Genomic DNA, 72089 nt, shown 5'->3' with positions numbered 1-72089 from the left:
CGACCCTATTTCCTTATCTTTTCCTATAGCCATACTTCTTATTCTTAATTCCCATGTGCTCTAAGTTTGTTCATCATCTTTTTATGGATCAATGAAACGTGAAGAATGGTGATTACCTGTTGAGGGGGAAGTTGAAGAAAAAGAAAAGAAGTAAGCACTTGAAAAGGAAGAAGAATGGTAAGGAACTAATAGGGGAATAAGGTAGGAACCAAGAAATCAAAATGGTTCAAAGCTGGTTGTGGAACTCAAGTGTATGAGTAAGTATTATCTTCATTGATTTAAAATGTGTTATTCTAGGAAAGCATGCAAAATATGTGTAATGATACCCTATGTTAAAAAAAATAAAATAAAAAAATAATTAAAAAATAAAGAAGAATAAGGGTGATCCAATATTTAATTTCCTAGATATCTAAATATGAAGAATATTGACTATGTTGATGTCGTGTACTCATATACTTGGTAAGCTAGCTAGTGAAGGAGCAACATTAAACGTTGAAGGAACTTGACTATGAAGCTAAAATCTGTTTAAATTCCAGTAAGCAGAATGTTTCTCAAAGAAGTTGGTAGTTGAATTAAAGGAACTTGGTTATCAATTCGCAAGATGAATATGTGTTGTGCAGGAGGTTCAAGAGTATGAAATGAAGAACAAATGTGGTGAATCTTATCATCTCAAAAGGTCTAAACGAAGAGCACAAATTCCACTTCATGTTCCCTCTACTTATTTTGTTCCGTATGCTTCTTTATATATCCTTTGAACTTGCGCTTTCATTTGCCTATTTATGATATCCATTTCTAACTTTTTAGCTTTGTTCTTTACTTGATTTTTAACTCCTTATTTGTCAAGTTCAATTAAGGGTTTTGAAGTTGGGCCTTTGGATTGTGAGTTGGAAATTAGTGTGGAAATGGTATCCGTGTTTGAAAAGTGAGTACCTTGAGGCTTTTAGGAACAACAAGTGTTTAACCATTATATATTTACTTATTATATGGTGGTAGGTGTGACATTTATGACTTTACGCGTGTGTAATTTACGGAAAACAAACGTGTGGAACAATACCCTTTTTGATAATGACAAAAGGGGTAAGAATATGTATGATGCTTATGGTATGCAATATTTAAGTTTAAAGTTCTAACATCATTATCGTTGAAACTATATATATATTAATAATGGTGTTTATTGCTAAGTTCCAAACTGTGTGAAGTTCCTTTGTATGTTCCTAACTTGTTCTAATGTTATCTCGTTGAAGAATTAAGGGGGAATAAATGTACAACGATTTATTCTTTAATGTGTGATAAGCATCATTAGTTTGTCATCATCAAAAAGGGGGAAATTGTTGAGTAATTAGGTTTTGATGATTGTAAACTAATGATGATTATCTATCTAACGTGTTTGTTAAGTTATGCATAGAAAGAACAAGTTATTCTTGGAACAGGATACAAGGAACCTGAGCAATGTCACATATATATATATATAAGGAACCTAAGCAATATGTGATAAGCAATAGAGAAACAAGAATAATGATGAGTGTTATGGTTGATAAACATGATGATGGCTAAAGAACCATGAAGGTAACTATGTAAATAGGTGTTTGCATATGTTAGCTTCATAAGGTAAGTACACTATGCATACATGAGTTGTATATGTATAGGAGTATTTACATAAGCTTTAAGTTTAATTAGTTCTCTCACTTGAAGTTTGTTTATGACAAACAAACTTCAATCTAATGTTTCTCTTAAGTGTTTATGTGAAGACGGGAACTGACTTAGGTGAGTCAATGGGTTGGAACATAGAAGACTCCAAGAGGAACAAGAGAGAATGAATGAACCTAAAGCAGGTTCTCCCACAAGAACCAAACCACGAAGGAACCAGAAGATATTCTCTAACGAGATGCGGAAGGAACCTTTGGCAGGCTTTCCCACGAGAGCAGGAGCATGTTCCCTAACAGGTACATGAAGAGTTCCATGTTCCCTAATAGGTACATGAAGAGTTCCCTAACAAGAACTTAGTTCTCTAACAAGAACTATCTAAGTTCCCTAACAGGAACGTTCCCTAACAGGAACTTAACGTTGCCCCGAGATCTAGAATACATCAATACTACAAGATTCCAGAACAAGAGTTACAAAGAAACAACATGAAAACGAAGAAATCGAAGTATATCGCTCTAGGATTCATGTAAGTATGTTGGACATAAAAGTTAGTCTAGAACAAGTCTAAAGAACTAAAGTGAACTCATGATAGTCAATGAAATTAGAGTTACTGACTTATCAGGAACTCAGAGATTGTCAGAGTTCCGAAACCTAATCGGAACTTAGGTCTGCACGTCGTTAAAGGTCGCAGGTCAAAATTAATAATATAAATATTTACCTAATACGTGCATATATTTTAGGGATTTGATTTTACAAAATAAAGATATTTATTTTCTAATAAATCCCTTTGGAAAAAGATAAGTTATATTTGGAAAATATTTTCAGCAAAATAAGTTTTAAATAAAATCTAATTTTATGGCAAGTATATCTTTTGTAAAAAGATATGGTAAGTATATCTTTTGTTAAAAGATATGGTAAGTATATCTTTTGTTAAAAGATATATTAGTATATTTGGAAAATATAAGATTTAGATAAATCTGATTTTATGGTAAATATATCTTATTATTATTGATAGAATATATTCTTAACAAAAGATATATTTATGGAAAACTTATTTTTGGAAAATATCTTTTATTTCTATCTTTTAATAAAACTTATCTTTTACGAAAAGAATAATTTCGATGTACTATAAATATGCTCATATGTATTCATTCAAAGTTGAGGTTGACGAAGTGCAGTGGTCGTGCTTAATGGTTTCATCCTTCACCACGAAGCTAAGTCAAACCTCCAGGTCGAAGTTTCAGTCAGGTTCCAGTTACACTTCGTCCAGTAAGTTCCAGACAGATCTCGAGTGTCCGGCATATTAGTTTTATCTCTTTATTCATTGGTATGTATTTAGAGTTATTCTTTGAGATCTTGTAAAAGGGAAAAAGGGTTTTGAGTGTTTTATGTATTGGGGTGTGAGAGTTCGTGAGGATTCTCGTTATAATTGTAAGAGTGCAATGTGTTGGCTTCTAGGTGAAGCTGTGAGTTTTGTACTTAGGTGGTACAAGTAGTTGTACTTTGGCAGTACGTTTAGTACTTTGGTGGTACGAGTGAATCTAAGTGTGGTGCTTAGATTGGGTAGGATAGGGTCCTATCAAGTAGCAAGTCCAGTGAGGAACTTGTGAAATAAAGATCCGTGTCTAATAGGTTGTAACTTGGTGTTTGCCCTATTATAGTGAAGTTTGTGTGTTGAAATCCCTAAGGTAGGGTCGAGGTTTTACTTCCATTTGGGCCCTGGATGGTTTCCTCGTAAAATCCTCTTTGCATTGTCTAAGTTCCTAACAGCAATCAATTTTATATTCCGCGAAAAGTAGGCACTAGGATCATACTACAATTCACCCCCTCTTGTAGTATATCATCCGAAATAACATGGGTTCTGTTGTTAGTGAAGCTAGCTCAAGCTGGTTTCATTCCTAGGAAGAATATTGGTGATAATATTTTGCTTGCCACTGAGCTTATTAAGGGGTATTCTCATAAGTTTATCACTCCCAGGTGTATGCTGAAAATTGACTTGAGGAAAGCTTATGACTCAGTGGAATGGAGCTTTTAGAAAACGATTATGGAAGAGACTGGTTTTCCTCACAAGGTGTTTGGTTGGATCATGGCTTGTGTTTCTTCTATCTCTTACTCTATTATGGTGAATGGTTTTCCCTGCAAACCCTTCCCTGCTCAGAAAGGATTGAGGCAAGGTGATCCTATGTCTCCCTTTCTGTTTGCATTGTGTATAAAGTATCTTTCCAGATGCCTTGTTGAAATAACTCAGGATCCTAATTTCATCCTAGATGTGAAAAACTGGGAATTACTCATATGATGTTTTCTGATGACCTTCTTTTATTTGCTAGAACTAATGTTATCTCTGTTCAACTTCTTCTGGGAGCTTTTCAGAAATTTTCTAGTGCTTCTAGTTTATCCGCTAACCTCAATAAAAGTGAGGTTTATTTTTTAGGGTTGCCTTCCCTTTAAATATCTTGGTGTTCCTCTATCTTCTAAGAAGCTGACTATTGCTCAATGTAGACCTTTGATTCAGAAGGTTACTGTTAGAATTGAGAGTTGGCCTGTAAGGCATTTATCCTATGTTGGCAGAGAAGTGTTCTCTTTGGTATCCAGGCTTACTGGGCTCAAATTTTTATTTTTCCACAGAAGGCTCTTAGAGAAATTGAATCCAGGTTTAGGGTGTTCCTTTGGACTTTTAAAAGCAACTATTCTAAAAAAGCTCCTATTTTTTGGGCTCATATGGCTCTTCCTAGATTATGTGGGGGTTGGAATATCACTTTGCTTAGTGATTGGAATAAGGTTGTTATCTGTAAGATTCTATGGGATTTGGCTCATAAATCTGACAATTTATGGGTTAAATGGGTTCATACTTACTATTTTGACAATAAAGACTTATGGCGTGCTCCTGTTCCTAAGAAAGACACCTGGGTGCTCAAGAAAATTATGTGTTGTAGGAATATTATTGATAATGTTGGTGGTTGGTCTTCAGTTATGCATTCTAGTAAGATGAGTATTGCTAGAGTGTATGCTTAGATTAGGCCTCGGCTGCTAAAGTGAGCTGGAAAAGAATTATGTGTAATAACTCTGCTTAACCTAAAAGGATTTTTATTACTAGGTTAACTTTGATGAACAGACTGGTCACCAAAGATAGGCTGATTCAATGGAACTTGAACTGTGACCCTGCTTGTTTCTTCTGTTAGAATTGTAATGAGTGTGTTTCTCATCTGTTCTTTCTTTTCCCTTATTATAGAAGTATATGGTAGCAGGTGCTTGATTTGCTAAAAATTCAGGGTACAACTCATGATTTCCAGTTTGAGCAGAGTAGTGGATTCTCAAGAATTGCAAGAGAGCTAATAACAGCAAAGGAAGGGTTTACATGATGTGTTTTGCTGAAGTTATTCACAACATTTGGCTTTAGAGGAACAGTTTTATGTTTACTGGCAACTGTCAGCCTGCAGACTTGGTTTTTAGAGAGATTATGTATAAGGTGGTTGTTAGATGTACTGATGTTGATAGGAAGTTGCTGTATTTTTTATTGTCTGGTCCTTGAGGTGACAGTTTGTGTTCTATCCCCAATGAGCCTGGTTTTGTGTCTTGTTTTGGGTGTTGCTTTGTTTCCCTCTCCTTTTCCTTTTTGCCTCTGCTTGTGGGCCCTTCCTAGAAGGTATTACTTGCTAGTTGGTAAAAAAGTTAAGGAGAGTTAGGGCTTTTAGCAGTTTTGAACTCTTCCTAGAAGGTGGCTTAATTGTTCTTCTGCCTCTTGGGTTGGTTGTCCCTTTCTATGGGCTTGTGGTGTTTGTAGGGTGTTTGTGTGGCCTTTATTGGTCTTGTGTAGTTTGTGTTGGTCTCAACTTAGCTTTTTGTAAGTTGTTTCCTTTCTCTTTGGTAATAACATTTCTTATTTACAAATACAAAAAAAAAAAAAAAAAACCTACCTTTACAAGTACAAATTTAATAATTTAAATACTATATGTTTGGCATTTTTGGTAAATTAAAATTTTATTACCAAAAGGAGAGCAAAATTACAACTTATAAAAGCTAAGTTGCAAAACTCAAAATTACACAAGCCTGCAAACTAGGCACACCAACACCCCAATAGTTCATATTTACAATAGTGTCATCTTCTAGGATGGGTTCACTAATGAAACAAGAACAAAACCTATCCCCCACATCTAACCACCTTCTAGGAAGGGGGCCAGAAAAAGGGGACAGGATGACCACAAAAAACCAAAGGCCACCCTACACTCAACTATAGGGCATACCTTACAGAATTGAAGGATTAGACAAAATAGGCTAATAAACCTAAACATCAAACAAACAATCTGAACACAACTAAAACAACAACCAGCAGGACTAGACAGCAACTAAAACACCAAAACAATTACAGAAACAACAATGATTTATCATATTCATTACACCTGCAAGCAACTTTAAAGACAATATCCCTAAAATCAATTTCATCAGGAACACAACATCCATTGAAAAGAGTATTATTCCTCTGAATCCAAACACGGTGAACTGTCTCAGCCAAAAACATCAAATGCAGCCTCCCTTTTGAGCTTGATTTTCTGTAAAATTTCAAACTCCAAACAATCTTAGAGCCAAAACCTTGACAGTTTCCCGCAATTTAAAACATTCATCACCATTTGGCAGATTCTTCTAGAATAACTACACTCAAAGAACAGGTGATGAACACTCTTAGCGTCTACAAGGCAAAGAACACAAACTGAATCATAATGAATATTCCAAGATAGAAGCATGTCTTTAGAATCTATTCCATAGAGCCAGTCACAGAATAAAAATACTCTTTGGAGATGCCTAGTTATTACAGACAGTCTTCTCTAAGGCGCTTTGGGAGCTTGAGGTCTCAAGAGCCTATAAATCTTCTTAATCTGCACCATAAACACTTTCCTCACATTATCCTAGCCACTAATATCATTTATAACTTGTCTACACTTAATAATTCTTATCAGAACCTAGGAACTCTTCAACATCAGCCTACCAACTGTTTCCATGCTTAGTAATAGACATGTTCGACAAAATTAACTGTAGTTGTTGGCTATTAACTTTTGAGTAGCTTTTAGCTATAGAGGTAACTGTGAGCCTGTGAGCTGTCAAGTAGTAGCTGTTAGAGGTCAGCTGTGAATGTAGTGGTTCATAATATGGGTGTTTGGTAAAAGTAGCAGTTCATATTGTGGTGGACTGAAACAAATAATACTGAGTCGAAATGATAAAAACTATAAAAAAAAAAAAAAAAAAAAAAATACATTCATTAGAAAAACTAAAATTAAAAAAAAAATTAAAACTAAAAAATAAGGTTGAATGGTACTTTAAAATTTCAAAAGCTATCTTTTTTAGCTTTCAAAAGTTACCTCTACCTCTAACAACTAGTTAAAACACTACTTTACCAAACACTAATATTATTTTAGCGTAGTGTTTTGACTAGATCTAAAAGCTAACAGCTACCTTAAAAGCTAACGTCGAACATACTCATAAACTAGTATTGTTTATCTCAGGGTATTTTCGGGAATTTATTTAGATTATGTTGGGGCATATTCAGAAGTTCAAACTATTGCAATTGACTGTATTAACCAGAAAATGGAAATTTTGAACCAGCTTCAATGGAAAAATCAAAACTCACGAATAGCTAACGACAAAGACTTATCCTTTAGGGTTGATCATTCCCTTACTTTAATATTACTCTGTATATATTTCTTAAGGTGTTCATTAGATTCAATGTCAAAACCACTGAAAATGGTAGTTCAGGTTAGTTCCATTAAAGCAACTTGAAGCTCTATCCTCCATTGAAGTTGCTTGTGAGCTTTCTCTCCTCCATTAAAGACAATATGATGAATTGACTTTAAACTTTCAACAATTTTAGATTTGCTTCATATTTTATTATTATAGTAAAAAGTTTATTTAATGATCTGGCACAGAAACTTGTGCAATTTATTAGTACAAAATTGTCACATATTATGAAGTATGTTTCTTTTCCATTTAAACGAGGAAAAGATCTCAAATCCTTACAAATACAAATTGAATTCAAATTTTTGATCATCAAAACAAGTATAGATAAGGTTCTTTATCTAGATTTATTGAGCAAAATCAAATCAGAAAAAATAAATATACACAAAAGATTATTTGAAAATTAAGAAATCGAGTTCCTTCATTCATGTAAACTCGCAATGATAATACTAGTAAAATGCTGCACCTTTTTGACCAAAGATGGACAACTTTTTTACACTTGAAGCAAAAGTCCTTCCTTATGCACCCCAACTTCCCACTTAAAAAATATCAAATTGAAATCCAAATTCTAAGAGGCAAATACAAGATTTAAAATTGTAAACAAATCATACACAAAGCCCAACCTAATTTCCCCAATTATATAACATACACCCAACTTCAATTAGTTGCACATATTCTATCTTTACTCCACTTAATTACTTGTTGATTTTTGTTCAAAAGTAGCAAATCATTGGAACAGAGTATTATATAGAAGTTGATTCCAAGTATCAGGCAACCCAGGCAAACACCAATGACTACAATCTTTTCCTCGGCCACTATATTTAGAAGGATGTGCATCAATTCTGTATTGTGATAGAGATGTTATATCAAGCCAATACACTGGTTTTTGTATTCTGCTTATTACTTTCTCCACCACAGCCCATTCTTGCGGGGTGCCCGCCGGGTATTTTGTGCCGGAGAAGGGCTCCGTTTCACTCGAGCATGATCTTGATGGTTCATCCCAATCACTTCCACTACATTAACGAGTAACATATAATTTTTCATCATGATTTTTTAACGAGTAACATATAATTTTTCATCATGATTTTTTTATATACAGTAATATAGGGGATACCTCACCTATCAATCTATCATACATATATGGGGTGGGGTGAGAATCGAACCCTGATCACACTAGGAGGAGACAGAGGAACTAACTATCCCTCCGTCCACTCCTTTATCCTCTTGTTATCATGATTATTACTACCAAATTACAATCATCATAGTATTGTTACTTTAATTAACGAGAGTATTCGAAAGATGTTACTTATGATTAAAAAAATATTTATTGGTGATTTTGTTGATTTGATAATGATTTAACTTACCTACAATTTGGTGATAAGAGTTTGAAAGGTACTTCCTTTTATTTTAATAATTCATCTCTTATAACAAGACTAAATGACTTTTTTGGACTTAAAACTTGTTAACCTCACCTATTGATGGTATTTTCTAAATAGCTTGGGCCTAATATGTGACCACACTATTATTGCATTCAATTTATTGAAAAATATAAAAATTAAACCACACATTTTAATACTTCCCCTATCCAAGGAGACAAGATTGCCCCAAATTCATTTTATTAAGGAGAGACAGGGTTGTAAATTTACCTTGTAAAAACTACTCCTAAAATATAAGGTAATTACCCCGTCAAATAGTATATATATATATATATATATATATATATATATATATATATATATATATATATATATATATATATATATATATATATATATATATATATATATATTATAAGGTAATTACGTAGCGTAATTTTTTATTTATTTATTATTTTTTCTTGAGGGAAATTGCGTAGCATATTATTCTTCATAAAACATTTTTTTTATTAAAATGATGTACTAAATATTTTACCAAATTAGAAAATATCTAAAACGGTAAAAAGTTACCCTAAATTGGGCCTAACCCTTTTTGTTATGAATGACCCTAACCCTTTTTGTTTTGGTTTATAATTTTTTATTATAAAAGTTGCCAACACTTTTACTTTATTCCATTTGTATTAAACCCCTTTTGCTATGTTATTTCTCCTAAAATACAATATTTACACCTTAAAATCGGCCAATTGACCATATTGGTATAAAAGTTAACACCCTTATGACAGATTGGTATAAAAGTTATTGTCGGCGATATATTGGTATAAAAATTAACATGTGGCGACATATTGGTATATAAGTCAACAAATTGCGACATTTACCCCTATTTTCTCGTCGGAGGATATGCGTATGATACACGCGCTTAATTTTAGTGCTAATAACTTTTATTTGACATTTTGTTTTTTTTTTTTTTTTACTTTTCTCTACTTTTATATTAATTTTAAAAAAATTATGAAGTAAAAATCCAAAAAAAAAAAAAAAGTTGAAAGCCCAAAAGTGATGAGAAAGAAGCTAGGGGAAAACGAATAGGAAAGCTTGAGCAAAGGGATTTAAGGTTGAATGTATTGAGGGCATTGGCCATTGAAGCATCACAAGGGTAGATTCTTCTTTTTTTTTTATTATATTTTCTTTGGGGTTTTATCGTTTGATTGATTTATCAAAGTTATTGTATTGGAAGGGAAGAGGGAAAAATTATTATTTGGTGCTGAATAAGTATATTTTGATAATAAATAAGATTGCAAAAGTAATTAAAACAAATTTTTGAAGTATACAACACGCTCTTTCATCCGAAGAAAAAATAGGGATAAATGTCACAATTTGTTAATTTATATACCAATATGTCGCCACATGTTAATTTTTATACCAATATGTCGCCGGCAATAACTTATATACCAATATGTCATAAGGGTGTTAACTTATATACCAATATGGTCAATTGGCCCCTTAAAATCAATTTCTCTTACTGTAAAATTGTAAATGCATCTGTTATTTTTATTTTTATTTTAACATCTATCCCTTTTTAACACACGCTTTATAAAAAAATATTCTGTTACAACCACTCACATTATCAAATACTCTCCAAATGGAGGTAGTAGTAAGATATATATTATCCTTTTCTTGTTAAAAAAAAAGTAAGATATGATCACAAAAGTCAATTTGGCATATCTAAGAGACATTAAGATTTATATATGTAATCATGTATACAGTATACTTTATGATCGAATTTTCTAATGATAAGTTAAAGAATAGAAAAAGGTTGGATAATGGTGGAAAAAGAAAGAAATTGTGGAAAGAACTTACAAATCATGTGAAGGAGAAATGCCAACGAAGAAGACTTTAGTCTTAGAAGGATTCACATTGAGATTAACCCATCTAGCCCAAGTTGTTAGGCCTTTATAATAAGCAATCATACGATTCATATCTTTATATAACTTGTTCCCCACTTGAATATAGTCCCACCTGCGTCATATATTTCTGTTAGATTATTGCTTTTTTTAATCAAATTACCATCAAAGTCATAATTCTAAAACATGCTTCATGAAACAAGATTGAAAGCTCAATGATGAGAATTAACTCCTTTTGCTTTAAAAATTAACAATTTAACCTAGAAGTTAATTGTATGGAAGACATAATGAGGTCACAATGAATCCCATGTAGTCTTTAGTTTCATGTCACGAAAATATGATATGGACATACTACCGCAATCTTTTATGATATACAACTACGATGTACAAAGTACAAAATACTATGTCAATCTATGCTACTAAAAAAATTATTAAATGTATCTAGGATCACCAAACTAGTAAACCTTGTTGATTAAATGCTTAAACCATTCACATATTTTCGTTATTATATGTGCAAGCTTAGAAATGAGTTTAGAACAGGTCGATCATGCATTACTACGGAGTATTGCATTAAGGTAAAACAACTCCATTTACAATAACTAAAGTCATTGTAGAAAGAGTCTCAGAATTGCATCATGAGTACTAGAGCGAAACACAAATAAAGAAAAAACAGAGATGGAACTAATTGAAGTATGGACTATGGAGATGACAGAGGAGGTAGGAGGAACATACGGCTGAGCTCGGCCGGTGTGTGTCCACCAATGCCATGAATTGAAGATAAGCATGTCCATTCCTTTCCACACATTACCACTGATAGAATCAAGCTTCAATACTCGTCCAATTTTCTCATTCACAAGATCTACTAGAAATGGTGTTCTATACAACATTATAGTCACTCCAAATTCCTGTGCATTAAAGTTGCATCAAAGTAATTAGATTATTTCCCTTTACAATTTATAAAATTACGCAGATATTGAAATGATGATTTATGTGATATAAAAGGATCATTAATGCACTGAAGTATTTTGTACAACAGAATTAACAGTTAACACAATATAAAGCATGTTATTCAGTTTACTTCTATCTTAGCTTGTGTATAATGTTTTTACTCCTTTCATGTTATTACCCCGTTTTGACCAAGTAAACTTTTCTTCAATTATTTAAATTGGTAAAAGAAAATGAAAATTTCATATCAGACTCGTTTGTGTAATCTTTCAGGACCCACCTAATCTACCAATCTCAGGTCACAGATATTTCTTACGACAAATGAGCCAGGAAGTTGCAGACTGACTAAATCATGCTATAACCACATTTTGTGTACTTCTATTTCCCTAAACAAAGATTCAATGAGAAACAAGTTTTGGTTCAAGTTTTACTTTTTGGCACCTTCTCAATTCTCATAATCGCAGTTATTTAATTATTAACAGATTTTCAAAACATCTATGCAATTGGACATAGTCAATGCTTAAAATTTATGTGTGCAACTACATTCTCGTGTCATCTAGTCTCTTTACAATTTTTTTTTAATTAATGCCGATGAACCACAAGGACAAGACAAAATGGGATGAGGGGTCTTGAAGTTTTGGCCTATCAATACACAGGCCCTCGGTCTTAGCCACTATGCCTGGATCTAATTAGTTAATCTCTTTGCCTTTAGTTGTTAACTAGTGTAATAACTCTTCTCTTCCACCATCAGTGTAGTTGAATTTTTATGCTACGAGTAGGCTTAATTGCCTAAAGACTTGCTAGTTTTTCTTATAATTAAATAAATGCGAAGTAATACATAAGATACGACGCGGTTTTATCCATGGACTTGTAATTAGTATATGATATGATTTGAAAAAAGTGTTAGTTCATCTCATACAATTTTTTTTTTTTTTTTAAAATTTGAACAATCAAATATACAAATGTAATGGACGACTTTTCAATTTTCTAATTTCACAGCTAAAATAAGTTAACATCTAGTTGCCAAAAGGTAACTTTCGTTCATATTGAAGTCTTACAACTTTTAAAAGTTGAGAAACTTAATTTAACTTATCTCAAAAGTTCAGGTCCTCTTGATTTAATACTACTCCTCAAGGCATTCTAATTATCTGGTATAAGGATAAGGTAAGGAAATCATGCATTTTTTGTGGGAATTATATAATCACCGAAGCCAATCACAACCCCCCAAGTCTAACATTTCGACAATTATAATTGTCTGTATGCAAACGACATAAAAGTTGTTTTATTGTCACAGTTGAAATAACCAGCAAAAGAATCATTCATTTTTCAATAATTTAGCCTATTTTGTTTGTTCGTTTCTTCTCAAACCATGATGGAGACAAAACAAATGCAAAAATTAAATAAATACTCGTATAGTACTAAGTAATTAAAAGCCTAGCAAGAGTTTTAATACATGGGCCACAATAATATATATATATATATATATATATATATATATATATATATATATATATATATAGTCTAACTCGAATTACCATAAACATTATTAATTTAGATTGAGTTACTCTATTTACGAAATAAAATTGATTCATTCATGATACACTATTCGGCTACAGATCTAAACATGATCGTATTCAAATTTGATGAACTAAAAGGGTGACCACCTAAACTAAATTGGTTGGAACCAAACACAATTTGAATAGTCCTATAATAGACAAAAAATAAAAGAAAATGGTAGACCATATTGGGCTTAAAAGTCATTAAAGCCTATTGAAAAATCACTATTACTTTTAGACCATCTCAATCAATAATGGAATCAAAACAAATGGGTGAGAGCTTGGTAGATAACTAGATATTAGCTTGTAAATTATCAACTGCCAAATGAGTGGTCATTTTTTTGACACAAATTTTGCCGTGCAAAAACTGCACAATTTTGTTGAGATTTTACATGTGATTTTCTTAATTCACTCCATAGATTTTCTGCATTATCTTTATTTTTATTGATTTATTTATTTATGTATTTACATATAAACTTATACGACAGACTATAGTGGTCCACAGACATAGTCAAGTGTTTAAATCTCAAGTCTGAACATTTTGATTCGCGCCAGGTCATCAATCCCGCTATTTTTCTAATGTTTTCAATGTCTTCATTGCAAGTATGTGGTTCAATTTGTACATTTGCTCATAGTTTGTTAATTTATACTTTTATTGTGGAAACAAAACTTTCAATGTGGAAAAAGACTATGGCCCGATAATCTAAGAATTATAATAAAGTTGTAACATAATTTAATTCCGAAATAATTAAGATCCAACCATTTCAATAATGTGGCTTAACAATATTGGTTAAGAACAAATACAAATAAGGCCATGTTCTTTTGTTCATCTAGAAAGAACAGAGTCGAGCAGAGCAGATTTCATTATTATTATTATTATTATTAATACTATAATAATAATAGTAATTATTTATTTATTTATTATTATTATTATTACTATTATTAATATTATCGCATTATTATTATAATCATTAAATTTTATTATAAAATATTAATTATTATTTTTATTATTATTAAAAATTAATAATTAGTATTGTAGACACCCATTTGTGTCTCCCCAAAACCAAACCCGGTGATGAGTACCTTTCACGTCGAATCATAATCGAATGAAACGAAAGTGTGGAAAGTCTAGTGTTGCGGAAAGTTTTTATTTCTTTTCTCTTCTCCCTGTTTTTGAAAACTTTATTTTAAGAAAATAGTCAATCCAGTTTGGTTGGTCCGTGATATGGGTCTAATAGTGGTGTAGTTGGATGGGGCTTGCAAAGACCTTTCCAACGATATATTATAAGCCCAATTCCGATGAATATTGAGGAAGTTATGGCCAAAATACTAAACTGGGCCCGGTTTGAGCTTTATATGCGGCCCAATGATCTAGAAGAGGGCCTATTATTAATTATCATTCCTAAAGCTATTAGGATTGATTATAGTCTTCTAGAATATTCTAGAAGGTTCTTTTAAATCCTAATGGAGTTAGGATTGATAATTATGTTTTAAAGAGTTTGAAATTGAATAAAACTACTCCTTTTAAGAATCCTTGTTTTGTACGAAGTGGAATATATTCAGATTTTATTTTCGTGCCTCATGATATTTATCCAAATTTTATATGGTTGGATAGATCTTTAACTTATCTTTCCAATGATATATTATAATATTAAATCCGAATTATAACGAAAAAGATATGAATGAGACATGAAACTTTATCCAAAACTGACACCCTTCCACTATTTTGGCCATATCTTTTTATCTACAAAATATTTTAATCTGATTCCAATTGGGTTGTAAAGTAGACTTTAATAGCTTTCCAACGACATATTATATGCCTTATTTGGACTTCCGGATCAAAAGATATGATAAAAACAAAAACGCTTTAAAAACAGGCTTGGCGCCTGACTCCAGGCATTGGCGCCTGGAATTAGACCTGGCGTCTGGCGCCAACCTCGTTTTGCGTGCGCTAGACTCTGTTTTGTTAATTTTATCTTTTTGGCTGATTTTCTCTATAAATATCGTATTAAAAACTCCGTTTTGATTCATCAACAATCAGTTTTCTTTCGCAATCATTAATTCTCTAATTCTCTCTTAATCAATCACCAACTCTCATCAAGATTTTCTTGATTACTCTCTCTCTCTCTCTTCTAAACTAGCCTTTTCTCAAATAAATAATTCCGCATTCACAAGATCTTGAAACACCTAGCCATATTCGAAGTTGTCTTCGCCCTAGACGTGAAAGGTTTTAATTTCTGAGGGTTTGGTCCCAAATCTCTCTTTCAATTATTTAATTTAATTGTTTTGTTTATTATTTTCCTTGAAGTTACTAACGCGTGTATTTTGTTATTAGAAAGAGGTACGAAGCATCCAAGTAAGTACTTTAATTGATTTTATTGATATTATGATGTAGATATCATGTCTATATTGTTATTATGATATTCCTAGTATCATGTCTAGGGTATTTTTAATATTAAATATGATTGCTATGATGCCTTTTATTCTCTTCCTAATATTTAATCATGTTAGTATCATGTTAGGGTTAAAGATTTGATTTTTATTGCTTAGTGACATGCTAGGGTTTGTTATTAATCTTGTTAGTATCATGCCTAGGATCTTGCTATTATTATGCTTTAATATTAACATGATCATGATTATGAATATTATTATAATTTAATTTTATGATGATTTTATTATTATTATTATTATTATTATTATTATTATTATTATTATTATTATGATATGATTATTATTATTATTCATAATTATTATTTATTATGTTGCTTGATGATTTATTTATTTATTGCTTGATCACACCTTTTTATGCATGTTTAAAGGGAATTTGTATTTGCAATCACGCTTAATAAGATATTTAATAATCTTGTTAGGGTTAATGTGATTATAATTCAAGTGATCGCCAATAATAGTTTGTTTGTGCATTAATATTCAACCAACATAGATTAAACAGGTTTAGGGTTAATCCTATTGATTGCATGTTAATCAGAAAGCGCACATGAATACGAGCAGAATAAAGTAGAGGCCTATTATTAGGGCAGGTTCAATCTCTTTTAGGTTGGATTTGTACCATCATCCCCGAACCCTTATTTGGTTCATGACCTTATGGAGTTGACGATCTCTTGGATCGTTAAGGGGTGTAACCTTCACCTCGTGAACGGTTTACAAGTTCCTTAAAAACTTGTTGGCGACTCTTTTGCTCTATCTTCTTCCCTTTTGGACGCCACCGTACTTTAGTGTATGATCACAGTGGGGTTCAAGCTAGTGGGATTTTAAAGGCTTGAAATTATTCCCTACAAGTATTATCTTCAAACATTAGTTATTATTTTAAATATTAATTTTTATTAAAAAAAATCAATTATTATAATAATTAACATTATTATTATTATTAAATATTAATTATTATAATTAAATATTAATTTTTAATAATATTATTATTATTAAAAATGATTTATTATTATTATTATTATTATTAAAAATTAATTTTTAATAATATTATTATTAATAAATATTAATTATTTATTATTATTATTATTAAATATTAATTATTATTATTTATTTATTATTATTATTAAATATTAATTATTATTATAATAATTTAATACTTGGTATTAAGTATTATTTTTAAGCAGATCAGGGCAGATTGAAGCAGAGCAGAGCAGATTTCAACATAGCAAAGCAGCTCTAAAGAACGGGGTCTAACATTATTATCGCACCCAAACCCTCTTGCACCCAAACCCTCTGTGTTACTAGAGTTGTTAATCTGAGTAATCCGAGCCGGATCAAATTCAATTCATGTCATTGTCAAGTCACTCAATCCAAATTAGGTCCAGGTTCAAGTTGGGTAAAGTGTAAATTAGTTATGTTTGGCTATGTATCCATTTGGGTGTAAGACGCATAGGTTGAATTTGGGTTGGAATCAATCCAGATTTGGATTGTATCAAGTCATATATGTTTGGAATAGGCTCATGGCTAATTTTGGATCACTCTTAGGGCCTGTTCTCATTAACTGAACTCAGCTGAACTGAACTAAAATAAATATTTTATAAGAAAAGGAAATTAGAAACTGAAATGAGCTGAATTGAAAATAAACATATGAGAACATGCCCTTAATTTTGGCTCTAGGTTAAGTTTAAATAGGATCAAATTCGAATCTATACAGTTAGGCCTTCCTTAATTTGTTCAAGAGTAATGAATATGCTGTTTAACTTGTATAATTATGAGCAGGAGGTATATGATATGAGCAAAATGTACCCAAGATTAATATGTTGCTAAGACAAAATTAAAGCATATATTAATAAAACAATTTACAATTTTATTGTTGTAATCAAATTGAACTCAAGATTAATTCTTGTTGAACCAGTTTCAATTGGGTAATGAATAGGTAGAATTAACGTCTAGTTATACATTGGTTTTGGTCTGGTGAATGGCAGGTAGTGTTAATATTGATGAGTCGAATAAAATCGGATTATGGGTAACTGCGGGTTGGGTCAATAACATGTTAAGGTCTGTTCTCTTCAACGTATTTTAAGTTCAGTTCAATTCAGCTCCAATCAGTTCAGTTTAGTTTCTAATTTCCTTCTCTCATAAAATTTTTAGATCAGTTCATTTCAGCTCTAATCAGTTCAGTGCAGTTTAGTTCAACCCAATAAATCAGAACAGACCCTTATTAATCGATATTTTATGTTGATAAGGTTGGTTGCCAATTCATGTTATTGTAAAGTATGGTTAAGAACTTAATATCAAATCAGCCAAGATGCAGACCTAGTCATAGTATGAGTCGAATTAATTTCATAACATAAAAATTTAAAAATTAGTACTTATAATTAAATTTTATACGAAATATATTTTTTTTTAATACGAAGTATACAAATAGTGCAAATCAAACTATTGCAATTACTTATAAAAACTCAATGGCTATCCACTATTTGCGGTGAATGTACAAATTTGAAAGCAAAAGCTCACCCAGAAAACGTGGTAAGAAAACCAAATTACTGTTAATTGAAAAAGTAATCCCCTTAAAGACAAGCATTGGAGGTCCCAAACGCCACTATTTTATTTTTTTTTTAATAAAGATTTTTATGTTTTTTTGTAGAAAAATATGCACACCTTACACCTAAGTCCTTATTTCTTTCCCGCCAAATACAACGCGCACAACAAACCAAAAAAATAACAAAAAAGTATTTTTTGGGGTGTCGCGTAAAGTACGGAAAGGTTTGAAATTTCTAGGTTTCATATTAATCGGAATGCTTTCATTATTCGGTTATTCCCCCTTTCAATTGGAGTGTTCTCTTTAAATGAATTATTTGACTCATCTTAATTTGTTGTATGTATAAGTTGGATTTCGTTAGTCATTACTTTTACTATCTCTCATTAATGTAAGGTTGAACATTACGGTATCTAAAGATTTTAAGCATAATGATTTGAATTTAAACTTACTTAGAACTAAATTTAGTTGGTTTCAACAAAAAAAAAAAAAAAAAAAAAAAAAAAAAAAAAAAAAAAAAGAAGAAGTAAATTTCATTTATATTCGAACTACTTCTATTAGTGGTTCTAAATTTATCAAGTCGAAACTTGTTATACCGTTAGTATGAGTTGAGGACATTGAGGAGTAATTGTCCCTCATAATTAATATCTTCTCATATTTAGATTATTAAGATATCATGTAAAGGTAACATTTCGGGTCGGGTTTAAGAATCTATGTACCAAACATAGAATCTATTATGTAAGGTCAGCCATTGGAGGACAAAGAATAGGCAATCCTACCATTCCTACCTTATCTTCAATAAGTGATCTATTCAAGTACCTTAGTCTATAGACTAGGGGGCCCTCATATCATTTCTAATCAAACTAACCAAATAAAACTAAGGGGTCGTTTGGTTCGCACGGGGTAATGGGAATGGAATGAACAAAGGGAATGAAAGGGAATGGAATGAAACCCTTTCTACGTAGTATGTTGTTTGTTTTACAAAACAAAGGAATCACCACCAGTCCACCCCCACCACACAACCCCTCTTCCCCAGCCATTCCACCAGCCACTACCTCACTGACCCTCGCCGCCCATTTTCGCACCTCCCCCACCCCCTCGCCGCCCATTTTCGCACCTCCCCCACCCCCTCGCCGCCCATTTTCGCATCTTCCCACCCCTCGCCGCCCCATATCTCACCTCCCCCACCCACTGTCGCCAGATATCGTACCTCCCCCACCACTCGTCGCTCAATTTCGCATCTACCCCACCCCCTCGCCGCCCGATTTCGCATCTTCCCACCATCGCCGCTTGATTTCGCATCTCCCCCACCCCCTCGCCGCTCGATTTCGCTGGCTTGTTTGGGTTTGTGTGGCTGGGTTTGGGTGTCGGAATCTTGGGCGGCAGGTCGGTTGGGTTTGCGTGGCTGACTTGGGTGGGAGGATGATTTTCTAGGGTTTCGGCGAGGGGAGGGGAAGGCGCAACGGATTCCGGCGAGGGGAGGGGGAGGCGCAACGGATTCCGACAAGGGGGAGGTGCGACTCGTTCCGGCGAGGGGAGGGGGAGGTGTGACGAGTTCCGACGAGGGGAGGGGGAGGTGGGCGTGACTGGGTAAGGTAGCAGTTGGTGGTGTAGTGGTGGCTGGGGAAAGGGAATGCCAAAGTCTAGGGGGGGTGGGGAATCAATATAGAAGGATTTTGGGTAAACTCAAAAACGAAAATGGGTAAAGGGAATGAAAAAAAAGGCAAACAAACAACAACAAAGGGAATGAGCCATCTTCATTCTCTTTCCCTTTGATTATTAACCCCAACCAAACGGCCCCTAAGTAAAAACTGAGATGCAAGGAATTTCCTTATTCCTTATTACATGAAAACTTGACCATACAAAATAAAAAGCCTAAACCTAAGTTTACATAAACTTCAAACGAAAAGTTAAAAAGAAGGCATATACATAGGGTACTTCTTGATGCAATCATGCATCAGTAAAATAAAACAAATTAAATTGTCAAAAAACACATCAAAAATGCCAAAGATTGAAAGGCATGCATACTTTTTTTTCTTTTCCAAATAGCTGGAAAGATGGAAATTAGTCAAATGACCTATGCACACATGCATGAAACCCCATAAATGACATGTTGAAATCATCAACCCTTTTAAACTAAAGATTCCACTAGCCTATTACACAACTATTCCTCCTTAGTATATATTGTTGCCTACAACGGTGCAACCTCTCACAAGAATCCCAACTTATTTTTCAGTGTTCTAAATACTTACAAAGTCATCATTATGATTAAATAACAATACGTATTTTACCAAGTAATGAGTTGAAAAATTGTTTAATTATACAACCTCACTTATACAACGATAGGTCGATAGTATTATAACGAACTTCCTATTTTATACACCTACTTTTAAGTTTAAAAAAATTAAAAAATTGCTCCAACAAGATTGGTTATTGGTAAATATTTTGGACCACCCAAAGAAATTGTAGCACCCCTACCTATAAATTGATAAATACGGGTTGTTTGGGAAAAAAAAAAAAAAAAAAGGTTATTAATTGTATGTAGTAATAATAAATTTATTCAATCTACGGAGTAGTATCTACTACCATTTTTCCTAAAAAAAAATAGTATCTACTTCCATAGTTGTAAAACTTTTATTAATTTTCTTAGTAAATTTCATTAAAATTAGCTTAAGTAATCTCAACAGTAAAAAAATTTGCACCGTACAAGAATGATTGATAAATTTGGTCCCTACTCCATAATTAGTCTAACAGTTGTACACCATAACACAAGGAGCAATAAATTACTACTAGCCTACTTCGTTAAAAATAATAATAATAATGATAATAAAAAGCAGGGGAATGAACAGTCAGTGTACCTGAAAAGTTAGAGAACGTAAAGCACCTCCTCTAATGTATGAAGTCTTTGTATTTGGAACCCAAGAATGAATCATACAAGCCAATGATTCAAATTGATTCAAACTTAGTGAGTCACCTACAAACATTATCTTCTTTCCCCTCCATTTCCTTAGTAAATATAGTCCATTGAACCTACAAACATTAAAACAATCACATTAGTATCATTCATACTTGAAATATGGGATCGAATTCCATCTACATCAGTATGGGACAGTTGAAACTCAACCAAATGGTTGAAGTTCGGGATTGGTTTTTATTCTCTATCAAACACGAGAGTTGAAGAAAAAAAAAAGAAAGGGAGAAGAAAGGTACCTTTTTAAATTGCAATTATAAGGTTGCCATCTATACCTCTGGAACATTTTATCAGGTCTAGTATGACAATTAAATTCAAGGTCTATGAAAGGGCAATTAGAAGAAAGATACGGTGGATAAGAAGAATCAAACACCCATTTTCCTTGAAAAAGGTTGCATCTTCCTCTATTTGATGCTAATTCATGATTTACAGAAGTAGTAAAATTGTTCCCTAACTTGGAGAAGTTTTGGGCTTTAGCTGTATTTTGTGAAAGTAGTAAAGTTAGCAGAAAAAGAGAGGATAAAAACATAAAATAATGTAAGATAGTACCCATGATGTTGGATCTTTATGTCCAAATAAAAGCAGAGGATGGGTGTTTAAAATGTTAGCAATACTTTGGTTTATATAGGGTTGATGAGAGAGGATTTCAACGGAGGATATGATATGAAATATGGTGAATTGGGCTGAGGTTAAAAACTAAAAAGGGAAAGCCATGGTTAGAGACAATACATGTATTGGTCAATGTGTCAATGACATAATCTCAATATATCCTTGTTTTTATTTTTATTTTTATTTTTATTTAAATTTATTAAGAATTCAACTTTAGTACTCAACTAGCATAGTACCCGTGCAATGCACGATTTATAAATCAACTTATTGATTTTTTGAATAAGGTATTATTAATCCCGTAGTGAAAAAAACTAACATAATTCAATTAGTAATAAAGGGTTCATTTTTACTAACAAATTAATTTTGTCATTTGGATTTATTTTATTTCCTTTTTTTATATAATGTTATTTATTTATTTGAAAAATAAATGAATAATACTCACATAATTATAAGAGATATAAACTAAATCTTTCCTACCTCCCACAGATATAAACTAAAATTTTCTTAACATAAGCAGCTATACAATCGAATATTTGTTTTACTTGTTGTATTCACCAAATTTTAGACACAATAATAACTTACCTTATATTTGACCCACCATTATATACATTTTTCCTAAGCAAATCATTATGTCAAAAACAATTACAGAGTACATAATATCCATACAACCAATCAATAACTGATAGAATATACAACACAAATATATAGATATGGATTTGGTAAATTTTTATACGAATGAAAGATATTTATTAAGATTTTTTAGAATAAAAGACAAATTTCATCAACTACCCAATCATGTATGTAAATATATTTTTTTATGGATATGTATTCTTATACTATAATTATTTAAATTTTGAATATTAGCATTAAATTAGTAAGGAAATATGAAAAATTAATGGTTATAGAAAAATAATATTTTAAAAGTGTGCTAAATCTTTAATTATTATATATGCGTAAATTTTTGGCATAATTATTGTTAGGAAAATATTGTTTAACTCTTTTTTAAGAAAAAGTTACATTAGATATATATTTTTAATCTAAGTTAATTTAATTTCAATAAATTGTATTCCCCCTAAAAAAATTTCAATAAATTGTATATTAACAATTCATAGACTCTACATTAATCTAAAATTAAATTATTAGATATATATATTTTTTAATCAAAGTAAAATTAATTTATTCACCATGATTCTTTAAGAGGGGTATGGTCAAATATCATAGTGAATGTCATATTGAAGAACAATATATTAATCTTTCCATAATATAGATATATAATATGGCCTTGAAATGAAAAATATAAAGACATATATGTTATGACTATGGCTATTATTTATATAGATGATAATACAAAAAAAAATATTGTATCTTATTTTATTATTTGAATACTATGATTTAAATTGAATATTTTAAGAATATTTTATTATTAATGTATTTTTTGAATATTTTATTTTTACCATATCATGCTACCATTATATTTGTAGACTTTTTATTTATTTATTTGAGAAATAATATTTCTAGACTTTACTATAATAGATGTTCTTACCATTATGCTCGTATTATGTAATATGAAATACTTGTATAATTCTTTCCTTTGTTCATTATGTCACAATAATATTGCTAGACTTTACTATAATAGATGCTCTGACCATTTTCACGACCATCTATTATAGTAACTGATTACATTATGACTAATGAGCAAAGAAATATCACTCTATGCTAGTATGTTATTAATAAAGGCAATTCCCAAAAATAATCCTAACACTATTTTAGAAATAATATTGCTAGACTTTACTATAATAGTTTGTGTAGTTATTTAGAATACTTTTTTTATATGGAAACATAAATGTATAATAAAAAATTAAAAATTTTAAAAAGACAGCGAATCATAAAAAGACATTTGTCAGTCTCACATTGAGGCGCTTGTCTTTTAGTATAATACTAGCTTATGGTCCCGTGCAATGCACGAATTTACTAAAATTTATAAATATTTTATTTCAACAACTTTTTTATGATTTTTTTGTATGAAAAAATTCGATATTCTGCTAATTATATCAAAAATTATGCATATCTTTTTAAATAATATTATTTTGCTTAAATTTTCTATAAGTTGTTACAAAAATGTTTTATTGAATTTGGGACGGAAAGATTGTGTTTAAGTAGGAAATAAAATATTATAGTGTATTAAAATTGCCTAAGATAATCTGACAAAAAAAGGAAAAAAAAAAAAAAAAGTGGAGGGAAATTATTTAACCAGATTTTGTCACGTGTCATTTTTTATTCGCCTTTAGTATATAGTTATTGATATAGATTGTAGACTTTTTATTTATTTATTTGAGAAAATAATATTTCTAGACTTTACTATAATAGATGTTCTTACCATTATGCTCGTATTATGTAATATGAAATACTTGTATAATTCTTTCCTTTGTTCATTATGTCACAATAATATTGCTAGACTTTACTATAATAGATGCTCTGACCATTTTCACGACCATCTATTATAGTAACTGATTACATTATGACTAATGAGCAAAGAAATATCACTCTATGCTAGTATGTTATTAATAAAGGCAATTCCCAAAAATAATCCTAACACTATTTTAGAAATAATATTGCTAGACTTTACTATAATAGTTTATGTAGTTATTTAGAATATTTTTTTATATGGAAACATAAATGTATAATAAAAAATTAAAAAAGACATCGAATCATAAAGAGACATTTGTCAGTCTCACATTGAGGCGCTTGTCTTTTAGTATAATATATAGATAGATAGATTTTCAATTCATCACTTGCAAAAAAATAAATAAATAAATAAATAATAAATTGTCTATCCATCACCTTTTAATGGTTACACTATTATTTGGCCCGGACGATGCCCTGCATCTATACTTTTAATATTCTTCATTTTGTATTATTGCTTTATGTATTATGATAACCATAAAAACTTTTATTATAGATTTAGTTGAAGAAATTAAATTTGTACAAAAAAAAATAATAATAATCCTTGAGCTAGGGGTGAGCATGGATCGGATATCCAATCCAATTTCGGATCGGATATCCGTATCCGAAAATTCTAGTATTTGATATCCGTATCCGATCCGAAATTGGTCGGATATCCGATATTCGGGTATCCGAAAATTTCAAATCGGATAAGTCGGATATCTAATATCCGAGCATTTTTAATAATATATATATATATATATATATATATATATATATTTTGTTAAATTACTATTATGATAGCAAAATATATTTGTTGTAAAAGGCAAATTGATACGCAAAACTGGAAAATAATTTCAAGAAAAACAAAACTAGGATACATTTCACATTTTTCATGAATGCAAATTCAATTTCATCATTACAACGTTAACAAACCTAGAAAATTGTAACACTTATATACAGAAGTACAAAACAAATCCTTTAAAACTTCAGATCAAATGAGAAAAAAAATCAGAAAAAGTGCAGATAGAGCCGCCACTGAGAAGCCATTGTTGGTGTAGCCGTGGAGCATCTGTGAGGAAGCCGCCGCAGTCGAAGGGGACTATTATCAAAACATAAGTGTGGGATTCGATGATTTCTAGAATTATAGAGTGAGATTAGGTTGCAGTTTTGCAGAAATGCAGACTTTCAGATCTAATAGAAGAAAGAGGAGAGAGAGAGAGGAAGTAGGAGGAAGGGGAGGAGAGAGAGCGGCAGTACGGGAGTTTTGTGTTTTAAGGGAGTAAAATAAGGGTTAGGGTTTGAGTTTGGGCCTGCGAGTGTTTGGGCTTGGGATGATAAAATAAACATATACGTTAATACGTAGTAATAAAGTACTCCTTATGTGTTTTTTTTTCGGATATCAGATATCCGAAATTTAACTTTTCGATATCCGATCCGATATCCGATTTTTTCGGATCGGATATCCGATCCGAAATCAATTTCGGATCGGTTATCCATAATTTTCGGATCGAATGCAGATCGGATTATCGGATTTTCGGATTTTCAGATAGTTTTGCTCAGCCCTACCTTGAGCCATATATTAACTATATTTGAGAAGAATTGATAAACAAAATTATTGAATAGCAAAGTTGGTATAACTTCTTATTTATTTTCTCTAGACCAGAGTTCAATTCTTAACATAGACATTTTTTTTATTGACATGTACCAATTCTCCTTGGTGATCTGGTATTTTCTTGATGGAAAAAGAGGGGTGACATGTGATGTGCGTCCTTCATTAGGAACACTTTTTAATAGATAGTATAGATATAGATTTATTTACATGGGATTAAGAGGGGAAAAAAAACTTTAAGGTATTGTTTAGGAGCGTATACGTAAATTTGCTTTGGGAGTAAGTAAATATTTTGATAAATAAGTAGGTCTTTTGATGTAAATATTTTGAAAAATGAAAATAGTTGCATTGAAAGTTGGTAACGTGAGTGTAACTGTGCAAAGTGAATAGGGAGTGTAGAAATATGGGGTAAGGGTCTGTTCTCATTGACTGAGCTGAACTGAGCTGAGCTGAACTGAACTGAAGTTATTAGAGCTGAACTAAACTAAACTGAACTTATACTGAACTAAACTTATTAGAGCTGAACTGAACTAAACTTATTAGAGTTAAACTGAAATGAAGTGAACTGAATTGAACATATAAGAGCTGAGCTGAAATGAACTAAACTGAAAATAATCGTATCAGAACATGCCCTAAATGTATAAAATTGGTATCCTATATTAGTAATTATAAATTTAGAAAACAATAATCTATACGTTTGATACTAAAAAGTGGTCCTTTTCGCACTACCATCTTACCACATCACCACTTAATAACCTCTTTTTTGCATATATCGTGTCACGTCATCACTCAATAACTCAGAGAAGTGTTATATAAAAAACACATAGAAAGAGGTTTGAACTCCTAACTTCATTGAATGCATACCACACGTCTTGCTATCTGAACTAGTCATTGTCTAAATAAATAAATAAAAATAAATAAATAAATCTGAACTAGTCAACTGCCAATAATTTATGTTCTTCTCATCCTGTCATCCACATAGATATATTTAAATGTTTAATTAAATGGGTAATGTTATATAAACTACGGGCTATATATAAGCATTAAATACACTCTTGAAAATTGTATAAAATTAGGAATTCATGACAAAAATACGCGTAAATCAGTGACATTAGTGTTTATATATTCGTGATTTTCTAACTTTATACGATTTTCTAGTGTAGGTGTATTTAATGCTTATATGTAGCCCTAAGGGCTATGTATCACATTTTCCTAATAAAAATAACATTTAAACTAAAAAGGAAACAGACTCATGAACGTCTTTAAATATTCTTCATTATTCAACATTATATTCCAAATTATTAAAACTAAAAATTTAAATACTTTATATAATAAAAGAAACTCATATTTGGGCCCGGGCAATGCCCGGGTCATTATATTTAAATTTGTTATAGATATTAACATTTTGTATTAAAAGATGACATATAATGTTACATAGCTTTGAATAAGGCGTTTAGTTTTAGATAGAACTAGCCTTTTGGCCCGTTCAATGCACGGATTGTTATTTGGGTTAACTATTTTCATATGTAGGAAGGTTGTTTCATTTCTAAACTTAAAAGAAAAAAAAAACGAGGGTAGAACTGTGAAAGAAGATGAATGAATTTAGTTAGATATATACACGTGAAGATTGTGGGATATAAAATGACATATTATTTTAAATTATATTTAAAGACTAGGAGATTAAAAGACAATTTTTATTATAATTTATATGTTTATGTAATGTGTATTAATTAAAACATTATTTTATTATGGTGGAAATGAAACACTTCATTTTCTTACTTGAATTTGCAAGCAAATTTGTACAATGCACAAAGACTTAAACATAAATATTAAGGGAGATGACATGTGGCATATGGAGTGAATAGTGACTTGTGAATTGTGATGTCATGTGTCATATTAAAAATTTGTGGTTTGTGTTTTTAAATACTAAAGTATAGAGTATAGATGAAAGGTTTAATTTGCATCTTCAAATCTTGTGGAGAACTATTTTATTAATTACGTGGCGTAATAAGAAATTGAGTGGATGATGTGGAATAATAAGGGATCTACGTGACACATAGACTTTCTTAGAAATGTTTTTTAATATATTAATATAGATAGATTACTCTAAGTAATATTTCGAGGCAACACTTGGGTAACACACTAGTTTTAAACTAAATTAAAAGCGAAAGTAAGGATAACACATGCCAATATGCCATCTCCCGGTTAAAAAATTTCCCTCCACTTTATATTTCCTTCTTTGCTTCGGTAAAACCTTTATGATAAGTATTTATTTCCTATAATATTTTCCTTCCAATTTGGCAATTATGTTTCTTTTCCATATACACTCAAAAACGGAATGTTATACATATATTTCATATTTAGTGATATTGTTTTTTTTTTTTTTTTTTTTTTTTTTTTTTTTGTATAAAAATGAGTATAATTATGGAATATATTAGGATAATATTATATAGTCCATCTGTTTCATAATATTAATCCCATATAAAATCAATCACAAAAAAAAGAAAAGAAAAATAATTGAAATCTAACATTAAAGTACAAAATAATTCATAATTAATTTACCTTTTTTAAGAGTTTTTTTTATTTTTTTTTTGGAAGTCATAAGAGCCTTTTCACATTTACTTAATTTCAGTTCATGTCAGCTCCAACCAGTTCAGTTTAATTCAATTCAGTTTAGCTCAACTCCTAATTTCCTTATCTCATAAACTATTCATTTCAGCTCAGTTCAGTTCAGCTCCAATCAGTTCAATTCATTTCAGTTCAGTTCAGTTCCAATCAGTTCAATTCAATTCAGTTTAGCTCCTAGTTTCCTTCTCTTTTCAGCTCAGTTTAGTTAAGCTCCAATCAGTTCAGTTCAGTTCAGTTCAACTCAATTTAGTAAATGTGAACAGGCCATAAGTCATAATGCATAATTTAAGGTAGAAATTTCCTTACTTAGAGTTATGTCATCAATCCATAACTAATTAATTCCAAAAAAAATTAAGTTAAAAATGGAACATATTCAATATTGGTAGATTTTTTTTTGAAACGCTCAAAATGGTATATGCGACTAATATTATGAAATGGAGGGAGTATAAGGTTCATATAATTTATTAATTCTAATTTTTTTTTTTTTTTTGCTCCAATTTTATTCATATGGCAATAAAGTTTATTTCATTTAAAAAAGAAAACCCATTTTGATAACATCATAACATATAGATATTTTTTTTAATTGTTCTACTCAACCTTGTGGAAATCGCAGCAGGGAGATCACTCCTCTGTTTGGTTTAGGGCGGTCTCTATTTCGGGGTTAGGTAAGACAATGAACGCAAAGACTTATCGATGTGTGTTGTGCTACCGGTTGGGTATTCCTTATTCTCTGTATTGACATCTTGCTCAACTTGTTCAAGGGTTTTTTCTAGGGATATTTTTGGTGTCGTGTGCTGATATGGTAGGTGTTAAGCATCGGCATAATGTTGTTCGTGATACCCTTGTTGATGTTTGCTATCGATATGGGATTTCAGCGAGAAAGGAAGTTGACATTGGGTTGTATGGAGGGAATGACGGGGCCCACAGACCTGCATATATGTTACTTTATTCCTGGGATTGTGGTCACGATGTATGAGTTGACTTAATAAGGTCTTCTCCTTTGACACATTCTGGGCTATCTTACTTTGTTCCTAGATGAGTTGTGGCTGATGCGGCTCATCGGAAGCGGGTCAAGTACGAATCTAGTTGTCAGGTAATTGGATATGATTTCATTCCCTTCTCCTTTTCTTCACTTGGGGAATTAGAGAAGGAGGTTGTTGCATTGCTTAAGCGGGTTCAGAAATTCTCGACAACGCAAGACATTGGGGCGCATGTTGTTGCGCATATATTTACTATTGTAGGATTTTTTATAGCTAGAGGAGTGGGAGCCCAATTTGTATCTCGGCTTGCCACTAATTTTTTTGCAGGTTGTATTGTCTGTTTTTGAGAAATAATTATAATAATAATAATAATAATAATAATAATAATAATAATAATAATAATAATAATAATTGTTAAATTAATATTGTAATTTGTCATATAATTTACTAAAACTTGTGCGTTGCACGGGACTTGAGCTAGTGTAACCATTAAAAGAAAACAATCATATGAATAATCATTGTATATTAGATAGCTTTGAAACTTATACACAACTTACCACAATAATAGATATAATGGTTTCCAATCTCCTTCGAAAGATAAGGGTTTTCGACCTCCTTCGAAAGACAAGGTTTATCTCCTCTTTTCGGGGGAGAAATTTCTTAGTTTTGAATCAATGATATTAGATCTAATGGTTTGTCGTGAAATAATTTCGTTGGTGAAAAATTTATCAAGTTTTCAAATACAGATGATCACAACGAAAACATCTACAAAGGATTGTTAGATTGGATCTCCAACAAGGCTGTATTTTCGAGCTATATAAGCGGGAGATGTTCCACAGTCCAAGATCTACTCGTCGATCGTAGTTTTTATGAAGGAAAATTTTATTTGATTCAATATCTTATGTGTTTGTTAACATCGAATCTCTATTGTATATGTCATATGATTTTTAATTAATGAAATATTTTTGCTATTCAAAGAAACAAATTACACATTTAATTTCCTTCTATGAAAAATAAAAAAAGTAAAAAAAACACTTGCAAATAGGGTTGTGCAGAGTGCAGTTTGCGATTTGAAAACTGTGGTGCGCTTTTTGAAAAGACCAAATCACGATTTTACGATTTGGTGCGGTTAAAAAATTTTAGACCAAACCACACTTTAATGTAGTTTGCGATTTTTATATTATATTTCTATCAATAAAAATATGAAAGAACTATAATATATGAGCTAATTTTTTTACTATTTGCTAATTAAAAGTTAAAAAAAAGAGTTTAATATTTTAATTATAAATTAATACTTGAAAATGTTTTTAAAAAATTATTATAATTTATAAAAATATGGTGAAACCGCAAACCGCATTTTGCGGTGCGATATGATTAGAAGTGCGAGGTTTGGTGCACTTTTGGTTCGGTTTAGGATCCATACCGTACCAAATCGCACAGCGAACACCCCTATTTGCAGATACACTTTTGCCCAACACGTCCATAGTTTCTCAAAATAATAATAATAATAATAATAATAATAATAATAACAAATCTTGATACTATGATTTTTAATAATAAAAAAATTGTTGGGGTTTGGTAAGTCCAACTTACCACGGAAACGACCCCGACCTAAAGAACCACTCGCAATTAATAAAACCATAAAGCATAACAAATAAACATAAAAGGATAAAATCGGAATTTACCTTTGACGCGTGCTTCGCCCGAACTAATGGGCTCTTACTTGAAAGCTTTAGCTCCGAAAATACCGAGCCTCCAACGGTATCCACCCACAAAGGACGAACACCAACTTTTTAGGTCCGCTACCTTGGAGTTAGCAAGGTCCGACCAAAACCCGACTGATTAAATGAGTTCAAAGGTTTTCACAATGGTGATGCCTTTTTCAACTCTCACTCAAGTGATTTTCCCAATACCTCAACTTGGGTATTTATAGGGAAAACAAGAGAATGAAAAGGCTCTCCCATCAATGTGGGAGAATTTGATTTTTTTTCATTTTATTTTAAAGCTAAAATAAAATAAATAATCAAACTAGTAATAAATCAACAAGTGGCAAGCTCATGAGAGAGCTTAGGTGAGGACCATTTGGAGGAGGGGGGGGGACCAAACTTGCTCCCCACTCCCTCTCCAAAAACCGGTCAACTCAACCCTTAACCTTCCTCTTACAATGCGCCACATGGCACCACACTTGGGCACCAAGGCACCCAAGGTGGGCTGCCATGTGCGGCTGCCAGCAGGCCCAACACAAGCGTGCGGGTTGCTTGGCGCTGCTGGCTAGCAAGCCCAGCATGGCTTGTGCGGGCTGCTCGTGCACTCGGCCAGTAAGCCGCGCATCAAGGATGCGGGCTACTGTTGAGTGCCAATGCTCCTCGCGCGCGTTAGCATTGGTGAGCTAGCACGCACCAGCCAGCCTAGGCTCGGCTTGGTGCGCATGCTAGCCACCATGCTTTACCAAATGCCCCTAGCACTCGGTTTGCTCGGGGCATTCCGATGCTAAGGGTATTTTTGTCTTGTTGATTTATTATTTTCGTGTCTCGTCTTTTATTATTTTGACTCAACTTTCGACGCTCTAAGCTCGAATTTCCGACGTCTAAATATTTAATACTCGGGTGACGAATTAATTTCTTCCGAATTAATTTGTCGAGTCGGTTCGTATATTTGCTAGGGTGTGACCCGAAGGGTTTAGTCAAGATTAAGCTGTAATATTAATTATACATTAATATTACTGATCGGAAGCGGCCTCCACCCAGGCATTCCGATCATTTGACCTTGCTGAATATATTAGCTTTCTAATAATTCTGAACCCGCTATCAGAATAATACACTTGTTCGAAGGACACCATTCATTTCAATCTCCCACTTGTCCTTCCGGACAAGTGAGCATTTAGTGTATAGCCTTTTTCCTATGTCTCTTCATAAACTATAAGGTAAGATTATTTCGTCATCCTTATTACGTCCAGAAGTGTTTCTCGATTCCAAGTCCGACTGTTAATAAACAGATGATTTCTAATATTCCATCCAAGCACGACCATGCATTTTTACAGTCTCGCTCTACGAGAGGCCTTGTATACAACAAAGACATCTTCCCTATTTTAGTAGGGGGACATTCCTAGTCTTGTAATGTAGCTCCTCTTATTGAGAGGACTTAGCCGTCCGAGTGTTGCCGTTATAATCCCTTATTATGGCAGACGTTTGACAACATCAAAACGGACTAGTACTCAAACAAGAGAACTCACAATACTCATGGTCAAGGAAATAGGTTCCGATAGCCATAATGAGAAGTATACTTCATGACGATCTTTAATTTATTTAAAGTAGCACAAGAAAAAGTGCTATAAATAAAACTACACACTAATCTCAATTGGTCATTAATCGTCCATCGTTTAAATGACCTTGATCAGGGACAATTTTCGATTATAATATTCAATGTTCACTTAATAGGTGTTTCCTTATCAAGACTGGTCTTAATACCCTATTTTGAATATTCTAAGAATCGAATGGACTCATTATTTAATCCTAAACCACAATTAAATAGCAAACAGAGTAATAAAATATTGCATGAAATTTATATTACTCCAAAACTTGAATGATTTTTCTTAGTGTCTTACATTAAATGTTCAAAATTTAATTAAAACACTAAACAGGGAAATCAAAGCCAGTCTCCTACATGCCTGATTCCCATTGCCTCAACGTGCTTGTTGTGCTTCACTTGAGGCAAAGGTTTAGTAAGTGGATCGGCTACATTGTCATCCGTTCCAACTTTGCAAATTCTGATTTCACCTTCTGATTTCCATTCTCGAATCATGTGAAACCGCCGTTTGACATGTTTGACTTTCTGATGTTCCCTCGGCTCTCTGGCCTGAGCAATAGCTCCATTGTTGTCACAATAGAGGGCTATTGGACCCTTTATGGAGGGTACAACATCAAGTTCACCAAGGAACTTACGAATCCAAATAGCCTCCTTAGCCGCTTCAGCAGCTGCTAAGTACTCGGCTTCAGTTGTAGAATCTGCAGTTGTACTCTGCTTAGCACTCTTCCAACTGAACGCTCCTCCATTTAGACAGAACACATATCCAGATTGCGATTTGAAATCGTCTCTGTCTGTCTGGAAACTTGCGTCGGTATAACCTTTAACAACTATTTTTTTCTGAACCACCATATACCAGGAATTTATCCTTATTCCTTTTCAGGTACTTTAGGATATTCTTGGCCGCAGTCCAATGGGCCTCTCCTGGATCTGATTGGTAACGGCTCGTAGCACTCAAGGCATACGATACATCTGGCCTAGTACATATCATGGCATACATGATTGATCCAATAAGCGCAACATATGGAATTAGATTCATTCTTTCCCACTCATCAGGTGTCTGTGGACACTGCTTCTTGCTCAGGGTTATGCCATGTGACATTGGCTGGTGACCTCTCTTGGCCCTTTCCATGCCAAATCGAGCAAGTACCTTATCAATATAAGTACTTTGACTCAATTCAATCATCCTTTTTTATCTATCCCTATAGATCTTGATGCCTAGTATGCACTGAGCCTCTCCTAAGTCTTTCATTGAGAAACATTTTCCAAGCCAGGCCTTTACAAACTCTAATAACGAAATGTTGTTTCCAATGAGAAATATGTCATCGACATATAAGATTAAGAAGGCGATGTCACTCCCACTGACCTTCTTGTAAACACAAGATTCATCTGGATTCTTAATAAAACCAAACTTACCGATGGCTTCATCGAATCGCAGATTCCAACTTCTGCTAGCTTGCTTTAGTCCATAAATGGACTTCTTAAGCTTACAAACCTTCCCAGCATTGTTTTGGTCGACAAAACCTTTAGGATGTGTCATGTACAGAGTTTCTTCCAAAATACCATTTAAGAAGGCGGTTTTGACGTCCATCTGCCATATTTCATAGTTATAATATGCAGAAATCGCTAGGAGGATCCGAACGGATTTAAGCATTACGACTGGTGAAAAGGTTTCATATTAATCAATACCATGAACTTGTCTATAACCTTTTGCCACCAATCTAGCTTTGTAAATGAATACATATCCATCTTTGTCGGTTTTTATCTTGAAAATCCACTTACATCCGATAGGTGTGTAACCTTCGGGTAAGTCAACCAAGTCCCAGACTTGATTTTCAAACATGGAATCCATTTCAGATCTCAAATTAATATTTAAGACGACCTAGCTAAGCTGAAAGCTGCTAACAGTAACTCCAACAGTGGCTGGAAAGGTAAGAAGAACGACAATCCTTCTTCTTCCAAAACCATCCACTCAAACAATGTTAGCACCTTTAATCTGAATGAAGTCCTTGCTATGAACAACCAAGGACAAAAGAAACCATTTAGGAGGAACTTTACTCCTATAGGTATGAGTTATGACACCGCATTTGACCGTCTAATGCAAAAGGTCTTATAACTCCTATTGGACCATTTGGGGACCCACCAGTTGAGAAGAGGACAGCTAATTGGAACCCCAATGCACACTGCAAATATCACCAAGGTAGGGGCCATCTTATTGAAAATTGTTGGAAGCTTAAGGAAGCTATCCAAGATTTAATTGATAACAACAAACTACCATTGCCCCCTGCCAGTAAGAAGCCAAGTATCGACAATGCACCTCTTGCTCATTCCTTGGCCATCTCTGATGAGGAAAATGAGGTTGATCCCTCATCCCTCATCAATCCTATTTTTGATGCCATGGATGACTTTCCTGAACCAACAAGCAAGGAAGATGTACGAATGCTTATATGGTCCATGTGGGAGGGAACAAATTTTCTACGTGAGGCTCTCAAATTCGCAAAGAAACAAGCAGAGGAGCTTCAGATAAAGATTGATAAAATTCAGCCCACAAAGAAGAAAGCATTCTCTCTACAAGTAACTAACGGACCCAATAAGAGTAATATACTTTATACTCCAATTGGGACTTCATATGCTAAAATGTTCAAAATGCTCTCTGAGAGTGGCAAGGTCAAACCTCTCGGACCGAGACCATTTGAATCGCTAAAAAGGACAGATAGATTCTATTGTCAATACCATCAATCAGGGGGACACACTATTGAAAACTGTTTTAAATTTAAAGATTTAATTCAGAAAATGTTTGATGATAAGAAACTAGTCCAAATCCCACAAGAAGAAGACATAAGCATCAATGGGGTTGGGACAGCGATGAAGAAGATGTCTACCTAAAAGACATGGAAGGACCTCCACCTTCAGTGTCATATTCAATAGATGATTTCTGGGTTAAAGAGGATTCATCTATAGACGTCCTCACAAGATCAGGGAGAACGCAACCTCCCATCTCAACACAACCTATGCCGACTACGCAGCAAGTTCTCATACCTATCATAGAAGACAATGATATTGTCAAACAATTCAAGAAGACCAAGGTCGAGATGAACGTATGGAAGCTTCTAGCTACATCTCGAGAACATAGGTTGGCAGTGATGAATGCCTTGGATAAGATAGGGATAGATTCTGACACCACTCCTGAGGGGTTAGCTAACTTCCTTACGAGTGATCTCCCTAGTCCTATCAACTTGATCACCTTTTCTGACAAAGATTTACCTCCAGAAGGTGACACACGTTATAAAGCACTAAACCTCACAGTGGTTTGCAAGAGAATGAACGTCCCAATGACTCTTGTAGACAATGGATCGGCAATTAATGTCTGTCCACTCATAACTGCGAGGATGTTAGGCATAAGGGATGAAGACTTAACCCCGTCAACACAAGGAATAAGAGCTTTAGACAACACTCGTCGTTGTGGGGAATAGTTTTAAGCCTTTAAAATCCCACTAGCTTGAACCCCACTGTGATCATACACTAAAGTACGGTGGCGTCCAAAAGGGAAGAAGATAGAGCAAAAGAGTCGCCAACAAGTTTTTAAGGAACTTGTAAACCGTTCACGAGGTGAAGGTTACACCCCTTAACGATCCAAAAGATCGTCAACTCCATAAGGTCATGAACCAAATAAGGGTTCGGGGATGATGGTACAAATCCAACCTAAAAGAGATTGAACCTGCCCTAATAATAGGCCTCTACTTTATTCTGCTCGTATTCATGTGCGCTTTCTGACTAACATACAATCAATAGGATTAACCCTAAACCTGTTTAATCTATGTTGGTTGAACACTAATGCACAAATAAATCTATTATTGGCGATCACTTGAATTATAATCACAATTAACCCTAACAAGATTATTAATTATCTTATTAAGCGTGATTGCAAATACCAATTCCCTTTAACATGCAATAAAGGTGACCAAGCAATAAATAAATATCAAGCAACATAATAAATAATAATCATGAAGAATAATAATAATAATCATCATCAAAATAATAATAATAATAATAATAATATTCATAATAATCATAAATTATAACAATTATAATCATATTCATGCTCATAATCATGTTCATGTTAATATTAAAGCATAATAGAAATAGCAAGATCCTAGGCATGATACTAACAAGATTAATAACAAACCCTAGCATGTCACTAAGCAATAAAAATCAAATCTTTAACCCTAACATGATACTAACATGAATAAATATTAGGAAGAGAATAAAATGCATCATAGCAATCATATTTAACATTAAAAATACCCTAGACATGATACTAGGAATCATAATAACAATATAAACATTATTTCTACATCATAATATCAATTAATCAATTAAAGTACTTACTTGGATGCCTCGTACCTCTTTCTAATAACAAAATACACACGTTAGTAACTTCAAGGAAAAATAATAATCAAAACAATTAAATTAAATAATTGAAAGAGAGATTTGGGACCAAACCCTCAGAAATTAAAACCTTTCACGTCTAGGGCGAAGGCAACTTCGAATATGGATAGGTGCTTCAAGATCTTGTGAATGCGGAATTTTGTATGAAAAAGCGAGAAAGAAAGAATGCTAAAAGACTAATGCTATTGAGAATTGATAAAAGAAAGATGATGAATAAAGAAAATTGGATGAATTAGATGATTAAAGAAAAATAAGGAGAATTGATGAATGTTGATGATTGTAGATTGTAGATTGTAGATGAAGACTTAAGAATAAGGAGAATTCGTGAATGAAAACGGAGTTTTTGATACGATATTTATAGAGAAAATCATCCAAAAAAGATAATTTATCAAAACAGAGTATGAAGACCACAAATCCACCTTGGCGCCAGACCTGGCTCATTGGCGCCAGGAAATGTGGCTAGCGCCAGGCGCCAATTGTGGCGTCTGGCGCTAACCTTGATTCCAGGCGCCAAGGCCTGGGGTTGGACGCCATACCGGATTTTAACGCGTTTTCGAAAATCTGATAATTTTACCGTACTGGAAGATAAAATAATATAATTTCGGTCGAAAATGCTATTTGATCTAATTAAAACTCTGAAGAATCCTAATTGAATTAAAAATGATAAAACCTTCTAGAATGTTCTAGAAGACCAAAACCATTCCTAATTACATTAGGAATGATAAATCATATTAGGCCCTCTCCTAGATCATTGGGCCGTACTTAAAACTCAAACCGGGCCCAGTTCAGTAAATTGGCCATAACTTCCTCAATATTCATCGGAATTGGGCTTATAATATATCGTTGGAAAGGTCTTTGCAAGCCCTATCCAACTACACCACTATTGGACCCATATTATGGACCAACCAAACTGGATTGGCTGTTTTCTTAAAATAAAGTTTTCAAAAACAGAGAGAAGAGAAAGGAAAAGAAATAAAACTTTCCGCAACACTAGACCTTTCCACACTTTCGTTTCATTCGATTATGATTCAACGTGAAAGGTACTCATCACTGGGTTTGGTTTTGGGGAGACACAAATGGGTGTCTACAGTCGTCAAGCTCTTGGTAAGATTACCATGAATATAACGACGAGAGCAATAGAACATGCTACTACATTTCAAGTGGTAGATATCAAAGCTTCATTATACTTATTGTTGGGACGCCCTTGGCCTCACGACCTAAAGGCCGTCCCTTCATCTCTTCACAAACAGGTAAAAGCCATAGTTAGAGGAATTTCTATCACAATCGATGCTTCACCCATGAGGATTAAAGCTATAGAAATCCAATCATTAATGTGGAGCACGATGAAGACGATGAATATTTGTGGGGCTTTAATGAAGAGGTCTCCTTAATCGAGGAGGATGAAAGGACCCCTCTTTGCCACGACCCCCACTCCAATATGACAATAAATGCTATTCTTAAGAAACAAGGGCATTTTCCTAGAATGACTCTAGGAAAGAAGAAGGGAATAGCAAAACAGTTGGAATTACCTGGCCTCCTTAAGCTAGATACTTTTGGACTTGGTTTCGAACCGACTCGGGAAGATCTTAAGCGAGCCCAGGAAAGGTCTAAGGCGCGTAGGAACGCTCGCATCCAAAAGAAAGCAATCCCAATGGCTTAGTATCCTCTTACTCTCAATGGACAATTCATAAAAGAAGGAGAAGACTATCCATGATATGAATTTCCCGAACCTTTTGTTGTAAATGGCATAAGGAAACCGGGATTTGAAATTTTCTTAGATTGCTACTTTCTAGACGAAATCCCAACTCCTATCCACAAGGAGAAAGCACCTCCATGCTTTTACTTTAATGTCATGGGATTATTATTTGGGCGAGAAAAAGATGAGCCGAGATACATAGAGGATAACTCCTTGCTCATCCAAACGGTCCTACAAAGCGAGAACTTTGACCCTTCAAAGCTCATCACTCCAGCAGAAGGATCAGTACAAGTGTGGCGCAAGACAGTCAAGGTGACTACTCCAAGTGGAAGGAAAATCTCCATAACGATAGGGCAAGGACCGATGTTTGAAGAGTCTTCAGAGTCAGAATCAGAGTCAGAGTCTTTTCTTGTAGAGTCATCTAAGTCCTTAATTGTAGCACCCCCTCCTTCTTCTATTTATTCTCCTAGGATAGTTAGTAATCAAGTCCCTGAGGACATCTCCCTTTTCAATGTAATGATTTCCGAATTCAATAATATGTCTTCTTCTGCTTACTCCTCGTGTTTTTCTTTTACCCAAGATGACGAGCATTGCTTAACTAAAAATGAAAATGACAAAGAAATTATTAAAGCAATGGAAACACTTCAAAAAGAAAACACCGATAATTGAGGAAACTAAGACGATTGATATCTCAAATGGTTCAACCATTGAAAGAGAAGTTAAAATCGGATTAACACTTAATGAACAAGAAAGAACCAATTTAATTAATCTACTTAAAGAATTTATTGATGTATTCGCTTGGTCATACGAAGATATGCCAGGTATTAATAGAGAAATAGCTCAACACACTATACCACTAATTCCAGGAATGAAACCTGTAAAACAAAAGTTGCGTCGAATGAAACCCGACGTAGCTCTTAAAATAAAAGAAGAAGTTCAAAAACAAATAACTGCAGGTTTTATCAGGGTATCCAAATACCTCGAATGGGTGGCCAACGTAGTCCAAGTTCCGAAAAAGGATGGAAGGGTAAGAATGTGTGTCGACTATCAAGACTTAAATAAGGCAAGTCCAAAGGACGACTTCCCTTTACAACATCGATATTTTGGTAGATAATGTAGCAAATCATGCACTTCTCTCGTTCATGGATGGATATGCGGGATACAATCAGATTCTCATGGCAGAAGAAGACATGGAGAAAACAACCTTCATAACACCATGGGGTACTTACTGTTACACAGTAATGCCATTCGGGTTGAAAAACGCGGGTGCTACTTACCAAAGAGCAGCGACTGCCTTACTCCATGACATGATGCATAAAGGAGTTGAAGTATATGTGGACGATATGATTGTTAGATCAAAAGATCGCCCAGGCCATCAAGTAGCCTTGAGAAAATTCTTTGAAAGGCTAAGGAAATACAACATGAGATTGAATCCATCCAAGTGTGCTTTTGGAGTCACCTCAGGTAAGCTTTTGGGTTACGTCATAAGCTCTAGAGGAATAGAGATAGACCCAACCATGATCAAGGCAATCATGTCAATGCCACCGCCCAAAATCGAGAAATAAATTCGAGGATTTATTGGCCGGTTGCAATATATAAGTAGGTTCATATCAAAATTAACAACAATATGTGAACCGATATTCAAAAGCTCAAAAAGAATGTACCAGTAATATGGGACGATGAGTGTCAAAAAGCCTTTGAAAAGATCAAAGTCTATCTCGCAAATCCTCCCGTATTAGCACCATCACTTCCAGGAATACCTCTTAGGTTGTACCTAACAGTCACCAAGGAGACAATGGGAGCCATGCTTGCACAAGAAGTAGAAGGTAGAAGGTAAAGAAAATGCAATCTACTATCTAAGTAAAAAGATGCTCGAATATGAAGTACGATATACACCGCTTGAGAAATTGTGCCTCGCATTAGTGTGGGCCACAACCAAGTTAAGACATTACATGATCGTGCATAAAGTCTTTGTAGTCTCCCGAATAAATCCACTTAAGTATTTATTCGAGAAGTCTACACTCAATGGGCGCATATCAAGATGGATAGTCAACTTAGCCCAGTTCGACGTAAGATTCATGCCTCAAAAAGCTATAAAAGGATATGTGGTCTCAGATTTCCTAGCAGACTTTCTAATAGAAGATTCAACGCCAATACACGACAATGAATTTCCAGATGAAGACTTGATGGTCACATAAGATGATACTTGGACTTTATACTTCGATGGAGCCTCAAACCAAAAGGGATGTGGCGTTGGAGTATTATTAGTATCACCTAAGGAAGATCATGTTCCAATATCCATAAAGCTAGATTTCGACGTTACCAACAACGCTACTGAATACGAAGCATGCGTGGTAGGCCTCGAAACAGCTTTAGCATTGGGAGTGGAGAAATTACGAATATTCGGGGACTCTTCATTGATCATCAACCAGATTTCTAAATGATGGAAAGTAAGAAGGGAAAGTCAATCCCCTTACTAAACTTATCTGGAAACTCTCACCAATCAATTAGAAAAGGTAGAATACACATATCAACCTAGAGAGGAAAATAAATTTGCCAATGCCTTGGCAAGACTAGCCTCAATGGTTAGGATTCCTACGAAAATCGAGCAAATGCCTCTTACTATAGAGAAAAGGCATAAACTGGCTTATATTCAAGCTATAGAAGATGATGAAGTGATCCAAGATGAAGAAGAACCGTGGTACACAGATATACTTAACTATGTCACCAAAGGAGAATACCCTCCTCATGCTGACAAAAGAGCAAAACGAGCATTAAGACTCTTAGCTTCCCAATACATACTCATAGACAACGAGTTGCATAAAAGGGTACCTAAGGGTCGAGCTCTCTTATGTGTAGGGAAAAAGGATGCTCAAAGAGCTATAAGGATAGTCCACGAAGGCATCTGTGGAACCCATGTTAATGGCAAAATGCTAGTCCAAAAGATAATGCGAGAAGGATACTATTGGACTACCATGAATAGGGATTGCCATCAATATGTAAAAAGATGCCCTAAATGCCAAATCTACGCCAATTTACAACATGTTCCTTCATCTCTACTCTACACCTACACTTCACCATGGCCATTCTCTACATGGGGAATTGATATTATTGGTAAAATTACTCCTCCAGGAACAGGCGGTCATGAATACATCCTAGTAGCAATTGATTACTTCACGAAGTGGGTTGAAGCACAATCATATGCTAAACTCACTGCAAAACATGTAGCACTCTTTATCAAAAGGAATATTATTTGTCGATATGGAGTCCCACATGAAATGATAAGTGACAATGGAACTCACTTTCAAGCTGAGTTTGAAGAATTGTTACAAAAATATGGCATTCAACACCATCATTCTTCACCTTATAAACATCAAGCAAATGGAGCAGTTGAAGCAGCTAATAAAAATCTAAAGACTATCATCGAGAAAATGACAGAAAATTACAAGGATTGGCCTGACAAACTCCATTTCGCACTTTGGGGTTATCGCACGTCAATTCGCACATCAACAAGAAATACGCCATTCTCCTTGGTTTATGGAATGGATGTTGTACAACCTGTGGAGCTAGAGATACCATCTCTACGCATTGCACTAGAAAGTAAACTTGATGAAGTTGAATGGACTAGAGCGAGATATGAAGAGCTAATTCTACTTAATGAAAAGCGACTAGAAGTTCTACATCATACTCAATGCTATCAAACTCGTATGGCTAGACATTTTAATAAGAAGGTCAAGACAAGAAACATCAAAGTAGGAGACTTGGTGTTAAAAGCATTAAGGAAAAATGTCTTAGATCCAAGGGGAAAATTTAGGCCTAATTGGTCCGGACCCTATATTGTCAAAATAATCCTATCAGGAGGTGCAGCAAAATTAACTGATATGGATAGCAATGAGTTCTCGAACATGAAAAATCTTGACCAACTTAAAAAGTACTACCCATAATTACTTGAGTAGGATACTCAAGAAAGCTACGTTTGGCCTGATTCCTTAGGAAAGGATACGTAGGCAACCATTTACGGGTGCGACCACTTTACTTTTCGCAAACCTTGCATCCCAGATATAAAAAGAAATTCGACATAAATTCGACGAAGCATCGGCGTCACACAAAAAACCCTGTCGCCGCCCGACGGACAGCAGCGCCGGGCGACAGCGTCTGTTGCCAGACGCCAGACGGCCGCAGCCGGCGCCAGTAGTAAAGGAGCAGCACCGTTTCTTTTGGGAGTACCGGGGTATATTTTGGTGTTTTTCGGAAAATTTTCGTCTTCCGTACTCGATAAAATTTCTAAAAAATTAAATTTTCTGTTTTCATTGCTTTAATAAATTAAATTTAAAGGAGATGATCTAATTAAAAAGCTGAAATTTCATTGATAAAATAAACTAAGAAATTACATTATTGATGGAATTTAAAATAAAACAAATTAACTTTAAATTTAAAACTAAGTCTATTAAATTGAAAGTTAAGCAATGCTTCAATATTTCTTCTCTTTCTTTGCTCTCTTCAATTTTTATCTGCATCCTCTTCATCGTCCATGGCTTTAGCTAGTAGGCATCCTTTAGAGGACCTATATTCAATCTTGGAGTAAATAGTTTCTCCCTTAGCTAGGACTCCATGTTTCTTCTCTACCCACACCTTCTTCTCTGAAGTGTCAGCTTTTCTTTTCCCTTTTTCCTTTGTAGAGCTCTTCTTCTTAGGCATCATAGGTGTTTTGAATTCAACCTTTTCACCCAAACGTTCCTTAACAGGAATTACCTTGTCACCTAGACGACTCTTCACATCAGTTTTACTCTGATTTTTTTTCATGTCCTTTGAAGGTTTCTTGAGAAGCCACCTCTTCACATCATTGGGCAAGGAAGGAGGAACCTTTTGGGTAATCACTTCCCATAAAGGTCTAGCGCTCCAATATGCATCAAATTTTTCTACTTCTTGAGAAACAGGGAATTTATAGGGACGACGAAGATCCCCAGAAGGAATTGTTTGAAGTAGGTCGTACTGTCTTTTTACCCTGCAGGGATAATAAAAAGTCATCTTGGTTAAGCTTGGAAGACGACAGAAAGGTTGCTTGTTGACACCAACCATCTTTTCTATTTTCCACCAAGGGATGACCCACTTTATAGCAAAGTTGTAAGAGGCAAAGACTTTTTTCCATTCATGGCGCCCCATCTTAGAGAAGCGTTTTTTTCTCCTCACAAAGCAATTTGGAGTGTATTTTTTAACATTGTTGGGAGGACTAATTAATTCTAGTCTCTCCATTAGCCACATCTACAAAAAAATTCAATGCAAATAAATTAATATTACTATACAAAAATATGATTTTGATTTCTGTAATTAAAAATATTATTTTTCTACCGGTAATAAAATTGGAGAGCCCCGAAAAGGTGCTTTTGGATTTCTCTTCAATTCATCAAAGCTAAGCATAGTCTCTCCAACAATTAATGGCATTGGATTTCTCCCAGATTCGATTTGCTCCAAAACAGTTGATATAATTGCTTGGCCCTCATTAGTTCTGCCACTAGTGAGAAGATATTGGTTAAGCATGCAAAAGAGAAAATCCCTTCTTCTATAAACATGAAAAGGTTCAGAATAAGGTATATCAAAGTAGTAGCGTGCAAATTCTTTCAAATTAACTATGATACCATCTACAATATTTGTTAGATCTTTGTCTCTTAAATTAAAGAAGCGCTCAAAATCTTTATAATAATATTCATTTATTCTAGGGATTACTGCAAGATCTAATGTAGGGAAGCCTAAGATAGCACTGAATTCTTCCGGTAAAGGGCTAATTTCATCACACCCTAGTCTAAAACAATGAATATCCATATCCCAATATTCTAAGGTGGTATGAATGAAGTCTATCAAGATATACCCCCTTAACACCATAGATACCTCCCATATGAAAAAAGTCTAATTCTTTTCTCTCTTTGGCAGTTAAAGACCGACACCATTCATGAGTGAAGTTGGTAAAACTCTTAGTAATTAAAGACATGATTATTTTTTCAAAAGCTAAGACTATGTTTAATCTGCTGAAATTATGAAGAAAACCGGCAGACCAGGGGGCTATTTATACAGAACATTGGCACAGTTTCAATCCGGAAAGGATTTGGAGTCAGCGCTCTCCAGCGCAAAACGACGGTTCTGTCGTTTGGCGCCAGAGTCTAGCGCCAATTGCTTGTAGCAGCGCCTGGCTCCAACGCAAAACGCGTGGCGCCACGTGGTGCTGACGTGTCTTATCAGCAAGCTTTTCAAAAACCGCGTTTTTTGGCTAATTCGAACCTGAACAATGGCTTTACGATTTTATCCCTTCTTATTAATTTCATATATTAATTTCGATTTTTTCTTTTTCAGATTTTATTCAGACTTTATTTTAAGTTTGTTGTAAGTCCAATTGATATTTTTTCATTTTCTTCTTTGGGGGAGAAAGTCGGATACCCTCCATCAATAATAAAAATGACGGAATTTTTGTGCAAAATTATTAATTATCACAATTTTTGCACACACAAATATGGAGCAGGTCCCCATTTATCTCTGGGATTAACCAAAAACATTTATCTCATAAAAGGTGGCCCACTGTTTGATGACACATGTGCAATAAAGTGTAAAGCTCTTTGACAGTGCGCAATGTGGTCCCAAGGTGTAAATTTCACGGACGTTTGTTACCGTTATTCTTTCCTTAACCATGGTTAGAATCTACTTTTTACTTTCCCCTTTCTAAATCTTACTGTGCCCCGTCTTCTGGGTTGGTTTTTTCATAGCTCTTCATGTGTCTTCTTAGATGAAGTTGGTGAATGGCGGAATCCGGCGAGTGATTGGTATTTTTGTTCTTTTAATCCGCGGTAAATTAGGTATGATAGTTACTCTTTTTCATTTTTTTATGCTACCATTACTTCCCTGCTTCTCGCTGTCATCTTAGTTGCTTGTTTTAATTTTAATTCGTTGGTTGTTTAGGGTTTTGTGCGTTAATGACAGTAATTTCTTAATTGTTACTATTCAGTTGGGGTTGATAGTAGCGTACTTGTGTATGAGTGCTTTTTTGAACTTGATTAGCTTATTTGAGTTGATTTTTTTTTATTAGAATTTACGATTAAATACATATTTATTCCATTGTAATTTGAGTGATTCTGGTAAACTTGTTTAGAATTGTCGTGAGTGAAGAATTAATCAGTGATTTATGTATGTTGCTACTTGATCTATTCACAGATTCTGGGGTGTCAATATATTGTGGGTATTGGCATTTTTGATCTGCTAGCTTGAATAAGTTTAAGTTGTTGAAATGAGTTGTAGCACTGATTTAGATGTTGAGTGCTCTCCTAATGGAATGTGTGTCGAGGTGGTTCCTTCTGTTTCCCCGGGAGCTGATGGTGGGGGTTTGGTAGAAGGAAGTCGGGTATACAGGACACCAGTTAGGACAGTAGAAACTGTGCATACCGTTGTTTCTAGTAACAAGGTTACTGTTGTGTCTTATGTGGAACCCCCAGTGGAAGGAATGGCTTTTAAGACCTGGCTGGACGTTGAAGCCTATTACAAGGAATACGCTCAATAGACTGGTTTTGGGGTGACCAGGGTGCAGGGGTCATACACCAGGGAAAAGGAACGTAGGGCAATGACTTGGCGTTGTGAGTGCTGGGGTAGACCTGATATGAGGGCAGTGAGGGAGGCCAAGAAGAGAGCGAAAGAAATGCAGGTTTGTGGTACTGGTGGGGTTGTTGGAGGTGTAATTGGAGAGGATGAGTTAAGTCGTTGTAAGCGAAAATCAAAGAAGTGTGAGTGTGAGGCAAGGATTTATGCAAGTGTGAATGGCGAAGGTGTTTGGGTGATTAAGACTGCAGAGTTAGAACATAAACACCTAACCAGCCCTGGTAAAGCAAAACTGGTTAAGGAGTACATAATGAAGAATTACTCATCAAATGTTAGGAAGAAGTTAATGAATTATCTTAAGGAGGGTGTTTCCGTTCGTAAAATTCATGGTTGTCTTGGGACTGAAATGGAAGAGAACTTGACCATGATTGTGAAGGATCTGCAGCATGAAGTTTATAAGGAGCGGAAATCAAAGATGGAAGGTGGAGACTCGGCTGCTATGATGGCTTATTTTGAGTATATGATGGCTGATAACCAGAATTTTTTCCATGTGAACAGGGTTGATTCTGATGGCAGGTTGAAAGATGTTTTATGGGTTGATTCCCGTAGTCGGGCTGCTTATGAATGCTTTGGTGATGTAGTTTGTTTTGATGCAACCTACCTCACTAACGAGTATGAGTTGCCCTTTCTTAATTTTGTTGGGGTCAACCACCATGGTCAATCTCTTTTGCTTGGTTGTGCACTTGTTTCTCACAAGGATTCAGAAACATTCCATTGGGTCTTCCGTCAATGGCTGACCTGCATGGGAGGCAAAGCACCAGTTGGTTTTCTAACTGATCAAGCTGCTGCGATGCGCAAACCATTGGCTGAACTGATGCCTAATACGAGGCATAGGTGGTGTATATGGCATATACTGTCCAAATTTCCAGATAAGCTGGGTAAACTACCTTTGTAAGTCCAAACCTCAGAAGTTACCATGCCAGCTTTCTCTGAGTGTTGATCCTTTTCTTGTTATTTTTGATGTAATGTTTATTTTCCCTGACTGCCATCATTCTTGAAATTCTGACAGGTATAATGAGTTTAAGAACAAGCTTAAATCTGTGGTCTATGAAAGTTTTACTACTGAGGAGTTTGAAAGGAGTTGGACAGCTACAGTGAACCATTACAACCTTGAAAGTAATGAATGGCTTTGTGGTCTGTTTGAAGAAAGGCACATGTGGGTGCCTGCTTTCATGAAAGAGTTTTTTTGGGCGGGCATGAAAACGACGCAGAGAGTGGAGAGTATAAATAGCTTTTTCGATGGCTTTGTAAATCGGAAAACCAAGCTGTTTGAATTTCCCCGGCAATACACCCGAGCTATGACGAAGCGTGTGAACGACGAGGTGGCTGCTGATGATAACTGCTCCAAATACTTAGAAGGTTGATCAGTGGGTTTAAGCTAGAGAAGGTGTTCCAAAGGCTGTACACCGACACAAAATTCCAAGAGGTGCAGACTGAATTATCTAGGTTGATGTATTGTTATTGCCGAGATGAACGGAGGTTATCAGATAATGTTGTTCAGTATCTTCTTGAGGATCGGGTGTGGATTGTTCCAGCGGGGCAGAGTCATGAGGTTCTAACTGATAGGAGGAGGTTTTATCGCGTTACTTTTGACACTAGCACAAAGGAAGTAGAGTGCGACTGTCGTAAGTTTGAGACTTTTGGCATAATGTGTAAGCACAGTATGCGCATTCTCGATCAGAATTTGGTTTTTGAGATCCCTGAGAAATATATCCTAACTCGATGGCGCAAGGACGTTGTTCGTAGGCACACCAGGGTTAAAGTACCCTATCATGACCCCTCACTATCTGTGACAGTTCAGAGGAGTAACAAGATGCTGAATGCTTTTGAGGCACTTTCAGAAACGGCTTCGACTGTGGATGATGCAGATGTTGAGCTTGTTCTACAGGGTATTGCAAAATTGAAGGGCCAGGTCCAGAAGCTTAAACAGAAGAAAGATGAATTGAATCCTCTTCCAGAAGTTGCTTCTTTCCCTAGTGGGCTTGGTCTTTCACAACCTAAGTCCGCTATGACTATATCTTCTGTTCATAATTTAGCTAATGATGAAGCTATTGATTACGATGATCAAGCTGTCGAGGAGGTTGATGAGTACTTGTTGGATGATGTTAATGAACAACCAGCAGTTGATCTGTCAACCAATGATGATGTAAACCAGGTTGGAGATTTAGATGGAGGCGTTATCTTTGCTACTGACAAGAATAATACCCCAGTTGCGTTGGTTGAGCAACCCTGTCAAGTTAAGAAGCGCAGGGGAAGACCTCCAAAGTCTGCTGCCATTCAATCCTTTCCCAACCGTACCCCTCAGCCAGTCCATGATTCTAGTAAAACTACCACCCCGAAGCGCAGGGGACGCCCACCAAAGGCAGCACCTCAGGGGTATACTGTTCAAGTTAACAATTCTGGTCATGTGACAGGTACCATATTAGATCCAATTAAACCAAAAAGGCGCAGGGGAAGGCCAAAGGGTGGACGCCACAAAACACTGGCAGAGAAAGGGTATAAGAAGGATGCACCTAGCCAGAAACGCAAGGATGTAAGTCTAAACTGCAATTTTCTGCTTGTACTTGTACTTTCATCTAATGTATTTTTAATGAAATGGTTTCACTACAGCCTGCCACTCAGTACATATTGGACACTTTCTACCCCTCCACGTTCAATGGTTCATCCATGGTAAGTTACGTAACAGCCTCTGTCGTTTGGATGAAAATTTGTGAATATTTATTCACTTAGATCATTGCTCTTCTTGTGCAGTCTAAGAGAAGATGCTTACGGTCTAATACTGCTGACAAGAACGATCCCTTTGAATTAGAGTTGCAGCAAATTGATGTCAGGATTGAAAATGGGTCAACGAGCAAATCAATGGAGTTCTAGTTAAATCCCTGTGCACTTAATAGTTGGTCCTTATTGTTGCAAACAGTTAAGTTTTATCTTACCGTTGGACCTTGATGGACTTCTAGCTGAACTGTGTCTTTCAATCATGGGTTGTTTTTATTTTGAACTTTTGTTTAGACTGCACAGCTTTTGATCAATGGTCTAACTAATTATGGTATTTAGTTACGTTCCGTTGAGATTGTAACATGTTTTGTTAATGGTCCATGGTTTAATGAGACTGATTAAAAAAACTGGTGTGCGTATTTAATATTCAAGGTCCACATATTATATATGGTAACACAAGGCCTATATCATATGGCCCATTTGATATTGAATGAATTTGGTCCAGATCCTTAGCGTATGGATTTCTGGTTTACTCGACATTGCATAGTGTATGACTGGAGATTAAGCGTGATTAACATGTTTGGAAAAACTAACACTGGAAAAAGAAAAATGACTTACTAAATTGATTGTGTATCATTTATCTGGACAAAAGGTCCATAATATATATTTGAACATAAGGCCCTGATCATTTGTCATTGAACATTGGCCCATATAATTAAACAGGAAATGGCCCTTGCTTAGGTACTATCAGGCCTCTTGCTTAGGTACACTAGTCATGGTAATTAAGTACTATCAGGCCTCTTGCTTAGGTACACTAGTCATGGTAATTAAGAAACATTTAAAATTACTTATTTTTTAAATATAAGTATATTAAATAATTAGCAACACTATATGACCATATTATGTAACATAAGGACCCTATCAAAGAGTTTAAACATATGTGGGCCATTTATTATTGAACATTGGGCCATATCAGAGAGTCTAAAGAAATGGGCCACAAGCCAGAGTTATTGCACGTATAGGTAACATTCAAGTGTAAAACTGATTATTACCTGATTCTAATATGGATTATAGGTAACATCCAATCACAAAGTAAATTCACATGGCTTTAATAAACTTAATAAACGTTGTGATTACCATTACTAGTCGTAATTACATAGTCCATGCTTTGACCCCAAGTACCACACAAAAGGATAGACATAGTCTTACTTTACTACATTTATGCCTAATCATAATCATACTTTACTACATATATGCCTAATCATTCACCAAAATAAGGTGTGACTTAATTTACGAAATAAACGCAAGGCAGCTGTTGCACAAAACATGTCTACTGTGTAGTGGCATGTGTAAAATCGGCAATGACACAACATCAAAAGGGAACCACTAACACAAAAGGGGTTGGCTATGTTACTTAGAAGTCTTCGTTAACTACCGACATAGGAAGGGCAAACACCTCGTATTTGTTCTTGATCTTCGCTTGTCCCACCGTCTGAATGCTTGTAAGGACCTCGTTCTCGTACATGACCACCATTTTAGCCCTGTCTTCATTGATTGTTGCCCCCCACATGATGTACAACCTGCGAAGAGGAGTTACTAGCTTTGCGGACACCATCTTCTTCCGCGGAGTAGTCATGACATCCCTCACCCAGAAAAGCTTCCGCCTCACATTCATGTTGTCTTCAGGGGCCTGTAAACATTGAGGAGTATGAGTAATGGAATTTGAGAACAATTACAAGTTAAGACAAGGTGATTTTATATGACATTCCAGATAACATAACCAAGACTGCAATTAAAATAGAGGTATAACCAAATTCAGACCTTCCCATACACTATGAGTACATCATTATCAACAACACCAGCTGTATTTGGTGTGCAACAAGGAGGATTGGAACATTATGCTTCTTAATTGTAAGATCCGCCTTGTTCTTGTAGTCAACCCTAACAGCGTAATCTTCGTACATGGCTTCAAAAGTCTGACTCTCCCTTATGTTGTACTTAACCCCAATGTCTCCAACCGAGTCACTTTTCACTATTATAGTGAAAACTAACTCAGTAGACATGTGACCTGGCTTTATGCCCTCCAAGTCAAGAGCGACTTGGATCTCAGAGTCCTCATCTTCGTCGTCGGAGTGTCCAGATACAACACCTCGGTATCAACTATCGGGTTTTGCATTTGGAGTAACTGCTGCAGAGTAATGCTACCAAGTTTAATAGACCCAGATAACAACAATTGTTGCAATGATAGATTTCCCCATGCTGCTAGGGCAGCACTAAAAACTTGCTGAAGAGTTATGTCTCCCCATGCAAACTCAGCATGACGAGTGTGTTGTTGTGACCCACCATTCTCGTCTGGGAAAACATCTGTTAGGTGCAACCGGGGGGGGGGGGGGGGGGTTCAAGGGTCTGGTTGTTGGCAACTCCACAACCGCACTTTCATGTGCAGCCCTTGGAGGAGGTACGTACATACCCATTTTTTTAGATAATCTCCTAGCAATTTTTTCAACTGGAATCTCAGCACGGTAGTATTTGATTTTGGAAATTGAGTTTACTACGACGTTATTTTTGGTTTTCTTACTACGGTTTGGTTTTAGACGCTCATTGTGGTGGTCAGTGGAGTTTCTATTGCTATGCTTACGGGGAAGCACACTACTATACTTTGAGGAAGCCATTGTAATGATTTTGTGAATGGGGGGTTTTTGTAATAATAACTTTGTTGTTACTGACTGTATATATATTCTCAATTGGGATTGGAGAAGGGGGAGGGCTTCTATTCTCAATTAAATATGTAACGTGTCCTTTATTGATTGGCCTTTTATTCCTTTTTTTTTTGCTAATTTTTTAGAAGTAACAAACATTATTTACGTATGTGCACCACCCTTTTGAAGACAAGGCACAATACTACAAGGCCGTGTATTTTTTAATTATTTCAACATAATTAATTATTTATATTTTCATACATGTGACTTATTTCTAATTAATTATTTTCATATATGTGATTTATTTACCAACAATATTTTCATAAACGTGAGTTAAAGTGATAGGGAATTACGAAATGAGTTCAACTTTAAATGTATTTGGATATGCGTTTTGTACCCAATTGGCCCCAATAATATATATTGCATAACTCGGGTTACGTTCCGTTTAGAAATGTTGGCGGTTCAACTGCCTTTCACCTAATTTTTTGATTCGGTGCCCATGCGATTGGGCTTGAGAATGGTTTCAGGTTTGAAACAATTAACTGATTGGTACTGGTAAAACCAGGGGTATCTACAAACGAGTTTGAAAACGCTCTCGGTTTTAATATTAGTGACCCTTTCGGTTCAAAAATGCTTTACATTGGATAACTAAAAAGTGAATTTAAGATTTGTTAGTAACAGCTTTAATATTAGTAACCCTATTTGGATAACTAAAAAGTAAATTTAAGATTTGTTACAATGCGGTAATTGTTTACTCGCTTTACATTAAATTCAAAATAAATAATCGAATTTAATCAATAGAGGCAAATTGGGTGTACTAAAGGTTTGTTGTAATAATTTTTTATTAATTTCCTCCTTAGAAAATACACTCAGTATATTATCCTAATCAATTAAGCACTCAAGTAAAACATTCTGAATTGCGTTATTTGTCGCTATAGATACGTGGTCCCATTGTCACAATTAGTAATCAATCTTTAATAAACTGATGAGGGGTGTGGCTTAATAAAGTTTAACACTAATCACAAATCGAGTTTTTTAATTTAAAAAAAAAACGTGCAACAATAAAGAACTAATGATTAAATTAAGTACAATTAAAACACACTTTACTTTATTGCTAAATTAACATCCACCACATCTCAAAAAATACCGATTAAAATAATTGAAAAAGGTCCAAGGATTAAGGACTAATAATTTAGATTTCTAATAATTTTTAATCATAAAAAACGAAGCCGCAATAACAACAACAGCGAACAATACCCAACGCTAACAGGCGAAGGTACGACCTCCATTGTTGGGTGTCTCCTGTGGTTGGGGTGTTGGGTTGATCACCGCATCTGCAACTTCGAAGTGTTGGGGGGCTACCCACATAAAGAAGCGGCAGTTGATACAGCTAAAGTAGGCGCGTCTGGGATTCATACCGGATCCTGAAACGCGTAAATCCGGAAAACGTGATGGTTTGCAGCCACATAGTGGGGAGTGCACCACCACCGGAGGAAATTCAGCCCTTTTTTGTTTTAGAGGTTTTCTCGGGAACATATTTTTAGTTTAGGGAAATTCAGAACAGGGTTGTAATACTTTTGGCTGGTAATGGTGAATGTGACAGCCTTGTTTCTTTTTCATATAAAAAGCACATCTTCTTACGAACACACCAATTGATTGACACGTGTTTTTACTTCACCCAATGCGATTAATTTATAAGTTACTGGTTTACAATACAGTATGTTCCCATAACACTTGAAGCCAAGTTTATGGATGCATTAGGAATTATCCTTAATATAATCAATTATGTACTCATTCTACCTAGGATAAAACTGTTTATAATAATATTTACAACATATCAGGAACAACTAATGGAACGGTTGGGAAGCGTTTAGAAGGAAAGGCTCGATGTACTAATCCACTAACCCTACACTCGAGATGTTAAATTCACATCGCCGACCATTCAGGAGAGTATTTGTGCTCTTAACGACCATCCAATCACGGTACCATAATTCAGTGCCTTCGTTATATTGTTTCGAAATAATGAAGATTATTGCCTAATTATATAGTATGAGCTGCTGTCGTAGTAGTGTATTAGTTGTATTTTGTCCTGTAATGCTCTTTGTCATGTAGTACAGCTTGATATGCTGAGTCACTAGGTCAGATCATTCTAGGGATTGATTCCTAGGAGTATATATATGTACAAAGGGTGTAAATAATGTGAAAAATAATATTCTCTCAATCATTGAGCCGCCATAAGCTATCTTCCTCAATACTCTTGCTAGTTGCTTCCAATATCAAGACATATATGTTTTCACGAAATGAACATCCTATTGGGCATAAGGCCTTCCCATACCATAACCAAAAACGCGTACGGACCTCCGTCTTCAGGAAGCAACGTACATGTTAAGAGGAGCTGCAGACATATTTGGGTCTTTCCAACACCACTTTCGCCAAATATTTCACTGACCTCACCAGCGCGTAAGCCTCCGACCAACATGAAGTCTATCCTAGGGCATTTTGTTACAATTTTTTGATTCAGGGGTGTAGGCACGAAAATTTTATATAAATGCCACATTGGATATTATATGCATCAAATCTTTGATCGAGATCAAGCCTCGGCGGCCCTCGTTCAAGAATCAAGTCAATTTGTGAATTACGTAAAAGTCAAAGTGGAGATCGAATCAGAGGAGAAAATTAGAGATTGTACCCTAAATTATCAAATTAATAAAATTAACACTTTGCTGCATTTTCAAAATATTATCGGTTTTATTTAAAGCATCGTTTTTCATAAAGGGAGATGCTCAAAAGCTGATAAACCTGAACACGTGTCAACTATATGAGTCATGGTATTACACGTGTCAACTATATGAAGAAGTAAGGGCCTGTTCCCAGTTACTGAGCTGAACTGAACTGAACTGAACTGATTCGAGCTGTACTGAAATGGAGTAAATAGATTTCAGCGGCAGAGAAATGAACTAATATTAAGTAAATATGAAAAGGACCTGGTTTGTTAGTTCAACATCATAAACCAACCCATATACGTTAGAATTCAGTTTAGTTCTAAGAGACTAATTAAGTGTAGTCAGTTGTTAAAAAGTAGTGTTCACTGTATGTGAATAATCCCTAAATCTACTCTATCTCATGAGTTCATCGTTCGAGCAGGATTCAATACGAAGATTGATTTAATAGCCTAAATAACTCTTTCAATTCAGTCAACTGATTTGGTATGAGAATGGAGTCAATATCGAAATTCAAGTGGTCCGCTCCAACCATAATCCGGTCAAAAACCTAAACAATACGTGTTATACGATAAAATTTAAATGAGGACTTAACCCACCCAATCACATACCGACCCATAATAGACCTATCCCACCTGATGTTGAAGATTGATGTAAACCCATATTCTAATTCAATTTTGACAAATCTAAGTGAAGATGTAAACCCACCCGACCCAATACGTGTTCGGGTTTTGACATTTACCAAGTTTGTTTGACATAGCCCACTATTCGAAAAAAAAAAGAATAAATAAATCCCCTTTATAAATAGCCCCACAAGAAATACAGCAAGACTCACATTTCGTCCCCCTGAACTAAAGCCTTAAGCTGTCCATTAAACCAAAAAAAAAACAAAAATTCAAACAAACTCAGCTTAATTAAGCATGGCCTGTTTCGATCCTAACAACCCAACTTTCCCCTCTGGCTGCTACCTTGCCAATACCACCGACGAAATGACTTTTTGGGAGCCTAACTGGAACACCACCACTGAGATTGATTTTAACTCGTACAAGTAATATGTGGAGAAGGAGAATGGGCTGCTTCTGCGTTTGACAGATGGTGTCTTACGTGACATTGTTCGATCGCCAGAAAGTCCATGGGAAGAGAGACTGGCCACCATGGTCATGGTTTCCCCGTCAGGTATCAAAAAACCTATCCATTTACCAAATTTGTTTGGCATAGTAGGTAGAGTTAACCTGGATGAAGTGTTTTTAAAATTACATGGTTTTAACTTCGAGTACAAAGGTGTTTCAAAAATAATCCCAAACTTCTTAAGTGAAATTGTTGACCCTGTGCCAGTCCTTGATTTTAATGGTCCTGTTTACTGTCTTCGTGATAAAAAACTAAAAGTTGAACTAGGTTGTTACACTGATGGGCTTGCAATTTTTTACCTCTTCACCCTTTTCACAACACTAGACTTATCTGTCGCAACAGGCAGGGCTGAGTGTGTTTATGATCGATACGCTCAGGTCCAACTAATGCCTGAAGTGACTGAAGGAGAGGTTAATTTTGAATTAGGTAGCACATTTGTAGTGTGGAATGCTCGTGGTGTCACAAGGCCTTCTTTTGAAAAAAACTTTGCTAGGCTATTGTCTATCCACAACCCTGTTGTTGTCATTGTTACTGAGGTCCGAGTGACCAAAAAAAACTTCAAAAATTTAATGACTGAGTTAGGAGATCCTTTAGAGTGGTCCATTGATGAGAGTGTAGGTCTCATGGGTGGCTCCATTGTGATGTGGGATGAAAAGCGTTCGTTTGACAAGGAGATTATGTTATCAACAACCCCTACATGTCCACTCCGTGTCATGGCATCTATTAAGGCAAGTTTTCTCTCATGTTTGAATTTTAATTATATGAAATCATAATTTAATTTACCAAGTTCAATTAAACTCATATTCAACTTATTAATATGCAGGCTGGTCAGGATCCAAAGGGAGGGAATGCTAAGGGAGAGGATGAGGCTTCTAAGATAGAGGAAGCTTAAAGGCTAGATGTATGCGAAGGAGTTATCAGTCTGCGGTGGATGGAGGACTGTGATGTGTGGCAATGAATGGCTAGTGACTTGTACTAAATCTATGCAGTTTGTCCTATAACTACTTATCTTATTTGTGTTTTTAGTGTATGAGACTATTAAGTAATGTGTTATGTATAATTAATTCCATTGTCGGTAACTCGGTATGCAGAGTTCCTTGAACTCTTTTATATTATGGTTGATGTTAAGTAATATGTTTAACACTGTTAAATAATATGCATTGTGTATTTTAATTTCCAAATTAATTCATGTGCGTTGTGAACACTGTACTTTAAAATGATATAATTCCTTAACAAGTCAATCAATAATCTATTGATAAGCTGTGCAGATAATTTCAAAAAAAAAAAAATAAAGTCATAATTACATATTCAATTGTGCTTTAATTGATATAATGTGCTATCAAATGATATAAAGTCCTATCAAATGAGTAATTAGTGAATTAATATACTATATTATGAAATATTAATTACAATCCAAAATCATATGAACTCGTTATTGGTTGGAGACGGTGATATTAACTTTTCATCTGTTCTATGACCCATTTGCTCACCAGTTAGTTATTTTTGGTAAAATATTAGCTACTTGAATAAAAATTGTACTTGATGATGGTTGACAAATATTTGATTCTGTCTATGGACTGAAAGCATCACTGCAATCAACAGTTGTTGATTTAACTTCACATACTTTATCTTTACGTGAAACCAGCCCTAACTTTTGCTGGATTAAAACATTTGCTCGATATTTGTTTACAATCCACTACATATTCCTGCTAAATCCACTACATAATCCTATATATTCCTGCTATACCATTTTCTTTCCCCCTCTTCAAGTGTGGACATGAGTAAGTACCCATCTTCTATACACAGCCAAATTACTGGCATTCAGTTGTTTAACACGAACACAAACCGTATTTCTTTTCACCCCAATCAACCAACCACATACTTTAAAACAGTCTATCCAACTTATGTGGCTGAATTGAAATTCAACGAGGTTGAATATTATTACCATGAGTCCGGAATAGACGTTAATGATGCTAACAGGATGGATGTGAATACACTCCACGTTACGTTGTGCAGTTCCAATGAAGGCGGCCCAAGATATGTTTTCCCATTCAAGGCTATGAGAGTCGGGCCAAACGATGTAAGACCAGCTTACATGCCCAACATATCCGATTCAGAGGCGTACATGCATAAGGGTGCAGTGGTGTTCATGAGATGGTTCTGTACGCGTCGATGCCCAGAAATACCCGAATATATCCCTAGGGAACTCGTACCTATCTTTGATATGAAAATTATGATAAACCCACAAGAGTTACCGGTGTTTACATTCCCTGTTCAAACTCGGGAAATATTCTTAGGGGCAAATAAACATGGTGTCCATGTCATGGAGATCAAGAACAACTTATCGGTTCTCACCTTGGTAGTAGACGCTCACATAACGGGTGTAGAAAAATCGCGATATTACAAAGTCAATGTAAGTTCGGAGATATCAGATACATATTGTAACATGAAGAAATTTCCTAAAGGGGCTGTCGTAGCTGTGTGGAATGCTAGGTGCGTGCATAGACCTTCGTTTGAAGAAAATTTTAGGCGAATACACGAAAGTTTTGAGCCTATGATCATTTTGATAACCGAGGCTAGGACGGCCGGAAATTGGGTCAACAGAGTGAAGGAAAAAATGGCTGGTAATTACAGAGTTGAGTGCTTCAGAGCAGACTGTGACCTGGGCGGTGTATTGTTAGCTTGGGATAAAAGGGTTGAGCCATATTTCACACACAGGCAATCAACTCTGTACGGAACACTCCTATCATTAACGGCGCTGGTAATAGTTCTGATGTCTGAGTTCTTATTAAACAAAATCTTAGTTTAAAAAAATTACACGTTTGATTGTATATAATTGAGATATTTGGCAGTGTTATTAATTGTCTGTTGTTGTGTGCAGCCAAGTTATAAGCTTTTTCCCCAGCCACCGCGACTAGTTACCATATGAAGTGTTGCACGTATCTGAACAACAACATAAAAGTGTATCTAACTCTCTTCTGTTTTCAGACGCATCTACTGCTTAGTGTTAGTAATCTTACACAAGTCTATTATGTGGCTAGTTGGTTTTCTGTCAAAGAAATAGTTACAGGTAATCTTATTAAGTGTTATAATTTTTAAAAAGATAAAAAAAACGTTTAATGCCTTGTAATTGCAAACTCAAATATATTTTACTGCCTTGATATTTTCATTCTCAGATATATTTTATTTGTCTTCTCTTACTCCAAGTGGGCCACGGTTCTAAGTTAAGATAATAAATACTTAAGATGGCAGACATTGAAACTTTTGGCGGTAAAATTGTTAAATATTACCCGCCTTTTTCATATATAAGATACCCATATAAAAAGATACCCTGCGACCCATACAAGTTAAGCTAGAACACTTGAAAACTTCCATAAAAAAAAAGCCATGGGAGATGAGGAATATCCAATTAAAATACACGCATCCACTATTTCACCCTATAATAGGAAACTTATGAGGCCAGTATTAAATAATTATAGCACTCTGATGTCCAATAAAAGATTGAGACCAAATCAAATTATCTTCTTGAAGACTGACCAATTACAGCCAACATCACATATATCTCACCCGGTCATAGGTTCTGCTAACCTCGGTAAGGGCCTCATTGCTGCAATTAGAAGCCCTCTTATAAACCCAGATGGAACCCTGGATCTGAAGGTTGTTGATGCCAACAAAGTTCGCGGCTGGATTACAAGTGGAAATAATCCACAAAACGACTTGGTCATCATAACGCCAAACAACAAAGTGTACCCAGCACACTTGCCAGACCTCTCTGATTTGGCTCTCTTACCCGCCGCTATGAAGACTGTTATCCGTAAAATTATTCAGGAGCAGGGCTGTGTGGAAGGCATTTGTGTGCAGCACTTAATCCCAAGGTGTATCAAGGAATTGGTAGACCCTCCCTCTGAATTTCCAAATGAAATTGAAAGTTGTTGCTTGAACCCAGGTAAACATTCTTTAGTTACAAACAGTTATAGTAACACATTAAAGATGCTTACGACTGACTGTGGTACACAACTAACACTCATTGGGATGGAGTCTACTTGGCTTTCTAAGAATGTGTTGGATGGTAGAAAAATGTGTTTGGATTTAAACGTAGCAGAGACAAGTGCGGGACCATCTAACGCTAAAGCAACATTTGTTGTATGGAATTGTAGGGATATGGCTCGTGATAGTTTCTTGCCAAGTCTACTCCTATTGTTGGAGATGCAACTGCCAGATGTGATTGTGTTGGCAGAAACCCGTGTTTCACTACACATGGCTCGGGTTATCTGTCAAAAGGTTAGTACTCATAGGATATGTGGCAGATCAAGGATTGGTGTACAAGGTGGTTTTGTGATAATATCATTCAATAAAACCTTCCGCTTCGAAAGAATTAGTGAAAGTCAAAATACAACAACATGGAAAGTGTGTGCTTAAATATGAGCTAGCAGTTGTGTAGTAATAATTCTGGGCTAGTAGTTATGGCCTTGTAGTTGTGTAGTAACAGTTATGGGCTAGTAGATGTGGCCTTGTTATGTTGGGCTAGTAGATGTGGCCTTGTTATCTTGGGCTAGTAGATGTGGCCTTGTTATGTTGGGCTAGTAGCTGTGTGGCCTTATTATGTAAAAAGGTCTTGTACTAATGTTAATGAAAAAACTAAATTCGTTTATGTAGCCCATATGGGTAGGCCCATAATGAACTATGCCCACACTTGAATACACTCATCCTATTGACGAAGTAACAAAATACTGCATATTAAGAACTTCTAACAGGTATGAATAAATTTAGTAGGCCAACATAGGAGGCCCACTTGAATACACTCATCCTATTGACGAAGTAGATTAATACAACATCAAATCCTTATTACTTTAACATTATCAAAACCCACGTTTTTTGAAAAAATAAATACAACAACCAACTACAAGCAATAATGGAGTCTTAAGGAATTTCATCAAATTACCCTCACAAGTTACTTACGTCTTAATGGGCTGCTACTTATTTGCCTTATCGTCCAATATGACCCACCATGGCATCCACATACGTAGGATTGAAGCAATCTGACCAGAGAGGGGAATTGTCCGAGCTACAACAAACAACGAAATACCTATCATCACCTCATAAAAGTGTATTGGAATGTGCCAATAAAATACAAACAAAACAAGGAATAGAGCACGATGATTACCACATTCAAGAGGAATGCGGAAGGGACGAAAGGGATTGAATGCATCCGTGACTGCAAAATGATTGCCTCGCACTAACTCAGTGAAATGAACACAGCTGAAGGTCTCAAAGACATACTCTGGGATGATGTGATGAAAACAACCCTTTTTAAAGAGTTCGGAAAGAACACAATGATTTCACAACGATCAATTACTGCATCAATATCGCGCATCCGCCCTACGATTGATTTGAATCGAGGGCATAAAAAAGAACCTACGCAAAGGAGACTTTCACCAACCTCACCCTGCATGCATGCACACATATAGGCAATTAATCTTTTCAGTTACAGATAGACAAAATATTCAATTAAATAATCGAATGAGTTCTGCCAATACCGCAGATTTTGCCTTCTCACGCTTCCGCATAAAGGGAGTTTTATCAGTCGTAGCTCGCCTTCTCTTTCGTACACTAACAGATGACAGACAAGCACCCTGTTCAATTGGTCCAGGGGCTTCAATGTCTCTGGCACACCTAGGGTGATGCTCACTATACGCAACATCTAACATCTGCCAAATGGTACCAACAATAACAACTAAATACAGGAGCTAACTTCAGAATACCGGATAGCATAAAAACATGTAGCACTTTACCCCCAATTTCCCATAATCACCGTTCAGGGTTGTTCGATCAGCTCTACAAGCACTGCGGATTAGCTTCATAGTCCAAACCTTAATACGAGGAGACACACCCCAATCTACAGGGTTCCTGTTCAACCTATCCAAATAGAATAGCTACACATAAAAATATGGTTAAGTAAGGAGATATATATAATAAGCAAACTCAACCATGTAATGCAAGTAGTACCTACCACGACAAATATAGAACATCCACCACATCTAACCGCATAACCTGAACCATAAAAGCGACATGCAAAGCTGGAGACCGATTCCATCAAAAAATCGATCACAAGACCACACCAGTCATAGCTTGCACATTTCATGGCACAAGTAAGGGCAGGAATCAGGTCCACTGCTAATCGAGGGGACTGCGTGGGACACAACACCAAATCAAGAGCTACTAGCAGGAAAAGAGTCTTAAATTATTCTTCCTGATCATCTAGCCAAACACCCTATACCAAATCCATAATCTTAGAATCAACAACGATACTCTTAGAGTAATAGACACGATCACAATCCCTCGAAGATTTGCTTTGTAACGACTTACCATACTTGCATAGTATTTCATCAACCTTAGCCCTCTCAACAAAATTCATAGTTTTGTAGCTAGGAATAGGGAGACCACCATTCGGTATACCAAGGACCCATTACACCTGATTCTTCGAAAAAAAGAAGTCTTTCCCATCACATCCAATTAGTTTCCTAGAGACAGGATCAATGCGCGACATCAACCAATAACAAATCTGTCTAGGAAGTTGCAAGTCACCAGGAATACTCAACAATCCACTAAACCCCATCTCTTTAACCCAACGACACCGCATATGATCAAACCTCTGAAGTATTCTACCAAAGGTCTCAATTCGACATGTAAGGTTAGGGGGCTGGAAAAATAACCAAAATAATTTGATTCAGCCAAAAGAACTACAACAAATTCAAAAATAAACAACACGAAAACTAACATTACCCGATTACACCTTCTCCTACGTTCAGACAGCACAGCCTGATTTTTTTTCACACTGCCACCCACGGACAATTCATTATCCTACAATGAAACACACCACTGTCTTTGTTAAATAATTCATAGCTCGTAATCTTCATAAATAATCACATCACAACGACATATACAAAACAAAGGCGTTCTTCAAGACAATGGATTGAGTTGTTCAGAATTCCCCACACATACAATCATCAGATTGAGCGTTGTGCAAAATTAAAAACCGAAATCAAATTCAACCTTTCCAGAAAAGAGGAAGTTGAACTCTCACCATTGAATTTCAACCACAAAGCACAAGTCATTGAAAAAATCGCAATTGTATTTTGACCTCAAAGCATAAAACTAGACAAATCACAATTACATTTCAAACAAAATAAACAGATATACTAAATAAATTACATATCTTCAAATTAGCATCCAACACCTTCAATTCGCAATCCCCACACATACAATCATCAGATCGAGCGTTGTTCAAAATTAAAAACCGAAATCAAATTCAACATTTCCAGAAAAGAGCAAGTAGAACTCTCACCATTGAATTTCAACCACAAAGCACAAGTCATTGAAAAAATCGCAATTGTATTTTGACCTCAAAGCAGAAAACAAGACAAATCACAATTACATTTCAAACAAAATAAACAGATATACTAAATAAATTACATATCTTCAAATTAGCATCCAACACCTTCAATTCGCATTCCCCACACATACAATCATCAGATCGAGCGTTGTTCAAAATTTAAAACCAAAATCAAATTCAACCTTTCCAGAAAAGAGGAAGTTGAACTCTCACCATTGAATTTCAACCACAAAGCACAAGTCATTGAAAAAATCGCAACTGTATTTTGACCTCAAAGCAGAAAACAAGACAAATCACAATTACATTTCAAACAAATTAAACAGATATAATAAATAAATAAAAAAAGAAATTACATAACTACAAATTAGCATTCATCACCTTCAATTTGCAATAAAAAACTTCCAACTAACAGTACTAGGATCAAAGAATTGCAAACCTTTTCACCGCAATTCTCCATCAATGACAACTTGCCCGCTGATACTCCTAAGAATGCACAACGCAGCGATCGGATTCAATCAACGCTTGAACAAACCCAGCGTCTATTAATAACAGTAGAGAGGAACTGATACAATTCTATTTCAAAGCTCATTCAATGCGTTCGCCGAAAATAATTTAAGTCGGTTACGAATTGAGCAATTGAATTCAACTAACTCAATTCGTAATTGATTATGCTAGTTTAACCATGGTTAGATTTACATGTGTCCCCACAACCATATAAAACAGATAGTACTGCTAACGGAGATAACAAGACGTTTCTGAGGTTCAACATACTTTATCAAAGAATGCCCCACAATACCCCTTACTTACTGGAAGAAAATTACTTTTATACCCTGGGATAAACAACTCAAGTTTATCCCTGTTATAAACTTGAATTTCCTCCACAAATATGTACATAAAAATGAAAAATAAATGCAAGATAAATAAAGTCATAATAAATAGATAATAATATGTATATACAAATATGTCTGATAAATGAGTCAATTAGGCAAAGTTCTATACAAGTCAAAATAAAACAAAACACATGTATAAACTACGGCGCTGGAGGACACAGATGATGAGAGACGCCCATCATATCATAGAACTGCGCACTGCGAGGAGTATGCTCTCCACCAGCTCCAGCTCGAGTCTCCCCGGGAGGAGGAAAACTCAGCATAGGACCCGTCCACCCAAGGTCACCCTGAGGCTGAGGCTGCGGAGGCTGCTGCGATGACGAGCCGACCTCGTACATTCCACCACCTCTAGGAGCCGAGGTTTTCTCTCCCTGCCCTACCGGCTCGGCACGTGCGCCCTCAAATGTAGAGCCCGAGCCCTCCATCGCCTCGGTACGAGCAGCCTCAGATCGACCACCCCGACCGCCAAAACCAGTACGGCGACGTCTCGAGCTAGACCCGCCGGCGCTCTCCGGACCTCAGGTCTCGTCCGAGTACGAGAAGGAATGGGCTGACCCTGCAAGAAGAAACCAAGTCAGAAACAATCAAAATAGAAGCATAACAATGCAGAAATAAGGAGAAAAGGCTACCTCCTGAACAACGTCGTCGTGACGACACGTAGCCACATTCCTCATCCCTGGTAATGGATGGACGTACTAGATGGCACGAACTCAATAGGCTCAGCCTGACAAAAGCAAATCAAAGTCAGTAAAATATTACTTGGGGGCTACTTAGCAAAAGGTAAAATATGAAAATCATACCACCGCCTCCTCAGATGGAACAGGGGCCGGAGCTAACAGCGGCAGCAACTCCTCCTTATAGCACTGCCTAGGGATCGCATGAGATCGCCAAGGGGTGCCAGCCCTCTCCGACATGCTGAGTAGCCTTGCGTCATTAAACATATGACGCGGCGGAGGAGCAGGAACGACGAAAGCATCCGAGGAGTGCTGAATAGCAACCCTCTCTCCAAGGTATGCAACCGCTCCATACGTCCCTAAGAAGTAGCAATGCTCAGCAGTGTGCTGCGCGGCTAACCCAGGGACAACCAAGCCGTTCCATGGCCGGTATTGCACATCAGGCTCCTGCGAAGAATGCCTATGAGATGGAGAATCTACTAAAGGTAATACCAAAGTGTTTAACTATGCAAAAAATCATACCGAGAGGATCTGCTCTCGCACATAGGCGGTAGACATCCGAACGTGGCGGCCTCCCCAACAGGCGCTCACTGGAAACCTGCGTGGCGACGATCTCGCCGGCGCGGCTGAAGGAAAGTACTCGTAGAACCAGATCTACAAAAGACAAATAGTATCAGCAAGTGCTAACAAAATCTTAGAACTAACTTTATAAGAGATAAAGTATATTTCTGCGACTCTCTAGAAGCTGGACAGAGCGACGTTCCCCATGAAGGACCGGTGTCAACATGGGTCTCGCAACGCCCGAACAAAATCAACATAGGCCAAGCTGGCCTAGTCGTAAGTCCCGATCATGTGAAGATCACGGACTGTAGGAAGGTAGTAAAGCAGCATTCTTCTACCCTTGTTAGGGGAAAACATCCCTGACAACAAGATAAGCGCAAAGATGCGCACCCGCTGCTCTCGGGTGGTCGCATCATCCTCAAAAGTTGCCGCCAGAGTCGACCGGCGAATACCCTTAGCACTGAACTGTGTTAACTCCACCTCAGCACGAGCCCGAACAGCAATTGGACCCAACAGCTCCTCAACCTCAGGAGAGTAGACGGTGATATTGTTGTCGAATGGCAGCGCAGTAAAACTAAACTCCAGTCTCGTAATGAGACTGAAGTCGGTTGGGGTGACCATTATCTCACGCCAAGGAAAGTGGAAAGTGTTGGTGGTGTCCCTGAAGAACTCCACCAGGGCGCGGGCCACGCGGTGACCCCTGTCACAAGTAATCATGGCCTCCGCGGCCTTGAACAGAGCATTCAGCCCACAAGAATCCCAGAGAAGTCTCAACTCTCCGTTGACGTTGATATACATCCTATACAGGTCACCCAGAATCTCGTTGCCCAACTCATGGCAACGCGCCCTACCATTAGTAATCCCAGGACGCACCCTCTCAGAAATGTAGTGGTCACGGGAAAAGTACAAAGTTAGCTCATCCCACTCAGGGGGGAGACCGAGAGAAGTGGACGGGTCGGCGTCCTCCTCTACGGGCTCATGCTCCCGTCGTGTGTCTCGGGACCGTGAACCCGAACCATGCTGTCTAGCCATACTACATTGTGCAAAATCAACATAAATTAAGGTTCTATAGTATCTAAGGTTCGCCTAACCGCAATATACTATGTTCGCAAAAAAATAGTACGAAGTACTAAAACAGAGCACAATTTCAATGTGAGCATATACGACATTTTTCAAGCATCCAAATAATTTCTTGCAATACTATGGTAATTATTGTGACAAATTGGACAAGAATTTCTAGCAAAAATATCAAGAACAAGCCACATTGTCTTCCCGACCTTAAGAGGTCCAACAAAGGTGATTTGTTCGTTTCTTCACCAAATTGAGTCTAAAAAGTCTCAAATTACTCCCAAGGCAATATATAAACATAATCAAGCAATTTCATGGCATAAAATTTGACAAACAAAGCGAATTAAGAAATTTAAGGTTCGAACTTTTCAAAAAATTGTGAACAAAGAATGTCTAATTCATCAAAAATCGGAGTGAGCTTGAAGAAAACTTACATAGATTGGGAAAGTAGATGAGAAAATCTTCGATTTGCAACAAATTTGAGCAAATTTGGTTGAGAAACGAGCAAGAACAACCAAGGAGAAGCTCCGCGGCGAATTCAAAGAAGAAGCAGCAGCAGCGGTGAAATGAGGAAGAAAAGGGGATATATACAAAAAATCCCGACTCTGGCGCCAAATGACAGCTTTGGCGTCTGGCGCTAGAGTTCAGCGCCTAGTGCTAGATCCAGCGTCTGGCGCCGGCGCCAGAGCAAATTCGTGGCGCCAGCAACTTTTCAGCGGCGACAGAACGCTCAGCTACTCAAAACGGTTATTTCGACCTCTTACAACAATTTTGGGTTCACTTGTACGCCAGTTAGCCCCTCTAAGCAATTTGACATGATTTAGTAATCGGCTCGATTACAATCGCATTAAGTGATTGACCTGATAAATGATCGTTTCACTTAGCTTAAAGTGCCTAAGCATTGGCTCATCGGAGGCATCGACATAATGGCTCATAAACAGCAGAGGCACCGACGTAATGGTTCATAAGCAGCGGAGGCACTGACATACTGGTTCACAATTCAAAGCAGCAAAAGCGCCGACGTACAGGAATAGCAAAAGCAAAGGATCGACAGGCGTTGGTCTTCGGTGATACTCTTTAGGGTATTGTCGCAACAAGTGAGGATAGTTTCAGGCGAAGCAATCTTCGATCGTGTTCCCTGGCATGCGGAAGATGGTCACAAAGCGCTAGAAGGTCGTTTCAGGCGAAGCAATCTTCGATGGGGTTCTCTAGCTTGCAGAAGTCTATCACGGTAGAATCGAAGGCAGTTACAGGCGTAGCAGGCTTCAGGCGGTATTCTCTAGCTTGCAGAAGATCGTCAAAACAAACAGCAGGATGGCATTCCCTACCTTGTAGAAGGTTATCACAAACAGCAAGTGCAACAAATCATTTACTTTCAGAGACGTATGCTCGACGGTGCAAGATACGCGTTTCTTAACTCTTTTATCTGTTTAACTAACGCTAGTTTGCAGATATTGCGTTACAGAGTGATTTAGGATCGCAGAACGTTCTGAATCATTCTCCGTCCCTATCGATACTTTGACTTTTGTTTTCGAAACTTGCGTTTCTCCAAACTCAGTCAAAGTGGAGGCTTCTGTAGACACCCATTTGTGTCTCCCCAAAACCAAACCCAGTGATGAGTACCTTTCACAACGAATCATAATCGAATGAAGTGAAAGTGTGGAAAGTCTAGTGTTGCGGTTAGTTTTATTTCTTTTCTTTCTCACTGTTTTTGAAAAAAACAGCCAATTCAGTTTGGTTTGGTCCATGGAAAGTGTCCAATAATAGTGTAGTTGGATCGGGTGCGAAAAGAGCTTTCCAACGATATATTATAAGCCCAATTCCGATGAATAATGAGGAAGTTATGACCAAATTACTAAACTGGGCCCGGTTTGATATTTATGTGCGGCCCAATGATCTAGAGGAGGGCCTAATATTGATTTGTCATTCCTAATGAAATTAGAATTGATAATAGTTTTCTATATTCTTCTAGAAGGTTCTTTTCATTCCTAATTTAATTAGCATTGATAAATTGACTTTAGTTGACTTTTTAGAGTTTTAATCAGAATAAAAGAAGTGTTTTTAAGGAAAATACGATTTTTCCCTTCTGTACGGCTAAAATTTATCAAACTAAGAAAACGCGTGGAAACTGTTTTCCAGCGTCTGACTACAGTACCATCGCCTGGCGCCAATTTATTTTATTCTTTTCGAAACTTTGATTCGTTTTTTTATCCATTCGGCTGATTTTCTCTATAAATAGCCTCCTAAAACCTCCGTTTTCAATCATCAATTCTTCTCATCAAATCTCATCAAAAATCACCAATTCTCTTCAAGATTCTCTTGATCTCTCTCTCTCTCTCTTTTCTAAACTAGCCTTTTGCATACAAAATTCCGCATTCACGAGATCTAGAAACACCTAGCCAAGTTCGAAGTTGCCTTCGCCCTAGACGTGAAAGGTTTTAATTTCTGAGGGTTTGGTCCCAAATCTCTATTTCAATTATTTAATTTAATTGTTTGATTATTATTTTCCTTGAAGTTACTAACGTGTGTATTTTGTTATTAGAAAGAGATACGAGACATCCAAGTAAGTGCTTTAATTAATTTTATTGATATTATGATATAGAAATCATGTCTAGGTTGTTATTATGATTCCTAGTGTCATGTTAGGGTGTTATGATATTCCTAGTATCATGTTTAGGGTAAAGAATAAGTTCCTTAGATCAATTATGATTTCTATGATGCCTTTTATTGTCTTTCCTAATATTCATGTTAGTATCATGTTAGGGTTAAAGCTTTGATTTTTATTTCTTAGTGACATGCTAGGGTTTGTTATTAATCTTGTTAGTATCATGCCTAAGATCTTGCTGTTATTATGCTTTAACATGATTATGATTATTTTTATAATTGTTTAAATTATTATTATGTTGCTTGATATTTATTATTATTGCTTGATCACACCTTTTATGCATGTTTAAAGGGAATAGGTACTTGTAATCACGCCTAATAAGATAGTTAATAATCTTGTTTAGGGTTAATTTGATTATAATTCAAGTGATCGCCAATAATAGATTTATTTGAGCATTAATATTCAACCAACATAGATAAACAGGTTTAGGGTTACCTATTGATTGCATGTTAGTCAGAAAGCGCACATGAATACGATCAGAATAAAGTAAAGGCCTATTTTTATGGCAGGTTCAATCTCTTTTAAGTTGGATTTGTACCTTCATCCCCGAACTACCAGTCATGGTTCCAAACCTATTGGAGTTGACAATCTCCTGGATCGTTAAGGGGTGTAACCTTCACCCTGTGAACGGTTTACAAGTTCCTAAAACTTTTTCGCGAATCTTTTGCTCTAGCTTCTTTCCTTTTGGACGCCACCATGCTTAAGTGTATGATCATAGTGGGGTTCAAGTTTGGGGTAATGCTTGAAATATTCCCGACAATTATGTAAAATTTATATAAGAGAAGTATTTAAAAAACATAATAATATGGCATATACAAAAAAAAAAAAAAAAAAAAAAAATCCAAAAAAAAAAGTACTTCGTAATTCCTCCTCCTCAACCCTCAAGTCCTCAGTATACTACTATACTCCTTTAAAAAAAAAAAGAAAAAAAAAAATCCTCAGTGTACTAGGTAGTTTCTAGATTTTCTACTACTAAACTACTCATTCACAAAGAAAAACAAAAACCCTAGAGGCACACTTACTCCATCTAGCCGCTTCAACCCTCCTTCAAAATTTTCTCAAATCTTAACTTCTCAAGAAAGCCCATAAAGGACATCAATTATTGAAGAAGGAAGAAAAGATCAAGATCGACAATTTTGACAAAGAACAAGCTTTTAATATATGGAAGGTGCGTTTTATTACTCTTTTTTCTTGTAGATCTGTAGTTGTTTTTGTAGTTTTGTTAGATATTGTAACATTTATTCATATAATTGGACAATTTTTTATGTTCTTGAGAAATTACATGATTAATTTGGGTGATTTTTTGCCAAAATTTACAATTAATTGGGCGTTTGATTTTGTGTGGAAATTAAATCCGTTTACCCAATTAATTTGGGTGTTTTAGTGTTTGCTTATTATGAAATCAAAAGAAATCATTCTTCCAATTTCCTAATACTTTGGAGAAGAAGAACCAAAAGAAATCATTCTTCCAATTTCCTAATACTGACGTATTGGACTTAATATATAAGTTTTGACATCTTGTATGTAAGTTTATTATTTATAGTTTATGTAAGTTTATTATTTATTAATTTGGATTTGAAATAAATTTTTTTTGTAGGATATTGGAGAAGATTGAAGGAAGAATTTGCAACCAAAGACAAATTGAAGACAAAAGATTCCCTGTATTCATTTTCTTTGGTTATGTGATAAATTTGAATGATTGTAGTTTGATGTTCTAATTGTTTGTTGTGTAAGAATGTAATACAATTTTTTATGTCGGATTTTATTTGGTACTTGGTAGTTTTAAAAAAACTATATATGTAAAGATAAATAGTTTTAAAACAGTTGACATCTTGATAATATTAAATAGTTAAGTTACAAAAAAAAAAAAAAAAAAAAAATAACTTAAACGAGCTGATGACGAGCCGAGTTATCGAGCTTAGCGAGTTACGACCCGAGCAATCGAGTTTTTGAGTTAATGAGCTGATTCAAGCCATTGCAGAGCATTTTCGAGCTCGAGTCGAGATAAAAAAAAGTTTTCGATCACGAGTCGAGCACCAACTTAACGAGCTTAATAATTAACGATCACGAGTCGATTACGAGCTCCAGTTTTTGATCACGAGTCAAGCACCCCCTAACTCATGATCGACTCACTCGATAAGCACCCCTAACCACCACCACCACTAACCACCGCCGCTTGTGTGTGTGTTTTTTTTTTCATTTTTTCAGGTTTTGGGTGGTGGGTGATTAGGTGGTTTTTCGTGGCTGGTGGGTGGTTTTAGGTGGTAAATTCTGAAAGGAATGATGTCCTTCGAACAAGTGTATCATTCTGATAGAGGGTTCAGAATTATTAGAAAGGTAATATATTCAACAAGGTCAAGTGATCGGAATGCCTGGGTGGAGGCCGCTTCCGATCAGTAATATTAATGTATAATTAATATTACAGCTTAATCTTGACTGAACCCTTCGGGTCACACCCTAGTAAATATACGAACTGACTCGACGAATTAATTCTGAAGAAATTAATTCGTCGCCCGAGTATTAAATATTTAGACGTCGGAAATTCGAGCTTAGAGCGTCGAAACCAAGCGTCGGAAGTCGAGTCAAAATAATAAAAGACGAGACACAAAAATAATAAATCAACAAGACCAAAATACCCCTAGCATCGGAATGCCCCCAGCAAACCGAGTGCTAGGGGCATTTGGTATAGCATGGTGGCTAGCATGCGCACCAAGCTGAGCCTGGGCTGGCTGGTGCGTGCTAGCGCACCAATGCTAGCATCACATGCTAGCAGCGCTAACAAAACGCGCGCGAGGAGCATCGGCACTCAGCAGCAGCCCGCATCCTTGATGTGCGGCTTGCTGGCCGAGAGCACGAGCAGCCCGCACAAGTCATGCTGGGCTTGCTGGCCAGCAGCGCCAAGCAGCCCGCACGCTTGTGTTGGGCCTGCTGGCAGCCGCACATGGCAGCCCACCTTGGGTGCCTTGGTGCCCAAGTGTGGTGCCATGTGGCGCATTGTAAGAGGAAGCTTGAGGGTTGAGTCGGCCGGTTTTTGGAGAAGGAGTGGGGAGCAAGTTTGGTCCCCCCTCCTCCAAATGGTCCTCACCTAACCTCTCTCATGAGCTTTCCACTTGTTGATATATTA

The 72089-nt window shown here is 35.7% G+C and overlaps 5 protein-coding genes across 5 annotated transcripts; 3 read left to right on the top strand and 2 right to left on the bottom strand.

Moving 5' to 3' along the window:
• Nucleotides 1-3688: 3688 nt before the first annotated feature.
• LOC145557687 (uncharacterized) lies at nt 3689-4656 on the top strand. The gene is made up of 3 exons (XM_081618864.1): nt 3689-3858; nt 3972-4062; nt 4213-4656. The coding sequence occupies exons 1-3, from the start codon at nt 3689-3691 to the stop codon at nt 4654-4656; spliced, it is 705 nt and encodes a 234-aa protein (XP_081474990.1).
• A 3093-nt stretch (nt 4657-7749) lies between these two features.
• On the bottom strand, nt 7750-21752 carry LOC145558544 (protein trichome birefringence-like 39). Its single transcript, XM_081619819.1, has 5 exons — nt 21338-21752; nt 20986-21157; nt 11375-11547; nt 10599-10757; nt 7750-8381 (listed from the first exon to the last, which is right to left on the bottom strand). Exons 1-5 carry the CDS (start codon nt 21649-21651, stop codon nt 8096-8098), a joined length of 1104 nt encoding a protein of 367 aa, XP_081475945.1. The 5' UTR covers nt 21652-21752; the 3' UTR covers nt 7750-8095.
• A 23794-nt stretch (nt 21753-45546) lies between these two features.
• Nucleotides 45547-47816, top strand: LOC145559823 (protein FAR-RED IMPAIRED RESPONSE 1-like). The gene is made up of 3 exons (XM_081621117.1): nt 45547-45659; nt 46015-47343; nt 47462-47816. Exons 2-3 carry the CDS (start codon nt 46418-46420, stop codon nt 47814-47816), a joined length of 1281 nt encoding a protein of 426 aa, XP_081477243.1. The 5' UTR covers nt 45547-45659; nt 46015-46417.
• An 86-nt stretch (nt 47817-47902) lies between these two features.
• On the top strand, nt 47903-49623 carry LOC145559824 (uncharacterized). Its single transcript, XM_081621118.1, has 3 exons — nt 47903-48985; nt 49063-49122; nt 49204-49623. The coding sequence occupies exons 1-3, from the start codon at nt 47903-47905 to the stop codon at nt 49321-49323; spliced, it is 1263 nt and encodes a 420-aa protein (XP_081477244.1). The 3' UTR covers nt 49324-49623.
• A 10921-nt stretch (nt 49624-60544) lies between these two features.
• LOC145559822 (uncharacterized) lies at nt 60545-62438 on the bottom strand. The gene is made up of 5 exons (XM_081621116.1): nt 62081-62438; nt 61725-61901; nt 61507-61647; nt 60879-61422; nt 60545-60779 (listed from the first exon to the last, which is right to left on the bottom strand). The coding sequence occupies exons 1-4, from the start codon at nt 62099-62101 to the stop codon at nt 61219-61221; spliced, it is 543 nt and encodes a 180-aa protein (XP_081477242.1). The 5' UTR covers nt 62102-62438; the 3' UTR covers nt 60545-60779; nt 60879-61218.
• Between the last annotated feature and the right edge of the window lie 9651 nt (nt 62439-72089).

This window comes from Chenopodium album, chromosome 9 (genome assembly GCF_948465745.1).
Source record: "Chenopodium album chromosome 9, dcCheAlbu1.1, whole genome shotgun sequence".
NCBI classification, from domain to species: Eukaryota; Viridiplantae; Streptophyta; class Magnoliopsida; order Caryophyllales; family Amaranthaceae; genus Chenopodium; species Chenopodium album.
The sequence above is the reverse complement of the archived record's forward strand: the minus strand, read 5'-3'. Positions and strand labels throughout refer to the sequence as shown.

Bases quoted from the DNA above. Each gene is read 5' to 3' on its own strand.
- LOC145558544 (XM_081619819.1), bottom strand. From the start codon at position 21,651: ATGGGTACTATCTTACATTATTTTATGTTTTTATCCTCTCTTTTTCTG. The intron at 21,158-21,337 runs GTACCTTTCTTC...TAATGTTTGTAG, and splicing joins TATAATTGCAATTTAAAAAG to GTTCAATGGACTATATTTAC. The intron at 11,548-20,985 runs GTACACTGACTG...TTTAATGCACAG, and splicing joins TACGTTCTCTAACTTTTCAG to GAATTTGGAGTGACTATAAT.
- LOC145559824 (XM_081621118.1), top strand. From the start codon at position 47,903: ATGTATTGTTATTGCCGAGATGAACGGAGGTTATCAGATAATGTTGTT. The intron at 48,986-49,062 runs GTAAGTCTAAAC...GTTTCACTACAG, and splicing joins CTAGCCAGAAACGCAAGGAT to CCTGCCACTCAGTACATATT. The intron at 49,123-49,203 runs GTAAGTTACGTA...CTTCTTGTGCAG, and splicing joins CGTTCAATGGTTCATCCATG to TCTAAGAGAAGATGCTTACG.
- LOC145559823 (XM_081621117.1), top strand. From the start codon at position 46,418: ATGACTTGGCGTTGTGAGTGCTGGGGTAGACCTGATATGAGGGCAGTG. The intron at 47,344-47,461 runs GTAAGTCCAAAC...AAATTCTGACAG, and splicing joins AAGCTGGGTAAACTACCTTT to GTATAATGAGTTTAAGAACA.
- LOC145557687 (XM_081618864.1), top strand. From the start codon at position 3,689: ATGGAAGAGACTGGTTTTCCTCACAAGGTGTTTGGTTGGATCATGGCT. The intron at 3,859-3,971 runs GTATCTTTCCAG...TTTATTTGCTAG, and splicing joins CTGTTTGCATTGTGTATAAA to AACTAATGTTATCTCTGTTC. The intron at 4,063-4,212 runs GTTTATTTTTTA...CTATGTTGGCAG, and splicing joins CTAACCTCAATAAAAGTGAG to AGAAGTGTTCTCTTTGGTAT.
- LOC145559822 (XM_081621116.1), bottom strand. From the start codon at position 62,101: ATGAAATACTATGCAAGTATG. The intron at 61,902-62,080 runs GTAAGTCGTTAC...TGTCCCACGCAG, and splicing joins TGAAATACTATGCAAGTATG to TCCCCTCGATTAGCAGTGGA. The intron at 61,648-61,724 runs GTAGGTACTACT...TTTTATGTGTAG, and splicing joins GATGTTCTATATTTGTCGTG to CTATTCTATTTGGATAGGTT.